The 58,495-nt window shown below is 50.3% G+C and overlaps 1 protein-coding gene and 1 long non-coding RNA gene across 2 annotated transcripts; both read left to right on the top strand.

The window, feature by feature from the left end:
- Window positions 1-4,626: 4,626 nt before the first annotated feature.
- LOC123125229 (uncharacterized) lies at window positions 4,627-10,799 on the top strand. The gene is made up of 5 exons (XR_006461345.1): window positions 4,627-7,795; window positions 7,910-8,080; window positions 8,563-8,751; window positions 8,831-10,443; window positions 10,691-10,799. It is a non-coding gene; the product is annotated as an uncharacterized lncRNA (long non-coding RNA).
- A 3,142-nt stretch (window positions 10,800-13,941) lies between these two features.
- LOC123122284 (cytochrome b561, DM13 and DOMON domain-containing protein At5g54830-like) lies at window positions 13,942-48,787 on the top strand. Its single transcript, XM_044542463.1, has 2 exons — window positions 13,942-15,916; window positions 47,746-48,787. Exons 1-2 carry the CDS (start codon window positions 14,064-14,066, stop codon window positions 48,560-48,562), a joined length of 2,670 nt encoding a protein of 889 aa, XP_044398398.1. The 5' UTR covers window positions 13,942-14,063; the 3' UTR covers window positions 48,563-48,787.
- The last annotated feature ends 9,708 nt before the right edge of the window (window positions 48,788-58,495 follow it).

Below are 58,495 nucleotides of genomic sequence, written 5' to 3'. Positions count from 1 at the left end.
TTTAGTTATGAGCATTTTAAGATAATGGCATTTTCTGTAATTATGCATGCACTGGAAGATGATAGACCAACAAAGCAGAAAAAAAAACATACTTGGGCCAGAAGCAACGCAGTGCATCGGCCCAGAATGGAATCGGGCCCAAGCGGCTGAACGTGTGCAGGCAAAAGAAATGTCCAGCTGAGCTAGCCAACTCGGCTGTGCCTTAGCTTGTGACAGAAATGAGGACGCCATCTTACTTGAGCCAACTACAGAAGGTCGAGCTTTTGGAGCCATGGCTCACGGAGATGCTCGCCGGCGGCGCAAGCGAGCAAAGCAGCGGGCATCGACGCTACAGGACAGCAGCGGGCGTGCGGAAACCTGTGTGGGTGCGGTTGTGCGAGCGGCGGAGCAACGGCATGAGCAAGGGCTCGAGAACAAACTCAGGCAAGAGCAGAACAGAGGAAGTACAGCGACGTGCACGAGCACGAACTCGAGCTCGAGGTCACGGCCATGGCGGCCGAAACCAGCGACGCGACGAGGCATGCGGGTGCGCGGGCGTGCGAGGAAACTGGCAAGGACGCGAGCATAGCACGGTGTGCGTGGACGCAGCTATGGACAGAGAGCGAGGTGCTCTGTTTCGTGCGCAAGGCGAGGGTATAGCGACAAGTCTCTGGCATGAACAGATCGAGGCCGAACGGAAAACAAACGACGCCGATGAAGAGCGAGGAGGGGCGGCTGCTCACCGGGGTCCCATAGGACAAGACGAAGAGGCCGGAAGCACAACGTCATCGGCGCGAGGAGGCGCTGATCATGGCGGCGTTCGGCTCCGTGAAGAAGAGGAAGCAGGGGAAGAAGACGGCGACGTAGTGGAGGCGACCTAGTGAAGGCAGCGGCGAGACGGGACTTGGCGCAGGGCCTTGGGACTCCGGCGAGTTGAGGAGGTCCGGCAACGTCGGGGAGGACGGGACCCGACGGATCCGAGGCCAGGGCGGCGACGTCGGATGTTGACGAGGCGGGCAGCAGTTGAAGCTTCGAACGACCATGGCTCCTGTGCGAAGAATACACAGTTGAGAGAGAGGTCAGAGAGAGACCGGGGCATGAGAGAGAGGTTAGGGAGGGGGAACAGGATGGAGAGGGAACCCGAGGGAAAAGGGAAGAAGGGAAGGGCACGGCGCTCATCTGCTGGTCGCCGGTGGCAGCGCCGGTTGCCGGATGACGAGGCGAGGTGGACTTGCTATCCGCGAAGTAGAGGAAGCAGGGGAGGAAGAGGGAGATGGCGGCGCGAGGAGGACGGAGGAAAACCCTAGGGATCGCTGCGGGGCTTTCTAGGGGCGGGGGACGTGTTGGCCTCAACGTCCGTGAGCTCACGGCGCGACGGCGCGAGCTCCCTGTGTCTGAAGCGAGGGAGACGGAGGGGAAACGGAGCAGGTGGCCGTTTGAGGCACTGGGCCGGGCCGGCTGGGGAGAGAAACATGTGGGCTGCGGGGTCTGCTGCTGGGCTGCTCTTCCTTTCTCTCCTCATTTCTTTTACTTAATTCTTCAGGCAGAATAACAAGAGCAGAAATGCACAGGGAGATCAGGAAGGAAGTAGGCTGAGACGGAAATATTTATAAGATCCTGGATTTAGGCAAAATTTGAATAAAATGGTTTGGACATTTTTAAGGATATAAAAAATAATTCAAGTTTGAATTAAATTCAAACTTAAGCCATTTTTGAACCCAACCAAAACAATTCCAAAGGATCTGTAATTCGGCAGAGAGTGTGTAGGCATCATTTAGGATTTATAGGGATAAGTTGAACATTAATGGAGGAGCTTGGGAAGGTGACAAAAGAATTTATAGCAAGGATGGAGGCCGGGAATTGAGGAGGAAAAGGCATGAAACTTAACCTGTAAATGTGTTATGGTTTATTCCTAAAGAATGGAATATTTTTTATAGCTCCCTAATAATATTGGGAGGATATGTTATAAAGAGAAAACACCATGTGAATTCCCTCGATTTAAATGGATTGAAGATCCATGCAATTTACTTAGTTGAGTTTTAAAAAAAATTAAATGATAAGATGGCATGATGACATGATGCAATGCAAAAATAAATAGAGCAAGCAAAAGAAACACAAAGAGATCACAAAAGTAAGGAAGTCTTCTGAAGCGTCGGTCTCGGGGCGTTACAAGGGGGCAGCAGGTTCTCTCTCTCTCTCTGCCACGGGGTGTTAAGGATGAAAGAAAAGAAGAAAACAAAAGGGGAAAAGGAAAGGGCTTGCGCTGGCGCGGCTCGCCGCCATCACCGGCGACTGGGGCGCAGCCGCGTGCCTCTATGGCACTGGATGCGGCGAGCGAGAGGGAGAGGTGAGGAGGAGCAGAGGAGGCGTAGCTGTAGCTTTATCTCTCTGCCAAAGGAAAGAAAGGGGAAGGTAGGGAGCTAGCGCGGCGCAGCGCGGCGCGGTGGTGCGTCGCCGTCGCCCGCGGTCGGTGAGGCCCGAAACCCTCGACGAGGGAGAGACGAAGGCGAGCGGCGCGCGAGGGGAGGAACTGGTTCGGTCGGGGGGGGGGATCGACCCCTGCTTTCTTCCAGCGAAATGCGCGCGTAGCCGTCGGATCAACTTGAATGGCCGAGATTGAAACCCTAGCTCATGCCGGGCTTTTTGGGCCGAAAGAGCTGAGAGGCTGGCAGTGGCGAGCTGGGCCGTGGCCAGCCGCAGCGGGCGCATGCGCTGGCCCGAGGCTGGGCTGCGCTGCAGTTTTTTTCGTTTATTCTGTTTTCTGTCCAAGTTTTGGGAAAATTTCAGATAGTTTTTCTATGCAAATTTTTCCAAGGAAATTTTTTGTTTAGAAAATAGAAAAGTAAACAGAAAAAGTTTCTGAAAATGAAAATGGAAAATTTTCAGAAAAAGGAACGTTCGTGAATTTTATAAAGAAAATAATAAAGTTCATGAATTTTTATTTAGCGAAAGAAAAGTTTTTGTAAAAAGAAAAAGTTCATGAATTTTCTATTCATGTTTCCGTTGCAAATAAAAATAAAAGTGCTCTTTTTAAAAGTGAATAGAACTAAAGTAAAAGATAAAATTGTTGCTTCTCTAATGCATTTTCGAACCAATCGGTTATAATTGCTTAGAGAGTAAAAGAGTACAAAATTGTTTCTGAATAGAATATTATAAAGTTTCCGCTGCAAAGTAAAAAGTTTATCCTCCAGTTAAATTGGAACCAACGGGAAAATTTAATTGGAAGAACGGTTCTTAGCAATGTTTTTCCCCTGTGGGTGAAATAAGATGCAGATAGTTTACGCTATGACAAAAGAAAGATATTTGTTTTAAAAGTTAAAATGTGGTATTGTTATTTTCTGACCAACGTTGATGATAACAGTACTATAATTCTATGAGTCTTATGTTCAAAGCTTAAATCTCTGATAATTTTTGTATCAAAGTAATCAATTTTCAGAGAACAGTTAAAGATGAAGAAATGCTCTTGAACTAGAGAAATGCATATTTCTTGTTTCCGTTGCAATAAAGTTGATGATGATGATTATTTCTTAGCAAAGTTGTTTAATAGAAATACTATCATCACATTGTTTATGAGTTATATGCATTATTTCCATTTCCGCCCAACGGTGGTATGGAATTAATGTAGAAGAATTAGTTTTATTCTAATTCTACCACAACGGTGATTTAGAGTATGAAAAGAAAGTTTTAAAAAGTTTAATGTGCATATTTTTTAACCAGACCAACGTAGGGTTATTTTTTATGCTCATTATTGTTGATTATTGGCTAAGTTTTCTCAGACTAAAAGTTCTTCATGCTTTCATTCGTGAAAGCGAATGGCTGGGTACTTGTTACCCGAAAGATGACCAAGAAAGGTCAGAACATGAGGGAGTATGTTCTCTTTAAAGAATGGCTTTAAAAGAAAAGAATTCTTGGATATTAATCCAAGAAAAGAAAACAAATAGATCATTGAGAGTCTTGGTTGACGAATGTCTTTCATGTATTCTATATGAAGAAGATTTTCCAGTCAACATGATTTGAAATGAAACAAGCAACATGCGTGTTTAATTTGACCAACGTCGGATCAAGCATGTGTGTCAAAGAGCGTTCGGATTTATTTCTGAATTTCATGATTGCATATGCAGTCAAAAGAGCCAATTCTGGCATTTATGTTCCTTACAGGGAATTACCCGCATAGCGGGAAAAGAGGATTATGATAAAACCCGCATGGCGGGAAAAGTCAGGGAAAATACTTGCGTAACTGGGTAAAGTTGACATAGTATTATGTCAAAAAAATCATGTATGGCAGGAGAAATGTAGGCAAAGGACTTATCTTGTATGACAGGAGAAAGATATGATGACTCATGTGCGTTTAATGTGTCCCACTCTGGGAGAAAAGTATGGAGTAGCTATTATGCTTTCCTAGTATCGACCGTACACCTTATGTGTAACGGTCATTAAGCACTCAATAAATCCAAAGAGAATAAAAGTTACAGACGAACCTAAAGATAAGAATGATATGCAAGTGTGACTTACAAAAGTACTAATGATAAAGAACTATTTTGAGTTTCCGAAATGGAATGAGGAATAAGGAAAAAGTACTCCCATACCGTTAACAGATAACTTCATTACATATGAAGTAATCAGATACATGAAGTAGATACCAAAGTTTCCTCAATTCACAAGAGTTGTGAATGGTTTTTCGAAATTGTGGCAGAAAAGTTCTTGCCACATTTCGAGGGGGAGAAAGAAATATGAGATATCCATTAATGAAGAATGTGATCATCTGGGGGAGTACGACGATCATAATAATACCCCTAAAGAAAAGAAATAGCTGTATTCCTGGATCTTTTACAGTTCCAAAAGCAGACTAAGGAATACTAAGACGGTGCTTAAAGTGCCATAAAGAAGAAAGTTTTAACAGAATAAACCCAAATAATAAAGTTTAAAGATACGCCATTTTTAGTGAAGATGGAGTAATCTGGGGGAGCATGTTGTATGACCTATACAACACCTGATGTTAGATCTATAAAGGATGAATGAGTACACATGGATCTTGTGACACAGGTCCCTGTAAAACCTATTGCCTCTTGGAAATAAAAGACTATAGAATTAATTTGCCTCTTGGCAATCACAGAGCAACAACAACCCCATATGAAAGAAGTGCCAGTACCTGAGACACAGATGGTCTCAAGGAATGAGAAAATCAGATACTTCTGATTACTATAAAGTCTATGTTAGTGAAAATCAAATCGAGGTTGATCCCACCTCATTTAAAGCGCTCAATCGAGCTTAGAGAAGTGTCTATTTGTCCAAATGATAAGAGACTATGTGAGATGAAATAAAATTGGTGAATCCTGACAATGTTTGGGACTCATAAGTAGTTTCCAATAGAGCATAAACAGTAGGCTGTAAAAGGTCTACAAGGTCAATGTGACTCCAAAGAAAATATGTAAAGGTGTAAAGCGCGACTTGAATCGAAAGATTTTGTGCAAAGAGAATGAACAAATTACAATGAGTGTTAGTGGCACATCATGACCGACATCATGATCTGAGTTACATCAGATGAATGTATAGAACACAAGGGATACTGCTTCAAGAAGTTTTTTATGGACTAGAGCAAGTCTCTAGACAGTTGCATTTAAAGTTTAAACAATCAGATGATATTTTGGGTTAAAGAAAATGGAAGGACAATTGTATTCATGCAAAGTTATAGAATGGAAAATTCATTTCCCAATCCTGTGCATGTAGATGACGTCCTACTTGCTAGTGGTGATGTCAATCTACTTCAGGAGGAGAAAAGAAGTTCTTGTCCTCAAAGTTCAAAATTGCATTTCTCAGAGTGTCTCTCGTTATAAATATCGAGATTCACCAAGAAAAGAATAAAATGGGGTATTAGGAATGTCGCATGGACATGCTAACAAAGGTCTCTAAAGTAGGCATGCGAGAAAACCTACGCCTGTTCTTATAGTCAAGGGTAATTGAACTGGAAACTATGGTGTTCCAAAAGTTGATGAGAAAAGATTGAAAACGGATATGGTACCATATGCTTCAGCTGTTGGAAGCTCAATATATTACCCTGACACAGTTCACGTATCCGGGTTGTTTTGGCAATGTCCAGTCCATATATAGATCACTGGAATGGAGTCAAAGATATCGGCATCATGCTGAAAGAAATAAGTGCTCTCAAAAGATTGTGAGTACAAAGACAGGACTTGTGAAATGTATAGCGAAATCCACAATTGTCGCTAACTTTCATACTTGGAGGTTTTTGTGTGGAAAAGCTCCAAAGAATGAAATTATCATCAGTGTGATGCAAAGATATTTTATAGCTTAATATGAGGCTGAGGGACAGGCAAAATGGTTAAGGAGACCTGTACCCGGAGTTAATAATGGTTGACAACAGCGATAACCATTTTAAGTTTTTCGCTCCTATGACAACGAGTCAAGTGTTGATGCCAAACACACTGACACAGAGTTATGCGTTGTAAAGGAGAAAGTCTGGAATTATGTAGAAATGCTTGAAGCATAAAAGCAACAGACAAGTGTTTGCAGATCTGCTTATTAAAGGCTTACCGCCCAGTGTGTTCGAAGAACACACAGTCGACATGGGTTTTATGGTATAGTCTAAGATTTCCGGACAATAAAAGGGCCCAAGGTTAAAGAATTTGTTTCAAAACAGAGTGGTACGTTGTGGCTGTCTGATTCTATCGGCAATTGAGCTGTGACGATGAAACATATTCTATGTATTGATCTGTTATGAAACGAGTAAAGTAAAAGTATAAGGTCAAAAAGTTGAGATCAAGGAGGAGAATGTTAGGATGATCTCCACCGTGTGGGCCCAACGGCCCACCGGGCCCTTAGATCTGCGCCCTGATCGGGGGCGCTCAACCCACTATGGTTGACGGGCCCCTGTCACCTGCACTATATAAAGAGGTGGGGGCTGGCGGCTCGCATCACGAGGTTCGTCGCGATGCCGTACACCCCACCTACATCCCTACCGATCTAGGGTTAGTGCAGTGCTGATGGGAAGCGCCGCCACCACTTCGCCCATGATCTGCCATCACCACCGCCGCCATCCACCATGGCCACCCCATCGAGTTCATCCGGCCAGGTAGAAGGTAAGAACTACCGGAATATCTAGCCTATCCGATCCCGACGGATCTAACAGGGTATGCTAGAGTCCGGTTCGTCTGTCGCCTCCGAGAGTCTTGGTCCATCCTGTAGGTGGTATAAGGATGGAGAGGGGTCTGCTCTAGGGATGGGAAGGTGTGTTGTGGCGCTACAGCTTGTGCTCTGCATCTTAGGGGATGCATAGAGGTTGACGCTGGGTGCAGGGAGCGTGTTGTGCTATGCCCTGTGGTTCAGACAAGTTATCTCTCTCTCTCTCTCTCTCTCTCTGTGTGTGTGTGTGTGTTAAATTCCTCCCTTGCTAATATCTCTTCCTGTACACAGATGGAAACCAAAATATCAAGGCTGTAATATGTACAAGCATGAGAACTCTCTCTGTCATAGTATTAGTGTGGATTTATACCTTTTACAATGAGACATTAATGCATTCTGCAATGTTCCCTTCTGTAAATAAATGAACTATGCATTCTGTAACATTCCCTTCTATTAAATAAATGAACTATACATTCTGTTAAATCATGAATTGTAACCATGACCACCTCTCATGAGAATCTCAAAGGATTTTTCTCGAATACTTATCAGAAGGATGATCACCGTTGCCTTATGTTTGCTTCATTTTGGCTCCCTATGACTACTAACCGTGGTCACGTTATTCCTACATAATATGATATTGGCGATGGCAACTGTTGTCTTGCTTATGAAGCTTAAGGTATGATATTTGCTGTGACTATCAGATATACTATCAACTTTGCTTCATTGTTTGGAAACGGGCTTGCACAAGATATGTCATTGCTTACTATGATCTGTATGCTATATAATGCAGTTTTATCAGGTTTGGGTAAGGATCTGGAGGTGGAGAGCAGTATCGACGACAATGATATAGTTTCAACAAGCTATCGGGCGTTGGCACAAGATGGACGTGCCTCACGCAATTCAGACGGCTCTTACAATCCCAAGTTTTTTCTTGATATCCTCTTACGACCCCAAGTTAGATGTATGGTTTGCCAAAGTTAGATCTTATAAACTGTAGTACTGTATTATCCCAGATGGTTGCAATTACTACAATTATTAAAATTAGTTAATAGAAAATTACCCCCTACTGTTAATGCGAGGGTAAAAATGTGACATTGACACGGACAACAATAGTTTTTGTTGTATGTTTGATGCACTGCTCAATTGATTGCCTCATTTTCATTGCTTCGTTTCCATGGTGATAGACATAATATGCATCTCATATACATTTTTTCAAATGTTGAATGTGAGTACTCCACATTGCTCTGTTAAAATACTTTATGTGAACATCTCAAAGGCACTCTTGAAAAACAATTTGAGAGACTTCTACTTCTATGCCTTGCTTTTCATTTTGCTTTTTTATCAAGCCTTTCCATAAAATCGTATTGACTAGATTGTAACAACTACATGCATGTTGATTTATTTGCAGGTTGCCATATCTATTTTTACATCTTTTTGTCACAGGCGAACTGTCGTTGAGGGGGGGAAACAAGGATGGTGTCATTCACGTACGAACAGATGCTAGGGAAGTGGCCGGTCGGGGACATCACCTTCGGGGTCAGCCACTACATGCGCCTCTGGATGATCACTAGACCCAAAATATTTTGATCTACTGGAATGGTCGCATTGCCATTTGTGCTTGCCCATCATAAAGTGAGGAAAAACACGTGCCAAGGCAAAGATATTTTATCATTGTAAGTAGTATTTAAGATCGTCTTGGTACACATTCCAGGTTTCTCCACTCGTGCAAGAGAATAACTTGGATCACTAAGGATAAGATGCTCTGTGGTAAACTTCTCCTATGTTCTGCACCAAGGAGATGATTTTTCTTGCGACATCAACTGCGTTTGTACCGACAACTGAAAGCTCGTTGCTTGGCCGATCTTACAATTGAGGTACAATCTTATCTCCACATTTTTATTATTAATTGAAAGCTACATGACATCCATGAACATATGCACTTACAGTAGATTTGTGGTTGCCATTAAAGCTAAACTTTACATTTAACTTGCATATGCCATCTTATTTATGATCCGAGTATCCGTTCTCACTGCTCCGTGACAATTTCAACTTCGTATTCTTTACACTGTAGGTGGATATTTGATCTTATTTGGTTGTCTATGCTAGAAGAAAAATAGAAACAACAAAAATGATATTATTTTACCGTTTCAGTCTTTTATGTACGTTAATAATTTCTTTTAACGTATTCTGTTTTATTAGTGGTCACATCCAAAGTTACATGGTCCCTCTCTACTTTGAGGGTGCCATTTCAGCTTTTACGTACAAACAAAAATCTAAAAATATTGAGAGACGAAGAAAGAAATCATGTCCCAGTCGGGAAGGCATAATACTATCATCGTGTCGTGCACAAGCAGGGGTGGAGAGCAGAGGCTTGTTGTCTAAAACAGTGCAAGCAGTGTATGACCATTGAAAAATATGTCAGTGATACGTATACAAGTTTCAACAAAAACAAGCTAATTCACCCATTAGGAGTCACCTCAGCTTGAGAATCTTTTGGATACCAAGGAGAAAGTCAAAGCCGGGAGAAAATTCGAATCTCTACTCCTAATGGAGCAATTCATACTTCGTTTCGTTCGTTCGTTACTTCTCTCCCATCGATCGAAAAAACAACTGAGAGCTTGTTGCTTGGCCGATCTTACAATTGGAGGTACAATCTTATCTCCATATTTTTGTTATTAGTTGAAAGCTACATAACATCAATGAACAGATGCACTCACAGTAGATTTGTGGTTGCCATTAAAGCTAAACTTTACATATAACTGGCATATGTCATCTTACTTATGATCTGAGTATCGGTTCTCACTGCTCCGTGACAACTTCAACTTCGTATTCTTTACACTGTAGGTGGATATTTGATCTTATTTGGTTGTCTATGCTAGAAGAAAAGTAGAAACAACAAAAATGATATTATTTTACCGTTTCAGTCTTTTATGTATGTTAATATATTCTTTTAACATATTCTGTTTTATTAGTGGTCACATCCAAAGTTACATGGTCCTTCTCTACTTTGAGGGTGCCATTTCAGCTTTTACGTACAAACAAAAATCTAAAAACATTGAGAGACGAAGAAAGAAATCATGTCCCAGTTGGGAAGGCATAATACTATCATCTTATCATGCACAAGCAGGGGTGGAGAGCAGAGGCTTGTTGTCTAAAACAGTGCAAGCAGTGTATGACCATTGAAAAATATGTCAGTGATACACATACAAGATTCAACAAAAACAAGCTAATTCACCCATTAGGAGTCACCTCAGCTTGAGAATCTTTCGGATACCAAGGAGAAAGTCAAAGCCAGGAGAAAAGGAGCCCTCCACCGAATAAGATGTATGCTTTCATTTTTCGCAATGATATCTGCATTTTAGAATTTACTAACCGAAATGAATTGAAGACACATTTCTGTGTACACAGATGCATTTTTATTTCACTGAGCATGTGATGATGTATTTTTATTTCACTTGATCAATGCATTTTCCTGAAGTGTCCAATAAATAAATAAGAATGAAATGAGGCCAGGTTATTCCAAAAAATTAGTTGATAAACCTTGCTAACAAAAAGTGATATCCTTTTGCAGCATACCTCAGCTTGCATCTGAACAAACTTATTTGCCACCTCAGCTTGAGAATCTTTTGGATACCAAGGAGAAAGTCGAAGCTGGGAGAAAAGGAGCCCTCCATTTAATAAGATGTATGCTTTCATTTTTCGCAATGATATCTGCATTTTTAGAATTTACTTACTGTAATGAACTGACAACCCATTTCTCCATACACAGATGCATTTTTTATTTCACTAAGCATGTGATGATGTATTTTTATTTCACTTGATCAATGTATTTTCCTGAAGTGCCCAAATCAAATAAATAAGAATGAAATGAGACAGGGTTATTCTAGCAAATTAGCTGATCAATCTTGCTAACAAAATGTGATATCCTTTTGCAGCATACCTCTGTAGCTTGCATGTGAACAAATTTATTTGTCACCTCAATTTGTGAATCTTTTGGATACCACAAGGAGAAAGTGGAAGCTAGGAGAAAAGGAGCCCTCTACTGCATATAATACTTCTAATGATATATGTATTTAAGAATTTACTTATTGTGATGAACTGACGATACACAACCAATGTAACCTAGAAGTGATGACATATTTCTGTAAGGGCAATGATCTGCGCCGGCGCGCCGGCCCAACTGTTGGGCCGGTCGAGCCCCAGCCGTACGATGCAGCGTGCGATGCAATCCCTTCAACCGTCAGATCAGATCCTTTCGTCTGTATCCCCCGTGGTCTTCTTCCCCAAATCACGCGACCGCACGCAGAGAGAAGAAAAGCCGATAGCGAGCACCACCGGCATTCCCACGCCGTGCTTGCAACTCGTCGTCGCCGTTCACATCCCTCATCGCCGGCCCCTCATTGCAGACCGTCGTGTCTTTGCAGTTCATCGCCATGACAGGTCGCCGCTCCGACATCACGCCGTTGTAGCACCGGCCGGCAGCGGTTGCAGCTCACCACCCCAATGGTTGCAACTCTAGATGCGCCGCCGGCCGCCCTCGCTGACGATGCTCGCCGTCGGGTGCATGTCGCTCGCATCGTCATCGTCTCCTTGGTCACCACTTCCATCTATCGCCATCGAAGCAAAATAATCATCGGTGGAAGCTTTGCAAGTTGAAGAACTCCGGTCGTCGGCGATGCAGCAAAATTGGTCATCGGTTGTAGAAAAAACTAACAACGTTTGTAACAAATGGGCGGTGATGAAGCTTTTTTCCATGGCCATTGAAGCCTTTTCACTCACCGTATGAATCTTTTTATGCACTGGTTGAAGCCTTTTCCGTTTTTGCTACAAACACGAAGACGGCGAAAGTGTGGCCGGCGACGACGGTTGTGAATTTGTTGCAACCGGCAGTGGGAAAAGCTACCTCCGGCGACCGAATTTGCTACACTTGGTGTGCGGTGGTGCGAGGAGCCGGCGACATAGGTGACCACGTCGTCAGCAGGGCGGGGGTAAAGGGAAGAAAGCACAGGCACGGGGAGGGATGAGGTTGGAGGTAGGGGATGAAGGTGTGCGGTTGGGAATAGAGAAGGGAGGAGGGCACGATCTACGTGGGGCCACAAAAACGTGTCTCACACAGGGGCTCTGTTTTCGTAGGCACGGGATGCCAGCGTGACTTGCGTCCGGCTGAAAATTCGGCCGGTGCACAGGTCACAATCGTTTCCCTTTCTGTAATGATATCTATTGTGATGAACTGACGATACACAACCAACTCCTCGTCTTCACCCAGTTCTTGTTTTGGTGCCTTGAAAAAATCATCTTAATCAGATACTAATATCACTTATTCGAGAGTCATGTTTGGATATTAAAAGAAATGGTTTTCAGAATGGAAAATCTTGTTCCTTGTAAAGTGCCAGTGGTTTTTGAATCTGGAGAACAGAAAAATATAAGAGAATATATCTGATAAAAAAATTTGTCCTTGTTGAGCCGGCGTTCAAAAAATGCTCTTTGGGAAAACCAGCACCAGGCCTACAAGTAGGGAATGATGGATTCTGGATATACATATTCTTATATATCAGTGTAGTACTAGGTTGTATAGTACATGTCTGAGCTCTTCCACCTATCCAGGTAATTCGATTCATAGCCTAGGCACTTACAACATGGACATTACCACAAAAAGTGGCATCGTCCTTTAATCTGATGTAGTTCTCCCTTTGCAATGCTTTCTTGTACGCCAAATTATTTTTTAGCTATTTAATAGATAAGGTGCACTTACAATATATGGTTTTGTTCGCTCATTTGCCTCCCCTTCATCTATCTATCGATTTTCTCAAAAATAATAATATATCTATCGATCCAGCCTCCCTCCCCCTGATTACATACCAGTCGTCAGGCATAAGATATGGAAAATAATTGCCTGTTATTATGGAGATATTTGGTTGCTAAATAAAAATTGACGATTCCCTCAAATGTCTCCGTCATATGGAGATAATTGCCCTGATTGATATGGAAAAGAATCCTCAATTATCATAGGTATATTTCGTTGCCAAACAAAACTGATAACTCCCTCAAATATCTTTGTCATATGAAGATTGTTATTTAAGTATGATTTATTATAGGGTTGGTCATTCATCGAAACCCCTAGCTCACGTGCTCTCCATCAAGCACAGATGACAGATCACTAGGAGATCGTCAGACAAGTCGGTCACATGAGTTTACCATCAACAAACTGCATAGTCTCACTTTCATCGCCTGAAGGTGAGTTCGCCTTTCACACCGGCACTGCCATCCCCTTCCTGTCAAAGCAATCTGATTCCCTAGCACGTGACGAGAGGCAGGCACTGCAGACTCAACACAATGCAGACCTCGCAGCTAAGCGGAAGATCCCATTGCGCCGAATCCATTGCAATGCCTCACCCAGATGCACATCTCTTATGAATCACCATGTTATGTTACTGAGATTTTCATATGTCTAGTTTATATTTTCAGTTACTTGTTAACTCACATGAATGATTTAAACGCATCAAGTAGATCATATTTTGTACGAGATGATTATCTGGATCATTGTTGTCTATGAACACATCGTTTTGTTGGATATTCTTATCGACTTGCATCGCAAGTTAAGTGGATATCAAATTACTTCTCCATTAACATGGGCTATCATTTCTATACATGCAAAATTTTATATGCATTGTATTTGTATGTGCAACTGGTATCCATGGCCCATGGCAACGCACGGACATTATACTAGTGTCGATAGGAAAAGGGTCAGATCCGAAAAACTTTTGCTTATAGGGTTAAATCGTGCTTAAGTTATGGAAAAGGGTCAAAACAGGCCTTCCGAGGCCGCACGATCGCCCTGTTCCTCCCGCCCCGACGAACCCGCCGCAGCCCCCACCGCGCCGCGCGATCGCGCCCATGCCACCGGCCTCCTGACCCCCCGCACCCGAGGGGCCCCGAGCGCGGCCATGGCGCCGCTCGCCCTCCTCTGCCTCGCCTGCCTTCTCCTCCTCGCCCCCTCCCGCTCCTCCGCGGCGGAGTGCGGGCGGAACACGAGCCTTGCGGGCCACGAGGCGGACCTGCGGATGTCGCAGCACCAGCTGCGGGGCCCCGTGGCCGTGCTGGACGGCTGCTCCTTCCGCGTCTCGTCGCTGGACCTCCTGGCCGGCTCCGCCGACGCGCGCTGGTGGCGGGCCGACGGCGCCGACCTCGCCGCGCTCTCCCGCGGCTCCCCCGCCGCGCCCGACCCGCTCAACCGCACCTTCGCCTCCGAGTCCCTCGTCTTCCGCCTCCTCCCGGGCCTCTCCTGGCCGCTCGTCCCCGTCCTCGCCGCCTTCGACCCGCTCACCTCTTCCCTCTTCGGCTTCGTCCGCCTCGCCGCCTCCAACTCCTCCTCCAAAGCTGCCGCCGCCGCGTCCCCCACCGAGGAGCCCACCATGTTCGCCTCCTGCGCGCAGCTCTCGCCGCGGCTGCGCGTGCGCTGGACGCTCCGCGAGGCGGCCAACGCCATCGACGTCGGGCTCGAGGCCGCCGTCGGGTCCGAGTACTACATGGCGTTCGGCTGGGCGGACCCCGGCAGGAACGTCTCCATGATCGGCGCCGACGTCGCCGTCGCGGGCTTCACCGAGGAGGGCCTCCCGTTCGCCGACGACGACTTCGTCACCAAGTACAGCGAGTGCCTGCTCCGCGGCGACGGCGGCGCCGAGGACGTCTGCCCGGACACGTTCTACGACCGCCGCAACGGCAGCACCGCCGGCGACGCGTCCGTCAACAACACCAGGCTCGTCTACGGCCACCGCCGCGACGGCGTCTCCTTCGTGCGCTTCTCGCGCCCGCTGGCGTCGCCCGACAAGAGGTACGACGTGGCGGTCAACGCCACGAGGGAGATGACCGTGATCTGGGCCATCGGGCTGCTCCGGCAGCCGGACTTGCTGAGGCCGTACTACCTGCCGTTGAACCACGGCGCGCCGGCGGGCACCGCGTACGGGTTCCTCACGCTCAACGTGTCTGCGGCGACCAACGGGTGCCCCGGGCCGCTGGACGCCGAGGACAAGGAGGACCAAGGCAGGATCAAGGCGGAGCGGCAGACCCCGCTGGTGGTCACCACGGGGCCAGCGCTGCACTACCCCAACCCGCCCAACCCAGAAAAGGTGCTCTACATCAACAAGAAGGAGGCGCCTCTGCTCAAGGTGGAGCGCGGCGTGCCGGTCACCTTCTCCGTCGAGGCCGGGCACGACGTGCCGCTGTACATCATGTCCGACGCCGTCGGCGGGAACGCCACGGCCCGGAACATGTCCGAGGTAATCTACGCCGGCAACCCGACTGCAGAGGGCGTGCCGGCAACGCCTACAGAGCTTGTCTGGCTGCCTGACCGCAACACACCGGACCTAGTATACTACCAATCCCTCTACGACCCCAAGATGGGTTGGAAAATTCAGGTGGTCGACGGCGGCCTCAGCGACATGTACAACAACAGCGTGCTGCTGGACGATCAGCAGGTGACATTCTTCTGGACTTTGTCCGGCGACTCCATCAACATCGCAGCTCACGGCGAGAAGAAGAGCGGGTACATCGCCATCGGCTTCGGCGGCGCAATGGGGAACAACTACGCCTACGTAGGGTGGGTCGACGGCAACGACATGGGACATGTCAACTCGTACTGGATCGACGGGAAGGACGGCATGAGCGTGCACGAGACACACGAGAACCTCACCTACAAGAGGTGCCTGTCAGAGAACGGCATGATCATATTCGAGTTCACCCGTCCATTGACACCTTCGTGCAGTGGAAGGGTGGAGTGCAAGAACATCGATCCCTCGACACCTCTGAATCAACCCGGCAATCCGACCCATGGGCGGCCGCGCCCATGGGCACCCGACCCTAATGGGTAGGGTATGGGTCGACATATTCATCCATGGGTAAGCCCGATGGGTAACCCGATTAGTCATGGGTAGGGTATGGATGTGAGGTCCTGCCCGTGGGTCATCCGATGGGTCGCCCGATTAACTGACATGTGGGCCCCCACCTAAATAGTAGTGGCTTCCTGCAATGCCAGGCTGCCAGTGCCAGCCCAACATCCCCGGCCCAATCCAGTAAGCTAGCACCTTAGGTTTAGGCAGAGAGAGGTCAATCGCGTCCTCCACTCCACTCCTCCTCAATCATCACCCAACCACAACCCTAGCCGCCGCACTCTCTCTCGATCCCATCCGCTGATGGATAAGTCTGTGTACTAGGGTCATTGTGGGGCTGCAGCACATGGTCCTTGTGGCAGTTAGGATAGAGTTCCTGACCATCAAGGACTGGCAGCTAGGATAGCATCATAGACTGGCATCTTAGCAACATCTCAGCATATGCTTGGCTGGCTAGCAGCCTATAAGTATGTATCCCCAACCCCCCAGGTTGGTATGGCATTGTGTGAGAAATAAACCAGCGAAAATTGTCCCAACTCTCCTAGTGTCATCCACAACTATCAATGCTCAGGTTCAAAGGTCTAACAAGTGGTATCAGAGCCTCATTATCTTGTACCCTGAGCATTTCCTGTGAGCAGCCTAAGTCGGTAGCAGCAGTTGCTCCGTCTGCCTCTGGTTACCTTCCTCCCTCTGGACTGTCGAGCAGCAGTTCATCTTCAACAGCCTCCTCTTCACGCAACAGCCCCCCTGCAGCAAGCCATGTCTGCAGGTCGCTCTCAGCACACGGCTACCTCGAGCATACGGCCGGCAGGAGGCTGAGCGCGCCCGGGCAGAAGAGCGTGAGCGAGCAGCTGTAGCAGCAGCTGCTGTGGCAGCAAGGGTGTCGAGGCTGGCTGCAGCGGAGCTGGCAGCAGCCAGAGTGGAGGTAGAAGTAGCCAGGGCGGAGGTAGAAGCAGCAGCAGCAGCAGACGCAACACGTGAGGCTACGGCAGATGCCAAGGTACTCCGTGGCTGCTCCGGCAGCTTCAACAGCTCCGCGCCTATGGACGACGGCGCTGACGCAGACCGCGCCAAAGTGGCGCAAGAGCGGACGGCGCAGTGGGCAGCCGAGCACGCCCGCGCTCCAGGTGGAGGTACGCACCGCGACGGCGGCTGCAATGACCAGGACCGCGGCCTCTACGAGGTCCGGACTGTGGTCAGGGATGTTGGTCCCAGTGCTGGGTGGCCTACCCTCACTAAAACCAACTACGTCAACTGGGCCGGGATCTGAAGATCAGGCTCCAGGTGTGGCGCATGTGGGAGGCAGTCCAGGACAGCAACGTCGACCACCAAGAGGACCGACGGGCGCTGGACGCCCTCATCGCCGCAGTCCCGCCCGAGATGCAGTTCTCACTTTCCAGCAAGCGGACTGCCAAGGAAGCTTGGGACGCCATCGCCGCGGCGCGCATCGGTAGCGACTGTGCTCGCAAGTCCACTCTGCAGGCACTTCGTAAGGAGTGGGAGAGCCTGGGTTTCAAGCCAGGTGAGGACGTTGATGACTTTGCTCTCCGTCTCAACACTCTGCTGCAGAAGTTGGTGAAGTTTGGTGATGCCACCTACACCGAGGAGAGAGCTGTCGAGAAGCTTTTTCGGTGCATCCCCGAGAAGTACAAGCAGATGGCTCGGTCGATCGAGTCTTTGCTGGACCTCTCCACGATGACAATCGAGGAGGCGATAGGTCGCCTCAAGGTCGTCGACACCGACGAGCCACAACCTTCCTCGGGGCCCATCACCACCGGCGGGAAGCTGCTCCTAACTCGGGAGCCGTGGGATGCCATCCTTGGTGACAGGAAGAAGGGGGAGCCTTCTTCCACGACGGGCGGCCGCAAGCGTGGCAAGCAGCGTAAGACGCGAAGAGGCCCCCCGGGCAGGGCACAAGGACGTGCCGAAGGTGACGCCCGCGGAGGCGCCAAGGACGGCGCCGCTGGCAAGCCCAAGCCGGCACAAGACAACAGTTGCCACAACTGTGGCCGGTTTGGCCATTGGGCCAATGAGTGTCGGCAACCACGACAAGGCCAGGCTCACGTCGCACAGGCGAAGGAGGAGGAGACGGCTCTGTTCATGGCGCATGCAAGCATTGAGCTATCTTCAACGACACCAGTCGCAAAAGCTCTCATCCACCTCAACGAGCCAAAAGCTCACGCTCTTCTCGGCGATGGCTCCGGGAAGGACAAGACTACGGGGTGGTGCCTCGACACCGGCGCCACCCACCACATGACCGGTCGAAGGGAATTCTTCGCCGAGCTCGATTCCGATGCGCGAGGCTCCGTCAAGTTTGGGGATGCCTCCGCTGTGGAAATTAAGGGCGTTGGCTCCATCATCTTCACCACCAAGACGGGAGAGCACCGGCTGCTCACCGGTGTCTACTACATCCCCGCGCTAAGGAACTAAGTGCCAAGGAGATGGTACGAGGCCTGCCATGCCTCGACCATGTGGAGTAGTTCTGCGACATCTGCGTACTGACGAAGCAGAGACGACTCCCCTTTCCCCAACAGGCGAGTTTTTGGGCCAAGGAGAAGCTGGAGCTCGTGCACGGAGACTTGTGCGGCCCGGTGACGCCAGCCACACCAGGAGGTCGATGCTACTTCCTGCTGCTCGTCGACGATCTCTCTCGCTACATGTGGGTGATGATTCTCGGCAGCAAGGGAGAAGCGGCGGACGCCATCAGGCGCGCGCAGGCTGGTGTGGAGGCGGAGAGCGGCCGAAAATTGCGCGTGTTGCGCACTAACAACGGCAGCGAATTTACGGCGGCTGAATTCGCGTCGTACTGCGCCGATGAGGGCATCCAGCACCACTACTCCACGCCGTACAACCCGCAGCAAAACGGAGTCGTCGAGCGGCGCAACCAGACGGTTGTGGGGATGGCTCGGGCTCTCCTCAAGCAGAGAGGGATGCTGGCTGTTTTCTGGGGAGAGGCGGTGCTGACGGCCGTCTACATCCTCAACCGCTCACCTACTAAGGCACTCGACGGCAGGACACCGTACGAGGCCTGGCATGGGCGAAAGCCGGCGGTCTCCCATTTGCGGGTCTTTGGCTGTCTTGCGTTCGCTAAGGAGCTCGGCCACATTGGCAAGCTTGACGACAGGAGCACTCCAGGAGTCTTCATTGGCTACGCGGAGGGCTCAAAGGCCTACCGCATCCTCGACCCAAAGACACAGCATGTGCGCACGGCACGAGACGTCGTGTTCAACGAAGGGCGAGGGTGGCAATGGGACAAGGCGGTGGACGACGGCTCGACGCTGACGTATGACGACTTCATTGTCGAGTACGCCCACTTCAAGGAAGCCGGGGGAGCAAGCAGCTCCTCTTCGCCGGGCACGTCTACCCCGCCCCCCAAAACTACATCGACTCCGGTGCCTGCTACGCCGACGGCACCACAATTGGCGACGCCGCATACTCCAGCCCTGGCAGTCACCACTCCGGGTTCGTCTTCATCAGCACCAGCTCACGCAGAGCACAACCCGATGAAGTTCGCTTCCCCGCTCACTCACGATGAGGAGCGTGTCGACGCGTATTATGGAGGCGAACAACTGCGGTATCGCACGATGGATGATCTACTCGGTGACCAGCCGGTGCCGGGACTGATGCCACGTGTGTCGGGTGGTAGGTGCGACATATGCCAACGGGTGGCTTATCATTGTGGGAGCCAGTAAGACATCGCCGGTGCCTCGAAATGGGATAAGGCGAAGACATGCACGCCGGCGAATCTTACCCAGGTTCGGGACTCTCCATGGAGATAATACCCCTAGTCCTGCTCTGCGGGGTCTCCGCATGATCACTAGATCAACGCAAGTGGCTACAAGTGGCTCCTTGAGCTGTTCGGCTATAGGAAGAAGAAGGGCAAGGCTAGCTCTCCTCTTCTCTCTATGTGGTGTCTAAAACTCTAAGAGATCAACCCTTTGCATGGGTGCCCTGGGGGGTTTATATAGGCCTACCCCCCAGGGGTACAATGGTAATCCGGCTGGATGGGGGTCCAGGCCGTCAGTGTTTGTATCCGCCGGCTTCTCCGCCGGCCGCTGGGGCCCGCCGACTGGTGGGTCCCACCGGCTGCCGGCCTCTTGGCCGACAGGTCGGCCCCACCGCCTGGGGGTCTTACCGGCGGCTGGTTACTGTAGCCTCGCCCCTGATGATGAGGGCTTTGCTGAGGTAAGCATGGCTACAGTGCCGCCGTCTGGCGGGCTCTCACTGTAGTCTTACCTCGTCTTGTGTCCTTAATGATGCACATACTTCGAGGGAGTGAGGTAGCCGGCTACACCCCAGGCCGACTGGGGGGGCTTGGCCGCCTTCGAGCGTCTCTCTGGCTGAACGGGCCCGCCGCCTGCGGGCCGTACTGACAGCCTGTCGTGGGTGGCGTCATGGTCAACATGGCAACAGTGCTGCGCCGGACGGGGGATGGCCGACCCGTACGGCGCACTGTGGCCATGCGTGCTCTAGGATTCGGGGGGTGGCAGGCTTTACTGTAGCCACGCCCCGTCTCATCACCGTTATGTGGGTGCAGTATTTGAGGGTGCAATCTTGGCCGCTTGCCGGGAGCCGGCCCTCTTGTGGCCGGCATCGTGGAGTCGGTCTTCTTGTGGCCGGCTTCTTGGAGTCGGCCTTCTTGTGGCTCTCTTCGGGAGGGTTTTAGGGCCGGGCCGCCTTCCAGTAGTCGGCCTGTGAGATAGCCGGCCAGGGGAAGGCGGCCCTATGCTTTGGGTGCTTGAAGGCTCGATCGACCCGATAATTTTTAAAGAGCCAGGGGGAGTCGGTTAGGCTACCCGTGGTCATTTACTCCGACAGTAGTCCCGGAAGCTGGTTGGGCTTCGAGGCTGAAAGGAGGACGAGAAGCTTAATCAGCTTCCTATCTTGAGGAGCCAGCAGCTAGGAGCCGGCTTTGATCAGGTGCGCTGTCTTGGTGAGGCTTTGAAGTCTGAAGGCGGGAACTAGCTGGCGCGCACGCCAGGTTGCGGGCCGGCCGCTTGCCGCCCGCGCGCCACGTGGCGCCCTCCGGCTGGGAGAGCCTGCCAGCCCACGCGCACGACGGGACGCCGCCGCAGGCCGGGGCCCGCCACTTCCACGCCTCGACCTAGGTGTGGATCTTCTGTGGCCCAAAACGGGCCATTCGCCTTCCAACGGCAGTTTCCGCACGCCGTTAGGGCGCAATAATCGCGGGACGTGGGGGAGTGGGCGCAGTTAATCCCACGCCCCCCTACACCTCGCCTCCTCGGCTTCGCCGCACGAGGCTATAAATAGGGGGAGGAGGAGGAGCGGCAGACGCTCGCACGCTCGCCCTCGCTCCGCCATCTTCTTCTTCTTCCTCTCCATCGCTGTAGCCCCTCGCTGCCGCGCCGTCCCTCCAGTCATCGCACTAGCCCGCAGCTTCGCCGCCGCGGGGCCGTACTTTCGCCGTCGCCGCGCCTTTTTCATCGGCTTCTTGCCCTCATGTCGCGCGGCGGAGACTGGGACGGCTCCAACGTCCACGAGGACCACATCGACTTCCTCCGCAAGACGCGGCGGTTGCCCGGCAAGGATCATGTGCGGGTCCGTCTTGCGCCGGAGAGGGAGATCTCACCGGCGCCGGAGGAGGGCGAGCGGGTAATCTTCCGCTCACACTGCTTGCGCGGGCTCGGCCTGCCTGCGAGCGGCTTCTTCCGTTCCTTCCTCGAGTTCTACCAGCTCCAGCCGCACCACCTCACTCCAAACATGGTGGTGCTGCTGTCTGCCTTTGTCACTTTGTGCGAGGGCTTCCTCGGCGTCCTTCCCACCCTCGAGCTCTGGGGGGAATTCTTCCAGTCCAAGCTCGGTACCGCCATGAGGGGCGTGCTGGCTCAGAGCGGCGCCTTCATCGCGATGCGGAGGCCGGTAGCCGACAACCCTTTTCCTCCCATCACGCTGATCCAGTCGGTGAAGCTCTGGCAGCAATCCTACTTCTATGTGAAGAACGTCGCTCTGCAAGGCGACTTCGTCAACTTGCCGGCTTATGTAGCCGGCCCGCCGGCTGGGAGGCGGCCCCAATGGTCCTATTGGGCCAAAACACTGTCGCCTGCTGGAGCCGCCGCCGTCACGCGACTCCGGGTATTGGTCCAGTCAGAGGGCCTGACCGGGCCTGACCTGCTGGCCGCCTTCGTGGTGCGCCGGGTGCTCCCGCTCCAAGGCCGCCCTCATATGATTTGTCAAATGAGCGGCCAACTCGATCCGAGTCGGCTGTGTACCAAGGAGATGCCTCATGCAGAGGTAGCTCACATGGTGAACTACCTTGCGAACTGCAAGCTCACCGACGAGTGGCAGTTTGGCAAGGAGCCGTACTCCCGTGCCAATCCCCCGCCTATGGTAAGCTTTCTTTTTCTTCTCTTCTTTACCTTTGTCACCAAGTTTCTCTTGGCCGACTCTGACCAGTCGGTTTGTCTTGGCAGAGCCTCCTCCTTCGACCGGCAGCCGGGGCAGCGGGGGTGGAGCGCCAATATCCCCCCGACCGGACGACGCATGACTTGGACGACCCCGACTTGGGGGCGACCGCTCTGGACGACGACACCGTGGGGGGAGGCGGCGAGGCAGGCGGCTCCGGGCTTGGAGCCAGCTTCGACGACTAGCCGGATGATGACGAGGCGGAAGTCGTCCCGCGCCGCCAGCCGGCGTCCGATCATCATGGCGCGGGTTCATCTGCCGCGTCGGCTGTCCGAGGCGGCGCGCAGAAGCGCCGGGCCGCGCCGAGCCTATTCGGTAGTCGGCCGAAGAAGCCCAAGAGCGCGGCGGCGGCGACCAAGCAGGACGAGGCAGCCGCGAAGGCTGCCCGCTTCCACAAGGTGGTGAAGCAGCCACAAATGATTTCGGCATAAGTGTCAATTCTCTCACGTATTCCTTCTTCTTTTTTGTTGATATTCTTCTGAGTCCTTGTCTTGACTTAAAAAAATAGGGCTCCGCTTTCTCTTGAGCGGAACGCTGCCGCCTCAGTGGTTGGAGCGGAGGGAGGATCTGCAAGCGCCCGCCGCGTGGACCCCCGTGCCGAGCTTCAAGCGACGACGGAGCGGAATGCGTGGGAGGCGGAGGAGCTGAGGGCGGCCGCTGCCACGGTGGTGCAGGAGACGACGGAGAGGTCGGCGGAGGCACAAGCCGACGCAGCGGCCAAGGCTCAGGCGGAGGCTGCAGCCGCAGAGAGGGCGGCGGAGGCCCTGCGTAACTGGCATCCGCAGCTTGTTGTCCTCCTTCGTGCTGTGGAGCCCGAGATCCCGGTGCCCCCGCCGGAGGAAGCCGGTGGCGACCAGCTGGTGGTGGAGAGGGAGGAGGGCGACGTCGTCGTCCAGGAGAGGGAGGCGGCACCACCATCACCGACTGGGGCGGACCAAGGCAGCCGGCCTAGCACGCCGCCCGTGCAACCGGCTGGAGGCGAGCCGGCTGCGAGGGCTGACCTTGTGGTCCGGTCGCCATCGCGCCAGCGTTCAGGGAAGGCGACTTCGGCGCCGGACCCGCAGAAGGCCGCGGGCTCTAGCTCGTCGGCCCAGGATCTGGAGATGGCCAGCGCCAGCTCCCCGGGGTGGACGCCGGGTGGTGGGACGGCCGTGCTGAACGTGGCAGCGCAAGAAGTCCGGAACCGGCTTCAATCCCAAGCCACCGTGCTGAAGCAGTGTACTCAAGAGTTCCTCGCGACGCGGACGGCCATTCGGGTGAGTCTTCCCGCTTTTTTGTTTCTTGTTCTTGATTTCTTCCGTGGGGGCGCGTCAGCGCACCCACTGGGTGTAGTCCCCGAGTTCCGAGTCGGCTGCTGAGCAGGCGACTTGGAACTTCTTAGTAGACTTCGATTGCTATCTTGTTCTTATTCGCTCCTCTGTCCTATTTGCAGGACTATCACAACCTCCGCGCGGCTACTTTCAACTCCCAGGCCTGGGAGCTGAACCAGAAGACCATTGATCTGACCGAGAGCCGGAGTAAGTGCTTCATCTTTTATCTCACGTGGGGGCGCGTCAGCGCACCCACTGGGTGTAGTCCCCGAGATTCGGGCCGACTGCTGAGCAGCCGGGCCGGATCTTTCCTGGCGACTTCTTTCTTATTGCTTTTTTTTCTTTACCATATCTGCAGAGGCCAATGCCGACCTGAGGGAGCAGTTGGGTGGGGCCCAGATTGCCCTTCCTGCCAAGGAAGCCGAGTGCAACGCCTTGGCTCAGGAGCGTGACCGCTTGGTCAAGAAGCTGGCCGACCAGGAGGAGAGCCATAAGGCGGCCCTGAAGGCGGCGCAGGACAGCGAGGCCGCCCTCCAAGCCGAATACGAGACCGAGGCGGCGAGCTGGGCTGAGGCAAGGCAAGCGATGAGCGACGGCTACGGCCAGATCGAAGATTTGGTTGACGGTAGGCCTTCTTCTTCTTCGTCCCTTTGCTTGCCGCCTGCCATTTGGTCCATTTTCTGACTTTGTGTTTTTTTAGCGCAGAGTACTTCCTCGGTTACTCCGTTGCCGCCAACCAAGTCATCGAGGCCCGCCGCGACGCGCAAAGGCAGGCTGGGGTTGAGATCGCGCCGGATGCTCGCCGGTCGCTTGAGGAGCAGCTTCTTGCGATCCAAGCCTGCCTCCAGCCGGCTCACCGCATGCTCCGTCGTCTTCAGCGCGTTGGGGCGCAAGTGCTAGCCGCTCTCTGGCCCGACGAGGTGGTTCCCCGTACCCCCAGTCGGACTGCCGACTGGCTGGAGGTAGTGGTTGGCCGCTTCGAGGCCTGGAAGGCTTCTGCAGCTCGGTCAGGCGCCAGGCTGGCGCTGGAGTTCGTCCGAGCTTGGTATCCTGGGCTGGATTTGGCCCAGCTGACCACCTGGCGGCAGGAGGCCAACGAGGAGCTGGAGGCGGTGCGGCCGGCTATCATCCAGCGCGCCTCGGCGATCGCCGACTACACCGCCACCAGTGCCTTTGCCCCTGAGGTGAATGATGACGGCGTTGCTCAGCCGGAGGAGTGGTTTGGGTTGAACCCATCGAATGGTGAAGACTCGGCGGAGGAGATCGACTCCAGTGACGAGGGCGAAGAGGAGGAGGGAGAGGATGGTGAAGACACCGCGCCAGACGGTGGAGCAACCGGCCAGCCTCAGCTTGATCGTGCCTCCAGCAACGAGGCGCGTGCGAGCGCGCCGCCTGCAGCGTGATGATCAAGCCGAGACTCGCCAGCTGGCCACTCCTCCAGCCAGCACTGCCGTCTCCACTGACCTTCCTGGCTCGCCTGTTGCACCTTTGGCCTGATCCGCCACCTTTGCTTTCCTGTTTATTACTCTTTGAACAATATTTGTTAGGTTTGCGCAGTTCCACCCACTGGGGGTGTATTCAAACTATGTTGAACGCCGGCCTTTCAAAGGCCTTTTGTGTAAATATAATCATGCATGTGCTTGGCTTCTGATTGTATTTGCTTTTCATCCTTTTGGCTGTTTCCTTTGCCGCCCTCCCTTGGTCGCCGCCTTCCCAGCCGGACAGCTGCTCTGCAGTCTGTGGCTGGGGAAGGGCTTGGCCGTTTGGGAGGGCAAGTGTTGGGTATCGTAGCATAATTTTAAAATTTTCCTACGTTCACCAAGATGCATCTATGGAGTATACTAGCAACGAGGGGAAGGGAGTGCATCTACATACCCTTGTAGATCGCGAGCGGAAGCGTTCCAATGAACGTGGATGACGGAGTCGTACTCGCCGTGATCCAAATCACCGATGACCGAGTGCCGAACGGACGGCACCTCCGCGTTCAACACACGTACGGTGCAGCGACGTCTCCTCCTTCTTGATCCAGCAAGGGGGAAGGAGAGGTTGATGGAGATCCAACAGCACGACGGCGTGGTGGTGGATGTAGCGGTTCTCCGGCAGGACTTCGCTGAGCTTCTGCGCGAGAGAGAGAGGTGTTGCAGGGGAGGAGGGAGGCGCCCAAGGCTGTTGTGTGCTGCCCTCCCTCCCCCCCCCCTTTATATAGGCCCCCTGGGGGGGCACCGGCCCCAAGAGATGGGATCTCAAGGGGGGGCGGCGGCCACAAGGGGGAAAGGGTTGCCTTGCCCCCCAAGGCAAGGGGGAACTCCCCCCCAGGGTTCCCAACCCTAGGCGCATGGGGGGAGGCCCAAGGGGGGCGCCCCAGCCCACTAAGGGCTGGTTCCCTTCCACTTTCAGCCCACGGGGCCCTCCGGGATAGGTGGCCCCACCCGGTGGACCCCCGGGACCCTTCCGGTGGTCCCGGTACAATACCGGTAACCCCCGAAACTTTCCCGGTGGCCGAAACTGGACTTCCTATATATAATTCTTCACCTCCGGACCATTCCGGAACCTCTCGTGAAGTCCGGGATCTCATCCGGGACTCCGAACAACTTTCGGGTTTCCGCATACATATATCTCTACAACCCTAGCGTCACCGAACCTTAAGTGTGTAGACCCTACGGGTTCGGGAGACATGCAGACATGACCGAGACGCCTCTCTGGTCAATAACCAACAGCAGGATCTGGATACCCATGTTGGCTCCCACATGTTCCACGATGATCTCATCGGATGAACCACGGTGTCGAGGATTCAATCAATCCGTATGCAATTCCTTTTGTCAATCGGTATGTTACTTGCCCGAGATTCGATCGTCGGTATCCCAATACCTTGTTCAATCTCGTTACCGGCAAGTCTCTTTACTCGTACCGCAATGCATGATCCCGTGACTAACGCCTTAGTCACATTGAGCTCATTATGATGATGCATTACCGAGTGGGCCCAGAGATACCTCTCCGTCACACGGAGTGACAAATCCCAGTCTCGATCCGTGCCAACCCAACAGACACTTTCGGAGATACCCGTAGTGCACCTTTATGGTCACCCAGTTACGTTGTGACGTTTGGCACACCCAAAGCACTCCTACGGTATCCGGGAGTTGCACGATCTCATAGTCTAAGGAAAAGATACTTGACATTGGAAAAGCTCTAGCAAACGAAACTACACGATCTTTTATGCTATGCTTAGGACTGGGTCTTGTCCATCACATCATTCTCCTAATGATGTGATCCCGTTATCAATGACATCCAATGTCCATAGTCAGGAAACCATGACTATCTGTTGATCAACGAGCTAGTCAACTAGAGGCTTACTAGGGACACTTTGTGGTCTATGTATTCACACATGTATTACGATTTCCGGACAATACAATTATAGCATGAATAATAGACAATTACCATGAACAAAGAAATATAATAATAACCATTTATTATTGCCTCTAGGGCATATTTCCAACAGCAAGTACTCTAGCTTTCTTAGATTGTAGCAAGGTGAATCGGAAGCCGGCCAGCCGACTGTTCTAACAGCCGGTTTGGCGGGGTGGGAAGCCGGCTTGTGTTATATAAGTTCGTTAGTCCTTAGCCATTTTTCGTGTGGGCATCCTTTCCTGCCTTTGACTCTTGCCAGTCGGACATTCGATTCTTCGAGCTGCGACTTTCAACAAGAGAGGGCTTGGGTGCCGGCACACTACTTGTCTGACTGCAGGTAGAACTTTAATATAACTCAAGGCGGCAAGTCCCCGGGCCGACTGATCGAACCCGGTGCCGGACAGGAAAACAAATGTAGTAATACATTCATAGGTATGACACTCATCATTCGTAGATAAAAGAGGGTAGTCCCCGAGTGCTCCTCGGGGGGCCCGTTGTCTTGTGGTTAATACAAAAGGTAGCGTGGTACATACTGCATTTAGCTGTAAAATCTTCGGAAGAGATTGGCGTTCCATGGTCATTCCGACTCCTTGCCGGAATCATCTCTCTTGCGTGCCTTCGGCTTCTGTGCGTCGATCAGGTAGTAGGAGTCGTTGCCTAGGGCCTTGCTGATGACGAAGGGGCCTTCCCAAGGGGCCGAGAGCTTGTGTTGGCCGGCTGTTCGCTTGATCAGCCAGAGCACAAGATCGCCTTCTTGGAAGGATCTTGGCTTGACCTTCCGGTTGTGGTAACGGTGCAAACCCTGCTGGTAGATGGCGGACCGGCTGAGTGCTAACAACCGGCCCTCTTCCTGTTGGAAATATGCCCTAGTGGCAATAATAAATAGGTTATTATTATATTTCCTTGTTCATGATAATCGTTTATTATCCATGCTAGAATTGTATTGATAGGAAACTCAGATGCATGTGTGGATACATAGACAACACCATGTCCCTAGTAAGCCTCTAGGAGACTAGCTCGTTGATCAATAGATGGTTACGGTTTCCTGACCATGGACATTGGATGTCGTTGATAACAGGATCACATCATTAGGAGAATGATGTGATGGACAAGACCCAATCCTAAGCCTAGCACAAGATCGTGTAGTTCGTTTGCTCAGAGCTTTTCTAATGTCAAGTATCAGTTCCTTAGACCATGAGATTGTGCAACTCCCGGATACCGTAGGAATGCTTTGGGTGTACCAAACGTCACAACGTAACTGGGTGACTATAAAGGTGCACTACATGTATCTCCGAAAGTGTCTGTTGAGTTGGCACGAATCGAGACTGGGATTTGTCACTCCGTGTAAACGGAGAGGTATCTCTGGGCCCACTCGGTAGGACATCATCATAATGTGCACAATGTGACCAAGGAGTTGATCACGGGATGATGTGAGTTACGGAACGAGTAAAGAGACTTGCCGGTAACGAGATTGAACAAGGTATCGGGATACCGACGATCGAATCTCGGGCAAGTAACATACCGATAGACAAAGGGAATTGCATACGGGATTGATTGAATCCCCGACATCGTGGTTCATCCGATGAGATCATCGTGGAACATGTGGGAGCCAACATGGGTATCCAGATCCCGCTGTTGGTTATTGACCGGAGAACGTCTCGGTCATGTCTGCATGGTTCCCGAGCCCGTAGGGTCTACACACTTAAGGTTTGATGACGCTAGGGTTATAGGGAAAGTATGTACGTGGTTACCAAATGTTGTTCGGAGTCCCGGATGAGATCCCGGACGTCACGAGGAGTTCCGGAATGGTCCGGAGGTAAAGATTTATATATGGGAAGTCCTGTTTTGGTCACCGGAAAAGTTTCAGGTGAAATCGGTAATGTACCGGGACCACCGGGAGGGTCCCGGGGGTCCACCAAGTGGGGCCACCAGCCCCAGAAGGCTGCGTGGGCCAAGTGTGGGAGGGGACCAGCCCCAGGTGGGCTGGTGCGCCCCCCACCAAGGCCCAAGGCACATGGGAGAGTGGGAGGGAGCAAACCCTAGGTCCAGATGGGCCTTAAGGCCCACCCTAGTGGCGCCCCCCCTCTCCTCCCCTTGGCCGCCCCCTTGGATGGGATCTAGGGCTGGCCGCCTCCTCTTGGGGGTGGAAACCCTAAGGGGGGCGCAGCCCCCTCCCCCCTTATATATAGTTGAGGTTTGGGCTGCCCAAGACACACGAGAACGTCTATCTTTCGGCGCAGCCCTACCCCTCTCCCTCCTCCTCCTCTCCCGCGGTGCTTGGCGAAGCCCTGCGGGATTGCCACGCTCCTCCATCACCACCACACCGTCGTGCTGCTGCTGGATGGAGTCTTCCCCAACCTCTCCCTCTCTCCTTGCTGGATCAAGGCGTGGGAGACGTCACCGGGCTGCACGTGTGTTGAACGCGGAGGCACCGTTCTTCGGTGCTTAGATCGGAATCAACCGCGATCTGAATCGCTACGAGTACAACTCCCTCATCCGCGTTCTTGCAACGCTTCCGCATCGCGATCTACAAGGGTATGTAGATGCACTCACCTTCCCCTCGTTGCTAGATTACTCCATAGATTGATCTTGGTGATGCGTAGAAATTTTTGAATTTCTGCTACGTCCCCTAACAGTGGCATCATGAGCTAGGTCTATGCGTAGTTTCTATGCACGAGTAGAACACAAAGTAGTTGTGGGCGTAGATGTTGCCAATTCTTCTTGCCGCTACTAGTCTTATCTTGTTTCGGCGGCATTGTGGGATGAAGCGGCCCGGACCGACCTTACACGTACGCTTACGTGAGACAGGTTCCACCGACTGACATGCACTAGATGCATAAGGTGGCTAGCGGGTGTCTGTCTCTCCCACTTTAGTCGGAACGGATTCGATAAAAAGGGTCCTTATGAAGGGTAAATAGAAATTGGCATATCACGTTGTGGTCTTACGTAGGTAAGAAACGTTCTTGCTAGAAACCTATACAAGCCATGTAAAAAACTTGCAACAACAATTAGAGGACGTCTAACTTGTTTTTGCAGCATGTGCCTTGTGATGTGATATGGCCAGAAGATGTGATGAATGATATATGTGATGTATGAGATTGATCATATTCTTGTAATAGGAATCACGACTTGCATGTCGATGAGTATGACAACCGGCAGGAGCCATAGGAGTTGTCTTTATTTTTGTATGACCTGCGTATCATTGAATAATGCCATGTAAATTACTTTACTTTATTGCTAAGCGCGTTAGCCATAGAAGTAGAAGTAATCGTTGGCGTGACAACTTCATGAAGACACAATGATGGAGATCATGATGATGGAGATCATGGTGTCATGCTGGTGACAAAGATGATCATGGTGCCCCGAAGATGGAGATCAAAGGAGCAAAATGATATTGGCCATATCATGTCACTATTTGATTGCATGTGATGTTTATCATGTTTTGCATCTTATTTGCTTAGAACGACGGTAGTAAGTAAGATGATCCCTCACTAAAATTTCAAGAGACGTGTTCCCCCTAACTGTGCACCGTTGCGAAGGTTCGTTGTTTCGAAGCACCACGTGATGATCGGGTGTGATAGATTCTAACGTTCGAATACAACGGGTGTTGATGAGCCTAGCATGTACAGACATGGCCTCGGAACACATGCGAAACACTTAGGTTGACTTGACGAGCCTAGCATGTACAGACATGGCCTCAGAACACAAGAGACCGAAAGGTCGAACATGAGTCGTATAGCAGATACGATCAACATGGAGATGTTCACCGATGATGACTAGTCCGTCTCACGTGATGATCGGACACGGCCTAGTTTGACTCGGATCATGTATCACTTAGATGACTAGAGGGATGTCTATCTGAGTGGGAGTTCATAATCAAATGAACTTCAGTATTATGAACATAGTCAAAAGGTCTTTACAAATTATGTCATACGCTTTAGTTCTACTGTTCAAGATATGTTCCTAGAGAAAATTTAGTTGAAAGTTGGTAGTAGCAATTATGCGGACTGGGTCCGTAAACTGAGGATTGTCCTCATTGCTTCACAGAAGGCTTATGTCCTTAATGCACCGCTCGGTGTGCTGGACCTCAGCGTCATCTGTAGATGTTACGAAACATCTGACATACACGTTTTGATGACTACGTGATAGTTCAGTGCGTAATGCTAACGGTTTAGAATTGTGGCACAAGAGACGTTTTTGAAACGTCGCAGAACATATGAGATGTTCCGAAGACTGAAATTGGGATTTCGGACTAGTGCCCACGTCAAGAGGTATGAGACCTCTGACAAGTTTCTTAAGCCTGCAAACTAAGGGAGAAAAGCTCAATCGTTGAGCATGTGCTCAGATTGTCTGAGTACCACAATCGCTTGAATCGAGTGGGAGTTAATCTCCCAGATGAGATAGTGATAGTTCTCCATAGTCACTGCCACCAAGCTAGTAGAGCTTCGTGATGAACTATAAATATCAAGGATAGATGATGATCCTTGAGCAACTCGCGATGTTTGACACCGCGAAAGTAGAAATCAAGAAGGAGCATCAATTGTTGATGGTTAGTAAAACCACTAGTTTCTAGAAGGGCAAGGGCAAAAGGGACACTTCATGAAACAACAAATCGTTTGCTGCTCTAGTGAAGAATCCCAAGGTTGAACCCAAACCCGAGACTAAGTGCTTCTGTAATGAGGGAAACGGTCACTGAAGCAGTACTACCCTAGATACTTGGTAGATGAGAAGGCAGACAAGGTCGACAGAAGTATATTGGATATACGTTATATGAATGTGTACTTTACTAGTACTCCTAGCAGCACTAGGGTATTAGATACCGGTTCGGTTGCTAAGTGTTGGTAACTCAAAATAAAAGCTGCGGAATAAACAGAGACTAGCTAAAGGTGAGATGACGATATGTGTTGGAAGTGTTTCCAAGGTTGATGTGATCAAGCATCGCATGCTCTCTCTACTATCGAGATTTGGTGTTTGCGTTGAACATGATTGGATTATGTTTATTGCAATACGGTTATTCATTTAAGGAGAATAATGGTTACTCTGTTTATTTGAATAATACCTTCAATGGTCTTGCACCTAAAATGAATCTCGATCGTAGTGATACACATGTTCATGCCAAAAGATATAAGATAGTAATGATAGTACCACACACTTGTGGCACTGCCACTTGAGTCATATTGGTATAGAACGCATGAAGAAACTCCATGCAGATGGATCTTTGGACTCACTCGTTTTTGAAAAGAATGAGACATGCGAACCATGTCTATTGGTATATATGCATGAAGAAACTCCATGCAGATGGATCGTTTGGACTCACTTGATTTTGAATCACTTGAGACATGCAAATCATACCACATGGGCAAGATGACTGAAAGGCCTCGTTTTCAGTGAGATGGAACAAGAGAGCAACTTATTGGAAGTAATACATTTTGATGTATGCAGTCTAATGAGTGCTGAGGCATGTAGTGGATATCGTTGCGTTCTTACTTCACAGATGATTTGAGTAGATGCTGAGTGTATTTACTTGATGAAACACAAGTCTGAATTATTGAAAGGTTCAAGTAATTTCAGATGAAGTTGAAGATTGCCGTGACAAGAGGATAAAATGTCTGTGATATGATCATAGAGATGAGTATCTGAGTTACGAGTTTGGCACACAATTAAGACATTGTGGAAAGTGTTTCACAATTAACATCGCCTGGAACACCATAGTGTGATGGTGTGTCCGAACATCATAACTGCACCCTATTGGATATGGTGCATACCATGATGTCCCTTATCGAATTACCACTATTGTTTATGGGTTAGGCATTAGAGATAACCGCATTCACTTTAAAAGGGGCACCACGCAATTCCGTTGAGACGACACCGTTTAGAGAAACCTAAGTTGTCGTTTCTTAAAAGTTTGGGGCTGCGAAGCTTATGTGAAAAAGTTCCAGGCTGATAAGCTCGAACCCAAAGCGGATAAATGCATCTTCATAGAATACCCAAAACAGTTGGGTATACCTCCTATTTCAGATCTGGAAGCAAAAGTAATTGCTTCTAGAAACGAGTCCTTTCTCGAGGAAAAGTTTCTCTCGAAAGAATTGAGTGGGAGGATGGTGGAGACTTGATAAGGTTATTGAACCGTCACTTCAACTAGTGTGTAGCAGGGCACAGGAAGTTGTTCCTGTGGCACCTACACCAATTGAAGTGGAAGCTTATGATAGTGATCATGAAACTTCGGATCAAGTCACTACCAAACCTCGTAGGACGACGAGGATGCGTAATACATCAGAGTAGTACGTGATCCTGTCTTGGAAGTCAAGTTGTTGGACAACGATGAACCTACGAGCTATGGAGAAGCGATGGTGGGCCCATATTCCGACAAATGGTTAGAAGCCATGAAATCCGAGATAAATGGATCTTTGAGAAGAAGACGGACGTGGACGGTAATGTTACCGTCTATGAAGCTCGACTTGTGGCAAAGAGTATTTCCACAAGTTCAAGGAGTTGACTACGATGAGATTTTCTCATCCGTAGCGATGCTTAAGTCCGTCGGAATCATGTTAGCATTAGCTGCATTTATGAAATCTAGCAGATGGATGTCAAAACAAGTTTCCTTACCAGTTTTCGTAAGGAAAGGTTGTATGTGATACAATCAGAAAGGTTTTGTCGATCCTAAGGATGCTAAAAGGTATGCTAGCTCCAGCAATCCTTCCATGGACTAGAGCAAGCATCTCGGAGTCAGAATATACGCTTTGATGGAGTGATCAAAATTTTTGGGTTTATACAAAGTTTGTTAGAAACTTGTATTTACAATAAAGTGAGTGGGAGCGCTACAACATTTCTGATAAGTATATGTGAATGACATATTGTTGATCCGAAATGATGTAAAATTTCTGGAAAGCATAAAGGGTTGTTTGAAAGGAGTTTTTCAAAGGAAGACCTGGATAAAAGCTGCTTACATATTGGGCATCAAGATCTATGGAGATAGATCAAGACGTCTGATGATACTTTCAAGGAACGCACACCTTGACATGATTTTGAAAGAGTTCAAAATAGATCAGCAAAGAAGGAGTTCTTGGCTGTGTTACAAGGTGTGAATATTGAGTAAGACTCAAGACCTGACCACAGCAGAAGAGAGAGAAAGGACGAAGGTCGTCCCCTATGCTTTAGACGTAGGCTCTACAGTATGCTATGCTGTGTACCGCACTTGAAGTGTGCCTTGCCATGAGTTGGTCAAGGGGTACAATAGTGATCCGGGAATGGATCACATGACAGCGGTTGAACTTATCCTTAGTGGACTAAGGAATTTTCTCGATTATGGAGGTGAAAAGGAGTTTGTCGTAAAGGGTTACGTCGATGCAAATTTCGACGCTAATCCGGATGACTCTGAGTAGTAAACCGGGTTCGTATAGTAGAACAATTATTTGAAATGGCTCCAAATAGCGCGTGGTAGCATCCACAAGATGACATAGATATTCGTAAAGCACACTCAGATCTGAAAGGTTCAGACCCGTCGACTAATAACCTCTCTCACAAGCATAACATGATCAAACCAGAACTCATTGAGTGTTAATCACATAATGTTGTGAACTAGATTGTTGACTCTAGTAAACTCTTTGGATGTTGGTCACAAGGTGATGTGACCTGTCAGTGTTAATCACATGGTGATGTGAACTAGATTATTGACTCTAGTGCAAGTGGGAGACTGTTGGAAATATGCCCTAGAGGCAGTAATAAATAGGTTATTATTATATTTCCTTGTTCATGATAATCGTTTATTATCCATGCTAGAATTGTATTGATAGGAAACTCAGATACATGTGTGGATACATAGACAACACCATGTCCCTAGTAAGCCTCTAGTTGACTAGCTCGTTGATCAATAGATGGTTACGGTTTCCTGACCATGGACATTGGATGTCGTTGATAACGGGATCACATCATTAGGAGAATGATGTGATGGACAAGACCCAATCCTAAGCCTAGCACAAGATCGTGTAGTTCGTTTGCTCAGAGCTTTTCTAATGTCAAGTATCAGTTCCTTAGACCATGAGATTGTGCAACTCCCGGATACCGTAGGAATGCTTTGGGTGTACCAAACGTCACAACGTAACTGGGTGGCTATAAAGGTGCACTACAGGTATCTCCGAAAGTGTCTGTTGGGTTGGCACGAATCGAGACTGGGATTTGTCACTCCGTGTAAACGGAGAGGTATCTCTGGGCCCACTCGGTAGGACATCATCATAATGTGCACAATGTGACCAAGGAGTTGATCACGGGATGATGTGAGTTACGGAACGAGTAAAGAGACTTGCCGGTAACGAGATTGAACAAGGTATCGGGATACCGACGATCGAATCTCGGGCAAGTAACATACCGATAGACAAAGGGAATTGCATACGGGATTGATTGAATCCCCGACATCGTGGTTCATCCGATGAGATCATCGTGGAACATGTGGGAGCCAACATGGGTATCCAGATCCCGCTGTTGGTTATTGACCGGAGAACGTCTCGGTCATGTCTGCATGGTTCCCGAACCCGTAGGGTCTACACGCTTAAGGTTCGATGACGCTAGGGTTATAGGGAAACTATGTACGTGGTTACCGAATGTTGTTCGGAGTCCCGGATGAGATCCCGGACGTCACGAGGAGTTCCGGAATGGTCCGGAGGTAAAGATTTATATATGGGAAGTCCTGTTTTGGTCACTGGAAAAGTTTCGGGTGAAATCGGTAATGTACCGGGACCACCGGGAGGGTCCCGGGGGTCCACCAAGTGGGGCCACCAGCCCCAGAAGGCTGCGTGGGCCAAGTGTGGGAGGGGACCAGCCCCAGGTGGGCTGGTGCGCCCCCCCCACCAAGGCCCAAGGCACATGGGAGAGTGGGAGGGAGCAAACCCTAGGTCCAGATGGGCCTTAAGGCCCACCCTAGTGGCGCCCCCCTCTCCTCCCCTTGGCCGCCCCCTTGGATGGGATCTAGGGCTGGCCGCCTCCTCTTGGGGGTGGAAACCCTAAGGGGGGCGCAGCCCCCTCCCCCCTTATATATAGTTGAGGTTTGGGCTGCCCAAGACACACGAGAACGTCTATCTTTCGGCGCAGCCCTACCCCTCTCCCTCCTCCTCTCCCGCGGTGCTTGGCGAAGCCCTGCGGGATTGCCACGCTCCTCCATCACCACCACACCGTCGTGCTGCTGCTGGATGGAGTCTTCCCCAACCTCTCCCTCTCTCCTTGCTGGATCAAGGCGTGGGAGACGTCACCGGGCTGCACGTGTGTTGAACGCGGAGGCACCGTTCTTCGGTGCATAGATCGGAATCAACCGCGATCTGAATCGCTACGAGTACGACTCCCTCATCCGCGTTCTTGCAACGCTTCCACATTGCGATCTACAAGGGTATGTAGATGCACTCCCCTTCCCCTCGTTGCTAGATTACTCCATAGATTGATCTTGGTGATGCGTAGAAAATTTTGAATTTCTGCTACGTCCCCTAACACTTCCAGCAGGTTAACGCCGTCTTCTCGCGCTTCCTTGGCCTCCGCCTCCGTGTACATGGTGACCCGAGATGAGTCGAACTCAATGTTAGTTGGGATGATAGCCTCGGCACCATATACAAGGAAGAAAGGGGTGAAGCCGGTTGACTTGTTCGGGGTAGTACGCAGACTCCAGAGGACGGCCGGCAGCTCATCGAGCCAGCAGCCGGCCAACGCTCCAGTGGTACGACCAGTCGAGGCTTGATGCCGGAGAGGATGAGGCCGTTTGCTCGCTCGACTTGGCCGTTTGACTGCGGGTGGGCTACGGACGCTAAGTCCAGTCGGATGCTCTGTGTCGCACAGAAACGTGCCAGTGCTCCTTTGGCAAAATTCGTGCCATTGCCGGTGATGATGCTGTGTGGTACGCCATACCAGGTGGTGATATCTGCGATGAATGTCATGACAGTCGGCCCGTTCAGCTTCTTGATTGGCTTCGCTTCAATCCACTTGGTGAATTTGTCCAAGGCGACAAGCAGATGTGTCATGCCGCCGCGCGCCGTCTTGAATGGGCCCACCATGTCCAGTCCCCAGACGGCAAAGGGCCAGGTGAGGGGGATGGTCTTGAGTGCAGAAGCCGGCAGGTGTTGCTTGGAGCTGAAGACTTGGCACCCTTTGCAGTATTTGACTAATTCCTTGGCGTCTTCCAAAGTAGTCGGCCAGAAGAACCCATGGCGGAAAGCTTTGGCGACAAGTGATCTTGAGGCCGCGTGGTGGCCGCATTCGCCTTGGTGGATGTCCTTGAGGATTGCTATGCCCTTCTCTGGCTCGACGCAGCGCTGGAAGACTCCAGTGACGCTGCGCCTAACGAGTTCTCTGTTTACTATTGTGTATGATCCGGCTCGGCATTGAACTTGTCTTGCCGAGATCTTGTCAGTCGGCAGCTCTCTGTTTACCAGGAAGTTGAGGATGGGTTGGGCCCATGATGGAGCTGTGACTTCTTCTATTGCCAATACGGCTACCGCGACCAGGGTGGGTGGGTTGGGTGGTGAAGAGTTGGAGTCGGCCACCGCCTATTGTGTCGTTGCAGTCCTCGGGCTGACTGCTGCAGTCCCCGGGCCGGGTTCTGAAGCCCCCGAGCCGGGTGCGACTACGGCAGTCCCCGAGCCGCCTGTCGAAGTCCCCGAGCCGCCTGCTGGGTTCCCCAAGTCGGATCCAACTGCATCAGGGTCATGCGGTACGAAGATGGAGTCTGATTCTGGAGACGGCTTGACAGACGGTTTGAGGAGGTGTTGGAGAGAGATGCCGGTTGGGATAGCTTGTCGGGTGGAACCGATTCGTGCCAGGGCATCTGCTTGCTCGTTGTCGGCCCGTGGCACGTGGAGGAACTCGCATCCTTCAAAGTATCCGCTGATTTGCTGAACGAGGAATCGGTAGCTCGCCATGTTTGCGTCCTTGGCGTCCCAGTCGCCAGATGATTGTTGGACTACCAAATCCGAGTCGCCATAGCACAGGATCCGGCGGATGCCGAGCTCTTTGGCTAGCCGGAGCCCATGTATGAGCGCCTCGTACTCGGCCACGTTGTTGGAGGCGGCAAAATGAATTTGCAATGTGTATCTGAGTTTGTCGCCCTTGGGAGAGGTGAGGACGATGCCGGCTCCCAAGCCAGTGTGCATCTTGGATCCATCGAAGTGCATCCGCCAATGAGTGGAGTCGGGAGCCGGCGGTAGGTACTGGGTCTTGGCCCAGTCGACAAGGAAGTCGGCCAATGCTTGGGACTTGATGGCGGTGCGAGGCTGGTAGAAGATCGTGTAAGGAGCCAGCGCAATGGCCCACTTGGCCACCCGGCCGGATGCATCCCGGCTGCCTATGATCTCGGCAAGCGGGGCAGTACATACGACCGTGATGGGGTGCTCTTGAAAGTAGGGCTTCAGTTTCTTGGCGGCGAAGTATACTCCATAGCACATCTTCTGGTAGTGCGGGTAGTTTTGCTTCGAGGTGGACAGTACTTCGCTCAAATAATACACCGTCCTCTGGACTAACTGAGCCCGGCCTTCTTCTGGGCGTTGGACCACAATAACTGTGCTGACCACTCAGCTAGTCGCGGCAATGTAAAGGAGCATTGGCTCTTTCTCAGTTGGCGCCGCCAAGACAGGTGGCGTGGTCAGCATCTTCTTCAACTCGTGAAAAGCTTGGTCTGCTTGGTCGTTCCACTCGAAGTGGGTGGACTTTTTCATGAGTCGGTACAGGGGGAGAGCCTTCTCTCCTAGCCGGCTGATGAAGTGGTTCAGGGAGGCCAGGCACCCGATAAACTTTTGGACGTCTCACAGCTTGGTAGGAATCTCCATTCTCTCTATGGCCTTGATCTTCACTGGGTTGCACTCGATGCCGCGTTCGGAGACCAAGAAGCCTAGAAGTTGGCCGGCTGGTACTCCGAACATGCATTTCTCAGGGTTGAGCTTGATCTGAAACCGGCGCAAGTTGTCGAATGTTTCTCTGAGGTCTTCCAGCAGGGTGCCGCGCTTCTCCGTCCTCACCACAATATCGTCTACATAGACGTGGGCATTTCTGCCGAGTTGCTTGAGGAGGCATTTCTGCATGCAACACTGAAAAGTGGCACCGGCATTTCTCAAGCCGAATGTCATAGTTAGGTAGTAGAAAGCTCCGAATGGTGTGATGAAGGCGGTCTTCAGGCGGTCGGCTGGATCCAACTTGATCTGATGGTAGCCTGAGTAAGCATCCAAGAAACTCAACAACTCGCATCCGGCTGTGGAGTCTATCACTTGATAGATTCGAGGGACAGAAAACGGATCTTTGGGGCAGGCTTTGTTGAGGCTGGTATAATCTATACACATGCGCCATTTATTGTTTTTCTTCAATACAAGGACCGGGTTGGCAAGCCATTCTGGAAAAAACACCTCCATAATGAAGCCGGCTGCTAGAAGCCGGGCTATCTCTTCTCCTACAATCCTTCTCTTTTCCTCCGACAGTCGGCGGAGAGGTTGTTTGACTGGTTTTGCGTCTGCTCGGACATGTAGCTTGTGCTCGGCGAAATCCTTCGGAACACCCGGCATGTCCTTTGGGGACCATGCAAAGATGTCCCGATTCTCACGGAGGAAATCGACGAGCTCGCCTTCCTATTTGCTGTCCAGGTTTGCTCCAATGACGGCAAACCTCTCCGGGTTCTCTGGGTCCAGAGGTATCTTCTTTGTTTCCTTGGCCGGCTGGAAGGAGCCTTGAGCATCATATTCCTTGGGGTTAGGGGACAGGGCCGGCTGCTTGCCGGCCATGGCCACGACTCGGTCCAGCATCTTTTTTCTTCGGCAATCACGAGGGACTCGGCCAGCCGGCTGCTGGCTGCAGCACACTCAGAGGATTTCTTGTAGTCTCCGGCTATGGTGATGATCCCCTTTGAACTAGGCATCTTCATCTTGAGGTAGGCGTAGTGGGGCACAACCATGAACTTGGCCAGGGCAGGTCGGCCAAGCAACGCGTGGTAAGGGCTCTCTAGATCCACCACTTCAAACCAGACTGCTTCTCGGCGGAAGTGATCCTTGTCTCCGAAGAGAACATCTATCTTGATCTTGCCGATTGGTGAGCAGGACAGGCCGGGTATGATGCCATGGAACATAGTCCGGCTTGGCATGAGTTGCTTCGTCTTGATGTTCAGCTTCTCCATGGTGTCGCGGTACAGTATGTTGATGCTGCTCCCACCGTCAATCAGTACTCGGGAGAAACGGGCAGCTCGCCTTTCTGTCACGAGGGTGGCGTCCAACACCAATGCATAAGAGCCGGGAGACGGCATCACCTCTGGGTGATCGGCCCGGCTCCAGCTGATAGGCTTCTCAGACCAATGCATAAACTCTAGGTTGTTAGATGCGACCGCGTTGACTTCTTGGTGTTGTCGGTGCCTACTGCGTCTGTTTTCAGTTTGGCTTGTAAAGACGACGTAGGCGGCATGCTCGTCCGGAAACTTGTCTTGAATGGCTCCGACTGCTGGTCGAGCAGCCGGCTGCTGATGGGCTGGTGGTGGCTGGCCAGCAGGTGGAGGCGGCACCAGCCCTTCGCCTTTGGAGATTCGCGTGAGCCAATGACACTTCCGAGTCGTGTGGTTGGGCGGCTTCGCGCCGCTGTGGAACTTGCAGGGGGCATCAAGGGTTTGCTCGTAGGAGAAAGCCGGCTGCCAAGCCGGCCTGCCGCCCTTCTGCTTCTTGGGCATGGGCCGCCCTTCAGGTTGTTCGTCTTCGACTGTGGCTACTTGCCGACTGGTGGAAGGCGGCATAGGGGCCTTGCGCTTGTTGTCGTTTGGGTACGGGCGTCGATTGGAGTCACCGGCCGGCGTCTTGGGAGCCGGAGCGAGCACCTTTCCAGAGGCATCCACTCGAAGCTCAGTCTTCATTGAAGAGTCGGCCGTGGCGTACTTGTCTGCTATGATCAGCAGCTCGTCGAGGGTAGTCGGCTCGTCGCAGAGGAGCCGGTGCTTGATGAGGGTGCCCTCTCGGCACCCGGCGGTGAAGTACTCTATGGCTTGAACCTCGTGAACCCCTTCGCAGGAGTTGCGGAGCTCGGCCCAACGCGTGAGGTAGTCACGAGTTGATTCGTTAGGCCCTTGGACGCACAAGGAAAGCTGGCGGGGCTTGGGAGGCCGCTTGTATGTGCTGGTGAAATTGTGGATGAAGACTTCCGTGAAGTCTAGCCAGGTGTTGACGCTGTAGGGCTTGAGGCTATTCAACCAGGTGCGTGCCGTGCCTTGAAGCATGAGCGGGACGTACTTCACGGCAACGCGCCTGTTGCCGTTTGCTATGCGGATTGCGGTGGAGTAATCGATCAACCAGTCTTCCGGCTTCACAGAGCCGTTGTATTTTGGCGTGTCTCTTGGGAGTGAGAACCCTTTGGGGAAGGGCTCGTCGTGGATGCGGGGGCCAAAGCAAGGCGGGCCGACATCATCTTCTTCTTCTAGCGCCAGGGATCGCGCTAGGCGGTCGATCCGGTGACGGGCGTCATTCTCGCCGACCCCTTCGCGGTGGCCTAGTCGGTCGCCGAGAGTCGGATGCGTAATAGGCGGCGGGGTGGGATATCTCTTCCCACGAGGCGGGGGAGGAGGCGGATTGCCTCGTCGTTCCACAGCTCGGGGGCGGCCTTCTGCGTCGCGCTCGATGGTGAGCCGAGTCCGACTGCGGCTAGCAGCCGGCTCCTTGTCTTTTCTCACGCGGGCGCCGCTTGCAGTCGGCGTCCGGGATGTCGTGCCGTGCTCTCGGCGTGGGGGACGACTTTCAGCGCGGGCGCTGGCTTCATGCCGCTCTGCGGCCGCGTCGATCAGCTGCTGGATGCGTCTAGTCATGTAGGGGAGCTCGTCGGCCTTCAGCCCGTTCAACGGCCGCCTGAGCGGCACGCAGGTTCTCGAGTGGCGTGGCGTAGACTGGGCGGTCTGCTCCCAGCATGCTGGCGATGGCCGCGCCGCGCTTCTTGACGATGCCGACTCGGCTCGGCCCGCCAGGAGGCGGCGTACCAAAGGCGGCGCGGTCGACTTCGCGCTGGTGAGCCTCAATGAGGCGTCTCATGGATGCTATCTTCTGGCCCTCCGCGATGAGGGCGAGGCGGCGTGCCTCCAGTGTCTTGGTGTCGGCGTCGGCCGGGATGGGGGCGGACAAGTCATGTAGCGCCGCTTGTAGGGCGTCGTGGGCGTTCTCGCCTGAGGCGGCACCATGGCTGATGACCAGCACCTCAGTGATAGTGCTGCCGCCACTGTCGGCTCGAGGAAGAGGGTCGTCGATGATCACCACGTTGGTGGGGAAGGCGTCAAGCGATGCCGTGTCGGAGTCGACAAGCATCGGGTCGGTGGAGCCGACCGACTCCAAATCCACAGCAGGCTCGCTGGAGACGTGAAGCTGATCGAGGAGGCTGACGAGGCGGCTCTCGGGGTAGTCTGTGCCCGCGTCGGACGCAGACTCGTCGGAGATGCGAGCCTCGCCAAGAAGATTGGGGAGGCAGCTCGCCGCGCAGGCGTCGTCGACGCCTTGCAGCGCGTCGGGGCAAGCGCCATCGGGCGTGCCGGGCTGGCTACGCTCGCTGGGAAGGAAATGGGTTCCCGTCCAGAACAGGTCTCCGGACGACGGTGCACCTGGCCCCATGGTGGGCGCCAAATGTTGGGTGGTAGGTGCGACATATGCCAACGGGTGGCTTATCATTGTGGGAGCCAGTAAGACATTGCCGGTGCCTGGAAACGAGATAAGGCGAAGACATGCACAACGGCGAATCTTACCCAGGTTCGGGACTCTCCGTGGAGATAACACCCCTAGTCCTGCTCTGCGGGGTCTCCGCATGATCACTAGATCAACACAAGTGGCTACAAGTGGCTCCTTGAGCTGTTCGGCTAGAGGAAGAAGAAGGGCAAGGCTAGCTCTCCTCTTCTCTCTATGTGGTGTCTAAAACTCTAAGAGATCAATCCTTTGCATGGGTGCCCTGGGGGGTTTATATAGGCCTACCCCCCAGGGGTACAATGGTAATCCGGCTGGATGCGGGTCCAGGCCGTCAGTGTCTGTATCCGCCGGCTTCTCCGCCGGCCGCTGGGGCCCGCCGACTGGTGGGTCCCGTCGGCTGCCGGCCTCTTGGCCGACAGGCCGGCCCCACCGCTTGGGGGTATTGCCGGCGGCTGGTTACTGTAGCCTCACCCCTGATGACAAGGGCTTTGCCGAGGTAAGCATGGCTACAGTGCCGCCGTAGGTAGCCGGCTACACCCCAGGCCGACTAGGGGGGAGGGGCTTGGCCGCCTTCGAGCGTCTCTCTGGCTGAAGGGGCCCGCCGCCCACGTGCCGTACTGACAGCCTGTCGTGGGTGGCGTCATGGTCAACATGGCAACAGTGCTGCGCCGGACGGGGGATGGCCGACCCGTACGGCGCACTGTTGCCATGCGTGCTCCGGGATTCGGGGGTGGCAGGCTTTACTGTAGCCACGCCCCGTCTCGTCACCGTTATGTGGGTGCAGTCCTTGAGGGTGCAATCTTGGCCGCTTGCCGGGAGCCGGCCCTCTTGTGGCCGGCATCATGGAGTCGGTCTTCTTGTGGCCGGCTTCTTGGAGTCGGCCTTCTTGTGGCTCTCTTCGGGAGGGTTTTAGGGCCGGGCAGCCTTCCAGTAGTCGGCCTGTGAGATAGCCGGCCAGGGGAAGGCGGCCCTGTGCTTTGGGTGCTTGAAGGCTCGATCGACCCGATAATTTTTGAAGAGCCAGGGGGAGTCGGTTAGGCTACCCGTGGTCATTTACTCCGACAACGTGACCTGGAGGCGCAGCTACAACTCGCGTGTGAGGACGACGAACCACGGTCCTTTGCAGAGGCCAAGAGAGATGCGGCATGGCGCGCCGCAATGTAGTTGGAGATGGATGCGGTCGAGCAAAACCGCACCTGGGAGCTCGCTGACCTCCCTCGTGGTCACCACGCAATCACCCTTAAGTGGGTGTTCAAGCTGAAGAGGGATGGAGCCGGCGCCATCATCAGGCACAAGGCTCGCCTGGTGGCCCGAGGCTTCTCGCAGCAGGAAGGAGTCGACTTCGGCGACGCCTTCGCTCCCGTGGCACGGGTGGAGTCCGTGCGACTTCTCCTTGCGCTGGCTGCCCAGGAGGGCTGGCGTGTCCATCACATGGATGTCAAGTCGGCATTCCTCAATGGCGACTTGAAGGAGGAAGTCTACGTGCAGCAGCCACCGGGATTTGCGATTCCCGGCCAGGAGGGCAAGGTACTCCGCCTGCGCAAGGCTCTCTATGGCCTACGGCAGGCACCTAGGGCGTGGAACGCCAAGCTGGACTCCACGTTAAAGAAGATGGGCTTCGAGCAAATCCCGCATGAGGCTGCCGTCTACCGACGGGGCAGTGGAGGAAATGCCCTGCTAGTGGGCGTCTATGTTGACGACTTGGTGATCACCGGCACCAAAGATGCAGAGGTGGCGGCGTTCAAGGAAGACATGAAGGCCACCTTCCAGATGAGTGATCCGACTGAGGTATCACTTCATCCGCAGCTATGTGGAAGAAGGGAGCATCGAGGCGAGCTACATCAACACCACAGACCAGCTCGCAGACCTGCTCACCAAGCCTCTTGGGAGGGTCAAGTTCCTCGAACTTTGCTCCAGGATCGGGATGATTCAACTTTCCCACAAGACGACGTACAAGACTTAGGGGGAGAATGATGGATAAGTCTGTGTACTAGGGTCATTGTGGGGCTGCAGCACATGGTCCTTGTGGCAGTTAGGATAGAGTTCCTGACCATCAAGGACTGGCAGTTAGGATAGCATCTTAGACTAGCATCTTAGACTGGCATCTTAGCAGCATCTCAGCATATGCTTGGCTGGCTAGCAGCCTATAAGAGCATCTCTAGTGGATCATCTATATGGACGTGTATAGCAAATATACACGATGCGAGCTAAAAAACTGCTCCCAGCGACTCGTGTAAAAGGGCGTGTAAACATCCACGCCCAGGCCACGACGGTACGAGGCGTGAAAATATACACGAGCAAGCCACGCTCGTGAGCTCGCGAAAAGGAGACCGCTGCTTCGTCCCGCGCCCGCCCGGAGGAAGGATCGGAGGAGTTCGCCCCAGGTCGCCGTTGCGTTTCTAATATACACGTCCTAATTTACACGTTCCACTGAAAAACTGGGAGGTGTATAATTTAGCAAGGTGTATATGGACGTGTATATGGAGATATACACGTTCAAATTTACACCATCCACTAGAGATGCTCTAAGTATGTATCCCCAACCCCTCAAGTTGGTATGGCATTGTGTGAGAAATAAACCAGGGAAAATTGCCCCAACTCTTCTAGCGTCGTCCACAACTATCGATGCTCATGTTCAAAGGTCTAACATCCGCAAGCCGCCGCCGCCGCACTCTCTCTCTCTCTCGCTCCCATCCGCAAGCCGCCGCCGCCGCCGCCCACCGTCCCATCCCCGTCGCCGCAAGCTGCTGGATCCCCGGACCGCCATCCTCATGGGCCACAGGATCCCCGCCGCCTCCATCCTCACGGGACGCAGGATCCCCACCGCAGGCCACCTCCATCCTCGTCGGCTGCTGGATCCCCTGCCAAGCACCGCCGCTGCCGTCTCCAGCAAGCACTGCCGCCGTCGTCTCCATCTCGTTCTTCCTCCAAGGCTTCACGTCACCGGAGCAGCACCGCCACCATCACCACGCCGGAGCAGCACCGCTGCCATCCTCTATCTCACCAAGGTGACTCTCATTTCTTTCTCCCATTTTCCAGCCTTTCCATTTGGTTCACAACAGTAGAAGTGTAGAATAGCTGAGAGATGTGTTGAACTAGCTATTTTGTGTGATCTTGTGTAGATGAGTTCACCGGTGGATAGTTCCTCGGCGCCGGCAATGCAAAGCTCAGCTGTACATGGAACTGAACATGACAAGTCATCCACTCCACAAGAAACAGGGGGTATAGATGGCATCGAGGCTGAGGCGACCCAAGGTACTAGTACAGAACCTGGACAAACTAAAAGGAGGAAACTTACATCTGAAGTATCGACAAAATATCTTCTATTCGTCTAGCAATACGAAAATGGTCTACTAGTGAGCATGTTCCTTTGCAAAAGATGTCTGAGGAAATGAAGACGAAGTTTGAGAAGTATTGGAAAGAAGTCCATGGTCTTATGTCTGTGGCAACAGTCCTTGATCCAAGATATAAGCTTCATACGTTGCAAGCTTTGTTTGTCTCTCTCTATGGGTTTGAACATGCAACTACAGAAGTGGAGAAAATTAGAAAGTTAATGGGTGATTTGTTGCTAGAATATCAAGCATCTGATGGTGGTGTGGGTACCTCGGAGTCACAGGTAGGTAGGAGTGTTTCTACCCAAGGTGGTGCTGCAGTAGATGAAATGGAGAATATATTTAAACAATATATGTCCTCGAAGTCTGTTACGAGTGCTTCTCATGTGCGGATAGAACTGGACTTATATTTGGAAGAGGAAATTATCCATAGGCCAGAGGGTCTCGACATCATCAATTGGTGGCAGTTTGGAGGTATCAAGTATCCTACATTGCGAAGAATGGCTCATGATATACTAGCCATTCCTGTAACAACCGTGGCGTTGGAATCTGTCTTCAGTACTAGTGGGAGAATACTAAGTGCACATAGATGTTCACTTGCACCAAACATGACCGAAGCTCTTATGTGTATGCAAGCTTGGTCCCGTGCAGACATGTTAGGTGATAATCTAGTTGAATCATGACTCTTCTTTCCATACACAATATTATTTCCTTGCTATATGTTAATATCTAAATCTATGCATCAGGGGATTGAAATTCTACTCTCTTTGCGGACTTCGAAACTGTTCTTAAGGATGACACAGAAATGATGGTAACAGATTCTACTTTTAGCAACTTAGCATGCCTTTTAATCTTAGATTTTAATGCAAATCTTGTTCTTTACTTTGAATGCTTCTATTTTCTTATGTTTCAGGAGGTTGATGATCAATCCATCCTAACTGAAGCCTGAAACATGATTGTATGATGTTGCTGCTGCTGCTTGGTTGCGACGAGAAGGCCGACGACCCGGCGTGCTACACTACTACCTGCTGTTATTTACATTTATCCATGGGCTGCTACACTGCTAGCTTGTTGGCACACAACTACTCAACCTGAACCTTGTATTTGTGCATTTGTGCTGCTGCTGAACCTTGTATTTCTGCTGCTATTTGTGCACCTGAACCTTGTATTTCTGCTCCTGAACCTTGTATTTGTGCTTCTGAAGACCTGCACCATGTATTTGTGATGCTATTTGTGCTCCTGAACCTTGTATTTGGCTTCCTGATACTGTGTTTTCTATTTGTTCTACTATATATTCACATTGATGGTTAGGAACTGAAGCTATTTGTGCATTTTTGCTGCTGTGTGAACCAATATTTGTTATATGAATTTTGCCACTACTCTGTTGTACACTGTACAAGAACACTATACAGCAGCCCGATGGGTACCCCATCGGGTCAGGTTACCCATCGGGTTCGGGCGTGGGTCTGATCCTTCGCCCATGGGCAGGGTCGTGGGCGACTGGGTAGACCCATTTAGTAATCGGGCATGGGTTTGGTAGACATCGACCCGGGCAAACCCGACCCGACTGCCAGGTTTGGTAGACATCGACCCGGGCAAACCCGACCCGACTGCCAGGTTGACCTCTGAAGGTCATCTGGGCCATGGGCTCCCAGTGGTCATCTGGCCGACTGAGTGTGAAGAACATGCACTCTGTCACTAGCAACCGTCCGATCCGAATCCTTCTTCTCAGCGGCTTGGCGGAGGCGGTGGAGGATCTGCGGCCGGTGCTCGCCGTTCATGGTTTCATGATGTTTGTGGCATGGGGACTGCTGCTTCCAGGAGGAATCGTCGCAGCACGGTACCTGAAGCATGTGAAAGGGGATCTCTGGTTCCAGGCTCAGACATATCTTCAGTACTCAGGCCTAGCTGTCATGTTCATGGGGGTTCTCTTTGCTGTGGCCGAGCTCCGGGGTTTCTCTTTCAAATCCACACATGCTAAAGTCGGCGCGATAGCATTTACATTCACTTGTATGCAGCCGGTAAATGCTTATCTCCGACCACACCAAGCGGAGAATGGAGAAATTTTATCAAGAAACAGGATCACCTGGGAATATCTACATACCTACACCGGGAGGACTGCTCTGGTAGCCGCTGTCACGGCACTCTTCACCGGGTTGCAGCATCTTGGGCACAGGTACGGCAGCAAGACGATCAAGGGACTTACATGTGGATTGGTTGTATGGGTTGTGAGTGCTGTATTGGTGGTGGCTTACCTCGAGTACATGAAGGTTAAGCGAAGAAGAGATGGCGCCGATGGCCTCATGCACAAATTTGTGCTCGGCAACACTGAGGAAGACGATTCAGTTGATCTTCTGCAGTCCGATAGGTTCGACAGTAAAATGGACTCAGGTTCGCCTGGATCGATGGAAGTGCAGCTTGAGCCACTCAAAGGATGAATATACCTTTTTCTATAGTAGTAAATATCAACATAAAGGATTTTAGTTCAGATTCTTTATAGATAGAACAAAGCGGAGATATAATATACATATATACATCTCAAGGTAGAAGGATTTTACTTGAGGTTCTCTATTGATACAACGTAGAAGGACCTCCTCTTTGGCTGCAGGAGAGGTATTATCATGCTGCCACATGGCTTAGAATAGGTGCTCTGTTTTTCAGAATAGGTGATCTGTTTTCATCTTTTTGAGCATAGGTCTCGTTCCTTTTTTCTAATCTTCTAACTTAGTGACTCATATGTATATCTGTACAATTTTGGTATATACTTCAAAGAGAAGATTGCTCTTTCTTACATGTTCAAAAAATAATCACATGATGCATTTGGTTTCATACCCAGTAAATCTTAACATCGGTCCATGACATACAGTAAAGTGAAGCTGTTAATATACATAATAAAGTAACCGAGTACTATTGTCAGATTACTTACCTTTGTGTTTTTTTGCGGGTCAGATTATTTACCTTTATATTCTTATATGTCCTACTTTTGACCCTTTTCAATTTCTAGATTCAGTTTTATACAAGTCGAACTCATAGGATTTGGCAATTTGGCACCAATAGAAGCTGGTCCAGTCTTAGGCTGATCGCCCCCTGATTAGCCTACTCAACAGATGTGATTATTTGATAACCAATCACACCAGATTACCATAAATTCATTTAGCTTCAGGTTAAGCGAACTCTCTGTTATTCGTGGTCCTGACGTGCAGATCTTGTTGGGGAACGCAGCATGCAATTTCAAAAAAAATCTTACGCTCACGCAAGATCTATCTAGGAGATGCATAGCAACGAGAGGGGGAGAGTGTGTCCACGTACCCTCGTAGACCGAAAGCGGAAGCGTTAGGTTAGCACGGTTAATGTAGTCGAACGTCTTCGCAATCCAACCGATCAAGTACCGAACGTGTGGCACCTCCGAGTTCAGCACACGTTCAGCTCGATGATGTCCCTCGAACTCTTGATCCAGTAGGGGGTCGAGAGAGAGTTTCGTCAGCACGACGGCGTGGTGACGGTGATGGTGATATGATCCGCGCGGGGCTTCGCCTAAGCACTATGTGAATATGAGCGGAGGAGTAAACTGTGGAGAGAGACGCCACACACGGCTTGGAATGGTGTATCTCCAAGGGGTGCCCTGCCCACATATATAAAGGAGGGAGAGGAGGAAGCCGGCCACCAGGGGGCGCGCCAAGCGGGGGGGGGGGAGTCCTACTAGGACTCCAGTCCTAGTAGGATTCGCCCCCCTTTTTTTCCTTCTCTTGGAGGGGGAAAGAGGGAAGGAGAGGGAGAGGGGGAAAGGAAGGGGGGGGGGGGGCGCCCCCTTCCCCTTGTCCAATTCGGACAGCCTATGGGGGGGGGGGCGTGCGCTACCCCTTGTGGGCCCCCCTCTATCACATCCCTAGTTCTGGTATGACCTAGGCTAGCTTTCATGTGAGCATCATGTTTAAAATTCAAATGAACTTGAAATGGGGGATGTTCAAACCCTACAATCAATGAAATTCAAATAGGTTCACTGAAAAATAATTTGAATTTCATTGATGCTAGGGTTTGAACATCCCGCATTTCAAGTTCATTTGAATTTTAAACATGATGCTCACATGAAAGCTAGCCTAGGTCATACCAGAACTAGGGATGTGACACCCTCTCTCTCCCCTATGGCCCATGTTGGCCCGTTACTTCCCCGGGGGGTTCCGGTAACCCCTCGGTACTCCGATAAATATCCGAAACGTCCCGAAACCATTCCGGTGTCCAAATACTATCGTCCAATATATAAATCTTTACCTCTCGACCATTTCGAGACTCCTCGTCATGTTCGTGATCTCATCCGGGACTCCGAACAAACTTCGGTCACCAAAACATATAACTCATAGTACAAATCGTCATCAAACGTTAAGCGTGCGGACCCTACGGGTTCGAGAACTATGTAGACATGACCGATGCACATCTCCGGTCAATAACCAATAGCGGAACCTGGATGCTCATATTGGTTCCTACATATTCTACGAAGATCTTTATCGGTCAAACCGCAATGACAACATACGTTATTCCCTTTGTCATCGGTATGTTACTTGCCCGAGATTCGATCGTCGGTATCCTCATACCTAGTTCAATCTCGTTACGAGCAAGTCTCTTTACTCGTTCCGTAATGCATCATCCGTAACTAACTCATTAGTCACATTGCTGGCAAGGCTTATCACGATGTGCATTACCGAGAGGGCCCAGAGATACCTCTCCGATACTCGGAGTGACAAATCCTAATCTCGATCTATGCCAACCCAACAAACACCTTCGGAGACACTTGTAGAGCATCTTTATAATCACCCAGTTACATTGTGACGTTTGATAGCACACAAGGTGTTCCTCCGGTATTCGGGAGTTGCATAATCTCATAGTCAGAGGAACATGTATAAGTCATGAAGAAAGCAATAGCAATAAAACTTAATGATCATTATGCTAAGCTAACGGATGGGTCTTGTCCATCACATCATTCTCCTAATGATGTGATCCCGTTCATCAAATGACAACACATGTCTATGGTTAGGAAACTTAACCATCTTTGATTAACGAGCTAGTCTAATAGAGGCATACTGGGGACACCATGTTTTGTCTATGTATTCACACATGTATCAAGTTTCCGGTTAATACAATTCTAGCATGAATAATAAACATTTATCATGATATAAGGAAATATAAATAACAACTTTATTATTGCCTCTAGGGCATATTTCCTTCGGTCTCCCACTTGCACTAAAGTCAATAATCTAGATCACAGTGTAATGATTCTAACACCCATGGAGTCTTGGTGCTGATCATGTTTTGCTCGTGGAAGAGGCTTAGTCAACGGGCCTGCAACATTCAGATCCGTATGCATTTTGCAAATCTCTATATCTCCCTCCTTGACTTGATCGCGGATGGAGTTGAAGCGTCTCTTGATGTGTTTGGTTCTGTTGTGAAATCTGGATTCCTTCACTAAGGCAATTGCTCCAGTATTGTCACAAAAGATTTTCATTGGACCTGATGCACTAGGTATTACACCTAGATCGGATATGAACTCCTTCATCCAGACTCCTTCATTTGCTGCTTCCGAAGCAGCTATGTACTCCTTTTCACACGTAGATCCCGTCACAACGCTCTGCTTGGAACTGCACCAACTGACATGACAGCTCCACCATTCAATATAAATACGTATCCGGTTTGTGACTTAGAGTCATCCGGATCAGTGTCAAAGCTGGCATCGACGTAACCATTTACGACGAGCTCTTTGTCACCTCCATAAACGTGAAACATATCCTTAGTCCTTTTCAGGTATTTCAGGATGTTCTTGACCACTATCGAGTGATCCGCTCCTGGATTACTTTGGCACCTCCCTGCTAAACTTATAGCTAGGCACACATCAGGTCTGGTACACAGCATTGCATACATGATAGAACCTATGGCTGAGGCATAGGGAATGATTTTCATTTTCTCTCTATCTTCTGTAGTGGTCGGGCATTGAGTCTGACTCAACTTCACACCTTGTAACACAGGCAAGAACCCTTTCTTTGACTGATCCATTTTGAACTTCTTCAAAACTTTATCAAGGTATGTGATTTGTGAAAGTCCAATTAAGCGTCTTGATCTATCTCTATAGATCTTGATGCCCAATATATAAGCAGCTTCACCGAGGTCTTTCATTGAAAAATTCTTATTCAAGTATCTTTTTATGCTATCCAGAAATTCTATATCATTTCCAATCAACAATATGTCATCCACATATAATATTAGAAATGCTACAGAGCTCCCACTCACTTTCTTGTAAATACATGCTTCTCCAAAATTATGTATAAAACCATATGCTTTGATCACACTATCAAAGCATATATTCCAACTCCGAGAAGCTTGCACCAGTCCATAAATGGATCGCTGGAGCTTGCACACTCTGTTAGCACCTTTAGGATCGACAAAACCTTCTGGTTGCATCATATACAACTCTTCTTTAAGAAATCCATTAAGGAATGCAGTTTTGACATCCATTTGCCAAATTTCATAATCATAAAATGGGGCAATTCCTAACATGATTCGGACAGACTTAAGCATCGTTACGGGTGAGAAGGTATCATCGTAGTCAACTCCTTGAACTTGTCGAAAACCTTTCGCAACAAGTCGAGCTTTGTAGACAGTAACATTACTGTCAGCGTCAATCTTCTTCTTGAAGATCCATTTATTTTCTATGGCTTTCCGATCATCAGGGAAATCAACCAAAGTCCACACTTTGTTCTCATACATGGATCCCATCTCAGATTTCATGGCCTCAAGCCATTTTGCGGAATCTGGGCTCATCATCGCTTCCTCATAGTTCATAGGTTCGTCATGGTCTAGTAACATGACTTTCAGAACAGGATTACCGTACCACTCCGGTGCGGAACGTACTCTGGTTGACCTACGAGGTTCGATAGTAACTTGATTTGAAGTTTCATGATCATCATCATTAACTTCCTCACTAATTGGTGTAGGCATCACTAGAACTGATTTCTGTGATGAACCACTTCCCAATTCGAGAGAAGGTACAACTACCTCATCAAGTTCTACTTTCCTCCCACTCACTTCTTTCGAGAGAAACTCCTTCTCTAGAAAGGATCCATTCTTAGCAACAAATGTCTTGCCTTCGCATCTGTGATAGAAGGTGTACCCAACAGTTTCTTTTGGGTATCCTATGAAGACACACTTCTCCAATTTGGGTTCGAGCTTATCAGGTTGAAGCTTTTTCACATAAGCATCGCAGCCCCAAACTTTAAGAAATGACAGCTTAGGTTTCTTGTGAAACCACAGTTCATGTGGTGTCCTCTCAACAGATTTAGATGGTGCCCTATTTAACGTGAATGCAGCCGTCTCTAAAAGCATAACCCCAAAAGGATAGTGGTAAATCGGTAAGAGACATCATAGATCGCACCATATCTAATAAAGTACGATTACGACGTTCGGACACACCATTACGCTGTGGTGTTCCAGGTGGCATGAGTTGCGAAACTATTCCACATTGTTTCAAATGAAGACCAAACTCGTAACTCAAATATTTGCCTCCACGATCAGATCATAGAAACTTTATTTTCTTGTTACGATGATTTTCCACTTCACTCGGAAATTCTTTGAACTTTTCAAATGTTCCAGACTTATGTTTCATTAAGTAGATATACCCATATCTGCTCAAATCATCTATGAAGGTCAGAAAATAACGATACCCGCCGCGAGCCTCAACACTCATCGGACCGCATACATCAGTATGTATTATTTCCAATAAGTCAGTGGCTCGCTCCATTGTTCCGGAGAACGGAGTCTTAGTCATCTTGCCCATGAGGCATGGTTCGCAAGCATCAAGTGATTCCAAAAGCCCATCAGCATGGAGTTTCTTCATGCGTTTTACACCAATATGACCTAAACGGCAGTGCCACAAGTAAGTTGCACTATCATTATTAACTTTGCATCTTTTGGCTTCAATATTATGAAATATGTGTATCACTACGAACGAGATTCAACAAAAATAGACCACTGATCAAGTGTGCATGACCATAAAAGATATTACTCATATAAATAGAACAACCATTATTCTCTGATTTAAATGAGTAACCGTCTCGCATCAAACAAGATCCAGATATAGTGTTCATGCTCAACGCTGGCACCAAATAACAGTTATTCAGGTCTAAAACTAATCCCGAAGGTAGATGTAGAGGTAGCGTGCCGACGGCGATCACATCGACCTTGGAACCATTTCCGACGCGCATCATCACCTCGTCCTTAGCCAATCTTTGTTTAATCCGTAGCCCCTGTTTCGAGTTGCAAATATGAGCAACAGAACCAGTATCAAATACCCATGCGCTACTACGAGCATTAGTAAGGTACACATCAATAACATATATATCAAATATACCTTTCACTTTGCCATCCTTCTTATCTGCCGAATACTTGGGGCAGTTCCGCTTCCAGTGTCCACTTCCTTGCAGTAGAAGCACTCAGTTTCAGGCTTAGGTCCATACTTGGGCTTCTTTCCGGGAGTAGCAACTTGCTTGATATTCTTCTTGAAGTTCCCCTTCTTTCCTTTGCCCTTTTTCTTGAAACTAGTGGTCTTGTTAACCATCAACACTTGATGCTCCTTCTTGATTTCTACCACCGCAGCCTTAAGCATCGCGAAGAGCTCGGGGATTGTCTTTTCTATCCCTTGCATATTATAGTTCATCATGAAGCCTTTATAGCTTGGTGGTAGTGATTGAAGAACTCTGTCAATGACACTATCATCCGGAAGATTAACTCCCAGTTGAGTCAAGTGGTTATGGTACCCAGACATTGTGAGTATGTGTTCACTGACAGAACTATTCTCCTTCATCTTGCAGCTATAGAACTTGTTGGAGACTTCATATCTCTCAACTCGGGCATTTGCATGAAATATTAACTTCAACTCTTGGAACATCTCATATGCTCCATGACGTTCAAAACGTCTTTGAAGTCCGATTCTAAGTCGTAAAGCATGGCACATTGAACTATCGAGTAGTCATGAGATTTAGCTTGCCAGACATTCATAACGTCCGGAGTTACTCATGCAGCAGGCCTTGCACCTAGCGGTGCTTCCAGGACGTAATTCTTTTGTGTAGCAATGTGGATAATCCTCAAGTTACGGACCCAGTTCGTGTAGTTGCTACCATCATCTTTCAACTGAGCTTTCTCTAGGAACGCATTCAAATTCAAGGGAACGGTAGCACGGGCCATTGTTCTACAACAACATAGATATGCAAAAACCATCAGGACTAAGTTCATGATAAATTAAAGTTCAATTAATCACATTACTTAAGAACTCCCACTTAGATAGACATCCCTCTAGTCATCTAAATGATCACGTGATCCATATCAACTAAACCATGTCCGATCATCACGTGAGATGGAGTAGTTTTCAATGGTGAACATCTCTATGTTGATCATATCTACTATATGATTCACATTCGACCTTTCGGTCTCAGTGTTCCGAGGCCATATCTGTATATGCTAGGCTCGTCAAGTTAAACCTGAGAATTCTGCACGTGCGAAACTGTCTTACACCCGTTGTATGTGAACATAGAGCTTATCACACCCGATCATCACGTGGTGTCTCGGCACGACGAACTGTAGCAACGGTGCATACTCAGGGAGAACACTTATAGCTTGAAATTTAGTGAGGGATCATCTTATAATGCTTCCGCCGTACTAAGCAAAATAAGATGCATAAAAGATAAACATCACATGCAATCAAAATATGTGACATGATATGGCCATCATCATCTTGTGCCTTTGATCTCCATCTCCAAAGCACCGTCATGATCTCCATCGTCACCGGCTTTACACCTTGATCTCCATCGTAGCGTCGTTGTCGTCTCGCCAACTATTTCTTCTACAACCATCGCTACCGCATAGTGATAAAGTAAAGCAATTACATGGCGATTTCATTTCATATAATAAAGCGACAACCATAAGGCTCCTGCTAGTTGCCGATAACTTTTACAAAACATGATCATCTCATACAATAACTTATATCACATCATGTCTTGACCATATCACATCACAACATGCCCTGCAAAAACAAGTTAAACATCCTCTACTTTGTTGTTGCAAGTTTTACGTGGCTGCTACGGGCTTCTAGCAAGAACCGTTCTTACCTACGCATCAAAACCACAACGATTTTTCGTCAAGTGTGCTGTTTTAACCTTCAACAAGGACCGGCCGTAGTCAAATTCGATTCAACTAAAGTTGGAGAAACAGACACCCTCCAGCCACCTTTATGCAAAACAAGTTGCATGTCTGTCGGTGGAACCGGTCTCATGAACGTGGTCATGTAAGGTTGGTCCCGGCCGCTTCATCCAACAATACCGTCGAATGAAAATAAGACGTTGGTGGTAAGCAGTATGACTATTATCGCCCACAACTCTTTGTGTTCTACTCGTGCATATCATCTACGCATACACCTGCCTCAAATGCCATTGTTGGGGAACGTAGCATGCAATTTCAAAAAAATTCCAACGCTCACGCAAGATCTATCTAGGAGATGCATATCAACAAGAGGGGGAGAGTGTGTCCACGTACCCTCGTAGAACGAAAGCGGAAGCGTTAGGTTAACGCGGTTGATGTAGTCGAACGTCTTCGCGATCCAACCGATCAAGTACCGAACGTACGGCACCTCCGAGTTCAGCACACGTTCAGCTCGATGACGTACCTCAAACTCTTGATCCAGCAGAGGGTCGAGGGAGAGTTTTTCAGCACGACGGCGTGGTGACGGTGATGTGATCCGTGCAGGGCTTCGCCTAAGCACTACGTGAATATGACTGGAGGAGTAAACTATGGAGAGAGACGCCACACACGGCTTGGAACAATTGGTGTATCTCTAAAGGAGGGAGAGGAGGAGGCCGGCCACCAAGGGGCGCGCCAAGAGGGGGGAGTCCTACTAGGACTCCAGTCCTAGTAGGATTCGGCCCCTCCTTTTTTTCCTTCTCATGGAGGGGGAAAGAGGGAAGGAGAGGGAGAGGGGGGAAGGAAAGGGGGGCCGCGCCCCTTCCCCTTGTCCAATTCGGATAGCCCATGGGGGGGGGGGGCTCTAACCATTGTGGGCTCCCCTCTCAATCCCCTATGGCCCATGTTGGCCCATTACTTCCCCGGGGGGTTCCGGTAACTCCTTGGTACTCCGATAAATATCCAAAACGTCCCGAAACCATTCCGGTGTCCAAATACTATCGTCCAATATATCAATCTTTACCTCTTGACCATTTCGATACTCCTCGTCATGTTCGTGATCTCATCCGGGACTCCGAACAATCTTCGGTCACCAAAACATATAACTCATACTACAAATCGTCATCGAACGTTAAGCGTGCGGACCATACGGGTTCGAGAACTATGTAGACATGACCGAGACACATCTCCGGTCAATAACCAATAGCGGAACCTGGATGCTCATATTGGTTCCTACATATTCTACGAAGAACTTTATCGATCAAACCACAATGACAACATACGTTATTCCCTTTGTCATCGGTATGTTACTTGCCCGAGATTCGATCGTCGGTATCCTCATACCTAGTTCAATCTCGTCACCGACAAGTCTCTTTACTCGTTCCGTAATGCATCATCCCGTAACTAACTCATTAGTCACATTGCTTGCAAGGCTTATCATGATGTGCATTACTGAGAGGGCCCAGAGATACCTCTCCGATACTCGGAGTGACAAATCCTAATCTCGATCTATGCCAACCCAACAAACACCTTCGGAGACACTTGTAGAGCATCTTTATAATCACCCAGTTACGTTGTGACGTTTGATAGCACACAAGGTGTTCCTCCGGTATTCGGGAGTTGCATAATCTCATAGTCAGAGGAACATGTATAAGTCATGAAGAAAGAAATAGCAATAAAACTTAACGATCATTATGCTAAGCTAACAGATGGGTCTTGTCCATCACATCATTCTCCTAGTGATGTGATCCCGTTCATCAAATGGCAACACATGTCTATGGTTAGGAAACTTAACCATCTTTGATTAATGAGCTAGTCTAGTAGAGGCATACTAGGGACACTATGTTTTGTCTATGTATTCACACATGTATCAAGTTTCCGGTTAATACAATTCTAGCATGAATAATAAGCAGTTATCATGATATAAGGAAATATAAATAACAACTTTATTATTGCCTCTAGGGCATATTTCCTTCAGATCTGTCACAAGATACTTGTCTACTTGCCTTGAATGGCAGCTAACATGCTTGGAGTTCAGTTTGTTGACCCTTGAGGGGATTGTCCATTACGACAATGAGCTGGACATCCTCTGCTCCAAGCAAACCAAATCAGGTACCGAAATCTGTCCTTTTGCTGCTGTGCCCTTACTATATTGTGTT

Source organism: Triticum aestivum, chromosome 5D (genome assembly GCF_018294505.1).
Source record: "Triticum aestivum cultivar Chinese Spring chromosome 5D, IWGSC CS RefSeq v2.1, whole genome shotgun sequence".
NCBI classification, from domain to species: Eukaryota; Viridiplantae; Streptophyta; class Magnoliopsida; order Poales; family Poaceae; genus Triticum; species Triticum aestivum.
Note: the sequence above shows the minus strand (reverse complement) of the source record. Positions and strands in the feature narration are given on the sequence as shown.

Excerpts from the sequence above, each read along its gene's own strand:
- LOC123122284 (XM_044542463.1), top strand. The coding sequence starts at position 14,064 with ATGGCGCCGCTCGCCCTCCTCTGCCTCGCCTGCCTTCTCCTCCTCGCC. Across the intron at positions 15,917-47,745 it reads AAGAACATCGATCCCTCGAC|ACCTCTGAAGGTCATCTGGG; the intron begins ACCTCTGAATCA and ends ACTGCCAGGTTG.